Raw genomic sequence first — 72,089 nt, 5'->3', positions numbered from 1 at the left:
ATGGGACCCTATGACATCGCAAGCCTAGGGATAATTGCGAAGCTAGTGGAAATGTGAAAACCTCAGAAAAGAATAGAGAACAAGCTCAAATAATTGAATCAAAGTTCAGGAAGTATCTCAGTGTTACTAGAAAAATTGATCAGACCGATAAGGGGCAATTTGGTCAATTCACCCTCAGAGGTGACTCTTGGCCTAAATGTCCATTAAAATGTAGGAAATTAAAATATTGAAAAATAATTAAAAAAATAGAGATGTGTAATAGAAAGAAAATGAAAGAAAGGAAATTTTAAATTATAATGGATTATGACATATCATGAGGTGAGCATGATCTAATAAATGATAATTTTAATAAATGATAATTTTAAATTATCAAAAATTTTGGGATAATTATGTATAAATAAAGACAAAATTAAAAAGGGAAAAAAGTGGTCTTCTACCCTAACTCCTAGCCGTCCCTCTCTCTCTCCATTTCTCTCTCTTTTTCTCCCTTTCCACCATTGCTAACCTTGTGAAACTCAAAATTTCCCTAGTTTCTTCCATAAATTCCCTAAGTCCCAATATAAAAGTTTATCCCTAGACCTTGCCAAACCATTTGGGAACAAAAAAGAAGAGGTGAAGTGAAGAATTGAATACTTATAAATTCAACAAAGAGGTAAGTCTCTCTCTTAGCTTAAATTGGTTTGTAATTATAGAATTAATGTTGAACAAGTGAGAATTGCTTCGAAAAGTGAAAAATCATGCATGAATAATGGTGTAGGAATTTCGGCCAACTTGGAATAGGTTAGGGTTTATTGTGTTTTGATGAAATTGAATGTGAAATTAAACTTAGATGATGATGATTACATAATATATGTATTTGAATTTGTTTGAGTGGCATGAAATTGGGAAGACAAGAATTAGGGTTTTGGGTGGAAATTAGGGTTTTGAGGATTTTGACTAATTGATGTTTGTGATGCTCAATTATGGTCGATTAGGGTGCTTATAAATGCAATTTGATGAATGGAATTGAAATGAGTGTGAATATGGAATGGCTAAATTCTGAACAGCCTGACCTCTGTCCATTTAAGAGGATATAAGTTGAATTGTATGACTCCAATTGGTGTGAGGCAAATTGGAGATGGAATTAGGATCACAATGCTACATTTTTTATGAAGGAACCTTGCCCAAAAAGTGACTACAAATTGGTCTAAAATTTGGTTGAATCTGGAATTGGTGCCCTGATTCTGGGCAGAATTGACCAAATAAACAGTACATGTTCAAATGGTCATAACTTTGTGTAGAAAGGTCCAAATGACCTAATTTTTAAACCATTGGAAAGCTTAGACATACTAGAACAACTTTAATGATGAACACAAACCCAAATTTTGACCATAACCTAGTCAAATTGCTAACCAAATTTAGGTCATCAAAACTGCCAAAATCACATTTTGCCCAAAAAATCTGGAAGTAACCAATCCGATCAGTTATGGTAAAAATGCCATAACTTGAGCTACAAAACTCCACATGGAGTGATTCAAAAAAGGAATTAAACTACAAACATTAAGGAACAACTTTGATGAAGAAAGTTTAGCCAAATTTCCACTGTAGATTAGTCCAATAGAACAGTAAACATTGGTGACTAAATATGAAATTTTGGGATTAATTCTAATAGGCCTTGAAATTCAATTGGCAACCAATGCCAACAAAATTGTGACCCTAAATGTGGTATGATCATGTGTTTAGAAATGATATACCTATTAATTATGAAAAAGTCAATATTATGAATGAATAGTGATGTGAATAGTAACTACAATATTATCAAATTCAAAGAACTCAACCTTTAGGAGAATTCGTAAGTAAAATTAAGTATGCAAAAAATTAAATTGTTGTATTAATTATTAGAAATGGTTTGGATGGGTATTGAAACACTTCTATTGTCTGTTTCAGTAGAAAAAGAGATCAGAAAGGATAAGGAAAAAGTGAGTCAAGGAAGAGAGGTGACTCATTAAAGGTTTGTACACAACTAATCTCCTTAATTGATTTTGTAACACCCTCACTTTAGATAGTCCATACGTTCTATTGTTCTGGTAACCAATGGCTGTCTGGAGAGCTAGAATGTCGGGAACTATAATTAGAATAGAGTGAGAAGTCATAAATAATTCAAATAAGTATAAGAAAAATTAAGAAAAAGTTTTAGAAATGAAATACAACAAAATTAAAAGTCAACAACTTTGATGAAGGAACCTGTCCCAGAAAACTAAATTAAGTGGTCCTAAAAATTGACCTAATCTGGGTAACATACATTTTTCCCTGAGCAAAATGACCAAATGAATAGTGTTCATTCATTTGGTTATAACTCAGTGTAGAAAGGTCCAATTGACCTAAAATTTATATCAATGGAAAGCTTAGACAATTTAGGATAACTTTTATGAAGAACACAACTTCAAATTCTGATCATAACCTAATGAAATTGTCTACCAAAAATCAGGACACCAAGTTGGCAGAATGGAATTCTGCCCAGAAATTCTGGGTAGATACCAATCCGGCTAAAAAACTCCAAATGGAGTGATTCATAAAGAGAATTAAAGACGACACATAAAGGAACAACTTTCATGAAAAGAATTTTGTTAAATTCTTACTGTACAAATGACCAATGGAACAGTAACCTTAGTGCTTGAAATATGAAAATTGTAAATAACCAACACTAAGTTTTGAAATGGTATTGGCAACCAATGCCAACAATTTTAAAATGCAAAATGTGGCATGTTGGTGATATTAGGACCAATTTACCTATTATTTATAAAAAAAGTCAATATTTTAGTTGACTAATGAAATGAATAGTAACAATTAAACTTCAATTGCAAAGAATTGCATAATTAAAAGTGTAATATGCCCTAGTAGGCCTAGTGTGATTGGTTTGGATAGGTTGGCATACCAATAGGGTTCTGATAGCAGCACTGCACATAGCATCATGCCATTCTGTGATTCGTGGCTTAAATAGCCATTCTGTGATTTTATGGCTTTTAGCCATTCTGACCTTATTGTGATACTTGGTCTTGTGCCTAATATTTTTTACAACTTATTAGCTGTTCTATTACACACCGGGAGATACTATGTGATCGATAGTGTGACGGCCCGAAGTACTTGGTATCCAGTGCTAGTTTACCCGTTTATCCAATCCAGTCAACTGGTATAGGTTACTTGGGCAATCAAAAATAAATATTGATAGATGTTAATCAATTATTGATATAAAAAGTACCAAAATAATAATACTACAAATAATTGCTAGAAACTTATCCGTATAAAAAATCAACATATATTCTACATGTTTATTTCTTTTTAGCTCTTTTTATTTTATTATTGGCACCACTAAGTAGTATTGTTTAGCGTATTGCTTTTGCCATGCGTAGGTACTGGAGATACAGAGCGTGATCCCAGTAGACTCCATTCATGGTGAGAATCAGATCTGCGAGTATCTTGTGTCACCTCTCAGCTACAGTGCATTTGGTAGGACACTAGGCTACATTTGGTATTTTGTAATTTTTGCAAACTTTGTAATTAAACTTTTATTTTATCATGCATATTTGAAACTTCTATAATGTAATTTTGTATTAATGTAATTATCTGTAAATTTGTGTTTATAAATAAAATTTGAATATTTATTTATGATTTGAGTATGAATATGATGTTAATTAAATGATTGACAGTTTGTGAAATTGATGAGAATTTGTTGAGAAATAATGATATATTTAGTGTTGTGGACTTGAAAAATATTGGGAGTGTCTTTTTAACAGGTTCAGAAGATTTTTTTTTTTTTTAATTTACAGCCGGCACTTTGCCGGATTTTCGACAAAATTTGCAGAAATTTAAATTAATTAAATTTTCTTTTTAAAAGACTTATATATGTGAATTTTACATAAAAGGCGTTTTAATTAATAAAATCAGGAGTGGTAATAAAATAAGATAAAGGAAGTGCTCCGGCACACTGTGTGGCATGTTTTACTCGGCTACACTGTAGACGAGTAAGGGGCGTCACAGATTTTAATTTTGTAAATGAGTTGAATAATTTGTAATTGTAATGATTTGGATGAAAGTATGATTTCTCCTTGAATTTTACAAATTATGTGTTACCAACCCTATAAGGAAAATTTCATTGAATGAAATGTGTTATATGAATTAAAATGCAATTATTTGAATGAAAATTTTATGAAATTATTTTTAAACCATAGTTAGCATAACAGTCCCGTTTGGAGCTCCCTAGTAGTAATGGCTACTTGGGATTTGATAATTAAACTTGCTTATGTCTCCCAGTGAGATAAGACTATATGAGTACTCATTAGCTAGCTAGCCCTTCCCTCATTAATAACAGTTAGTGAGGTAATTTGCTTTATCGTGGTGTACAATACGGCATTGATCGTGAAATTTTGTGTCATGGTCTAGATTGTGTATTCTTGGCAACACCTTTTCTTTGTGATTTATGAAATATAATTTGAAATAAGTGGTTTTTATTGACTTGAAAATTTGGAAATGCTTCATTAGTTATGAAAATCTTGATTTGTTAAGATTTGATATTTTGTATTTTATAATGAGTTTTAATTATTTTTAGTTGTGCATTACTGAGTGAATTGCTCAGCGATGGCTTTTCTTGCTGTCACAGATAGGAAAAAGGATAAAGCAGCAGAGTGAGTTGCTATAGTTGTAGAGAAGCACATTTTGAGGATCTTTTATGGGTATAATACTTTATACCCTTGTAAATTTCTTTTGATGTAAATTTTTATTCATATATATCTATTGAACTAGTCGAGCAGTTGTATAATCAAAATTGTAATAATATTAATATTTTGTTTTCTTTTTGGAGTACAAATTTTATATTTGAGTTGACTGAATAAAATACTATTGAGATTTGTGACAATTGTGTTGGTTGTGATTGAATGGTGTTTAGATTAATTGGAGTTATGGATTTCATATATATATTGGGAGTGTTTTTAACAAGTTTTTAAGAACTGTTTTCTCACTTTTTAGCCGGCACTCTGCTGAAATTTTCAAAAAAATTTCGTAATATTGAATTAATAAAAAAAATTTGGCTCATGACATAACTTTAATTAAAGGCTTTTTATTACTTGTTCATCATTACCCCACACTTCAAAATGAATAGAAATTGGTTTAAAATCTCTTATACTATATTTAATGGGTTATTGATAGGTAAAGTTCGGTAATTCATTAGGTATACTACGGGATCATGTTATGCCTTACAGAGAGGTAAGGTGTGACACATACATTCTTATGGCTTATGGTAAACTATAAAGCCAAATTAGATGTGTCCATAATATGTTTAAAATTCAAAATCAGACTAAAATTAGTCATTTTAATTTGAGATTTTAAATATCATTAGAATCAATTTAAATAGAACATTTTTAGCCTTTGTTTTAATTGAAATTAATTTATTCAATTTATGATCAAATTGACTTTTTTAATTGAAAAATTAAAATAATTTTCAAATGTATGAAAAATAATTGAAATTAAGATTAAGAAATCTTATGATATGATGTCAAGTCTCTAATTTCATAATTGAAAACCGATGATTCAATCTTGAAATGAGATCCATGACCACCCTAATTGGAACAATTTTTTTCCATTAAATTTGGATCAATTAATACAGATAAAACTATTACACCATATACTTTTATTTAACTTAGTAAATTTCAAAAATTTTATTTATGTAATAATTATATTATTTGTTAATATAAAAAAAGTATTAAAAATCACTTAAAATATTAAAAAGAATGAAGGATGAAAATCATGATATTTTTAAAAAAAATTACATAAAACATTATAACATCAATAATAGGTGAAAATTATTGATAATGAAAATGAAAAGTATAATAAATTTTTATTTTTTTTAATTTTATTTTACTATCATCTTTTTTATATTTTGGAGAACTAAAATATTAGCTGTAATGTTATATTTTGGGATAAAGGCTTAGTTGAGTTGAGTTGAGTTGAGTTTACTGATATAATAATTTTTTTAAAATCTATATCATCGCTAATGCTAATTTCTATCCTTATCCTTTCCTTTACTTAGAGTATACTTTTGTCTCAAGTAATAAGGAGTTAAGGAGGAACTCAGGGAATAGCAGTCATACATTCACTGTGTGATCTTTGTTTCTGTCCTTTAGCCCACATACGGTACTACTACTTCGATAGGGATTGTATTTTTTCCCACTTCACTTAAAAGCCAAAACTTTAAATATTAGGTATCCAAACCTGTCATCAAATTCAAAGGCTTTATGTCCATCATGATCTAATTACTTATGATTTTTGTAGTGGAAGTTGTACCCTTTCTAGGGTATCTTAGCCAACAACTCTCTACCACACTCTGTAATCTCATTCGGGACACTATTCTATAGGTTACCCTCAATAGTAATAACCTTCTGTCTCTTTTGAAAGGATAAGATCATACCATATATCACAACTAACTGCAATAGAAGTACTGCATCTGCCAACTTGCCGTAACCATGTCAAGCTATTTGCTCTCTTATCATACTGTAAACCCCTTAAAGTGTCATTTCACAGGCTATGAACATCATTTCTAGCATCCGGTCTCCTCTTAAGGAAGCAAAGTCGTACTCTGTGCCTTGCTCCTACATAAGGAAGATACTATTTTTACAAAACTTTAGACAAAACATCCATCGTAATGCAAAAACTGTCCAAGATCCCATACCGAAGACCAAATGATCTCACTCTATAGGTGTTACCTTTACTTTGTGACTATACTAAAACCTCTAATCTTATGGTAACTCTTGATATAACTCTAGCTCACGGTAGGATAATCGAGTCACTGACTCTAGTTACCACCCAACTGTGACCTTCGATATTCTAGCTCAAGAGTTTTAAACCCCTCATTAGGAGTTCCAAATTCTCTTATAGAAATAGAACTCTATTTTGGCATAACTGTATCAAAATAGAGGCTATTTACAAACACCCTCATCATGGAACACCATAGGGAAACACGCAGCTCTACACAATAATTCCATTTCGATACTGTAATCCACAGATTATAGCACAAACATCGAGAACATTGCATAGTTACTATGGTACATCTTAACAGACTAGGTTTTCCAATCTTTTATCTCTCTCAAACCCACTAATACTATAACTTTCTCTGATTGGGCTATCCATTGATGACTGCTAGTAGTGATACTTTCACCCCTATTTAAGGTAGCTACACTGTCATAACTCACATTTATGTACTCATGCCTTATGCTAGATAAGCACTTCACTTAGCCCCAAACTAACAAAAACACAATATTTCATGGAGTATGTATCCCCATGGTAGACCTCAACATGTTTGCTAGCTCTAGTTCACATCACCATGTACTCCATGAAAATTGAGGCGCTAAACTGAAGCACTCTTATACTATCCAAGGAATAACATAGAATCTAGAAACAAGGAATTACAGAATAAGACAAAATAGGATCTTATACTCTGCATATGACAACTCTAGGTACACATCTTCCCATGAATCTAAAGCCTAAGCTCTGATACAACTTTGTCACAATCCGATCCCACAGGCCAGACTAGCACTAAGAGCTAGGCCAGTATAAAGCTCCTAAGGCCCGTAGTAAGCCTTACTATTCTCAAATCCATAACCAGGGTCAAAATTTAGGCCCAACATGCCAATAAAATGAAATAAAATATTACATTTTTTATTTGGGTCAACCAACCCGATTATCACCCAAGATTAAAGTTAGGAAAGTCCAGCTCAATCCTGATGCCATCATTTGTAAACTATTTAAATATCCTAAAAATTTTTCATTTATTAATACCAAAAATACATAACCCAACGTCACAGCGGAGTTTTAGTTATTAAACAGATAATTAAATAAATAAATAGACATAAGAAATTATTAAACTAAGAAGTACAATCTGCAGAGGAAAATGTAGGTTAGACTCGAAGAAATAAACACGCTCATCCTGCAACCTGGGAAAAATATTTGAACAGGAATGAGCATTCGACTCAGAGAGTTTAGATATTAATTATAAATGCAATTTTCATAATTATCTAAAACTAATGCAATCCTATCATGAAATGCACATCCAACACGTAAAATAAGTAATTCACCCAATATTCACACGAGAAGTTAATTCAGAGCTGCTCACATACCCAGTGCATCACATCAATATATATATATATATATATATATATAGGAGCTGATCCCCTATACAACTCTGTTAATTTAATACCTACCAGTGAGGTCAACTCAAGCTTGACTTTCGCTTAATAATCCAAATGCGGGGGTCAGCGAGATCAACTCAAAGCCGTATTCACCATGACTTATCTATAAAAAGGATCGGGTCTTAGCTTGTCAAGCTCTAGCCGCTCTACTTATCCTATCCATAACTAATATCACACCACGCACATACCGACACATGCACGAGACTCTAAATTATCCTCAGGGCGGCAATTACAAATAAATAGCAATAATTAAATATACAGCAATCAAAATGCCCCTAATATATTAACTATGCATGTGCCTAATTAAATATTTATAAAATGCATAAGCATACTAGATATATAATTAATATTGTAATTGCAAAAATAATCAATATCTAACTCACAGACTGATCGATTGGACTGCAGCTGGTCCGACTGGAAGAAAAAGACGGCTGACAATGATCACCTAAACATACACACTAACCTCTATCAAAAGACTGACAAAATTAAATAATTAATTCAAACCATAGAGTCCCAATAAATTTTAAGATCTTGTCGAAATTTTGGCAGAGTTTCCCCTATAACTGGACCTAACCCCCTATAAGAAAATTCAACCAATAACAACAACCTAAGGCCTCAGGCCTATAACAATACTTTTAATGTCCATCCAGGGCCTACAAAAGTCCTAATCTAAGTCCAATCCTCTAAACTCTAGCTCGGGTCTCTAACTTTTTTACAGTCTAAATAATTATTTTTAATACTTTAAAATTTATAAAAATATTTTTGGAGGTCCTCTACATTATCTTTGTATTAATTAAAATTATTTTACTTAATTTTACTAAGCTAGGAATATTTTACAGATTTATCAGCTGGCTTAACGAAAGTAAAAATTACACAACTTAAGTTCGGGTCTACCTTTGTAAATTTTACTACCTGTAATACATCCAGAACATTTGAAAATGCTAGAATCAACTGTAATATTGACTATATTATGGGATAGGCCATCAGGCAGCTAGATTTCAATTAAAACTCAGTTTCGGGCATCGGTGAGCTATCATCGATCTGATCACACCTAAATGAAGTACAAAAATTATTAATAATTATCATATAATTATATTTAATTTTTAAGCATCAAAAAGTCAAAAATCTCACCAAGCGATATTGATCGTTCAATGATATGGTGTCTAATCGGAGCAAAGTTAGTTCCATCTCAAAGGTCTTGATGTGCTAAGTCCATCGGTGGCCTTGGATCATTGATTCAATGGTCAGATCGTCCCAGATCTAATTGGAAAGCTTGAAAAACTCAAAATTTCTCTCTTCCATATCTCACTCATCCGACCACCAAATGTTGCAAAATTGGTATCAAAAGAAAGCTCTCGGAATAAGCTTTTCAATGCCACCTAAATCACCTTGATCGGACATCGAATGAAGCTGAAATCACGCCAAAAAGTTTCTACCTATGCGCATGTCTTCTCTCTCATCCCTCTTTACCGCTGCTTCTGTTGGTGCTGCTGGTCGGCTGGTGGCTTGTCGGCATTGCCTAAGGTCAGAGGAGGCGCTGGGCAGTGCTCCTTGTCTGAGGGGAGAGAGGAAAGTGAGGGAGAGAGAACAAAGAGAAGGGAGGGGGGGGGGGGTGGGGGGCGCTGCGCGAATTTTGTGTTCTTTTTTTTTTATTTTTGGGAATGAATCTTGACATACATGTTGTCTAGATTCATTCCTAAAAAGTTTTTAATTTTCTTTCTTGTTTTTAATAATAATAATAATAATAATAATAATAATAATAATAATAATAATAATAATAATAATAATAATAAAAGTAATAATAATAATAATAATAATAGTAATAATAAGACATGTAAAAATAATATTCATTTAACAAAAATACCATTGTGAAAAATATTAATTTTAAAATAATGAATAAAATATCAATAAATTATTAGTTTAATAAAAGAAAATATTTATTAAAAAAATTTAGGTTGTTACATGTATTGGAAGGGAGGAAAACAATTTCTGCTGAGGGATATTTATTATTGGAGAATATGAAGGTTATCAATATAATTATATAATTACTTTGATTTTAGATGCAATGCTTTGTGGATTTTTTTTTTTGTGCTGAAATAATTTTTATTCCTTGGCTTTGGTCTGTGACACCCCTCACCCGTCTACAGAATAACAGAGCTAGGAGTGCCACATTCGGTGTCGGAGCACCCTATCTTATGCTGTCCTGTTCATTGTTAATTTTAAACTTATAAAAAACATGTGGTGAATTTTTTTTTTTTTTTACAATTTAATTTCTATGGATACCCAGGCAAAACCTCCTCTGTTTAATTAACATCTAGCGGGTTCAATTTCATGTCTATCTCACATATCTACATGTCATATCATGTCATTTCTACTTGTACAATTTCAAGAAGTATATTCATTCATTTATTCATATGGAAACTCATATACAAAAAGTTACAACCTTACTTACAGCTCAAATATATAATTACAACTTATTTACATCACAGACTATAATTACAAAATGTTTATATACACTGAACCAAATTACTAGTCTATGCATGGGCCCTACCAAATATAATAAACTGAGGTGACTTTGGACCGTGGCAGATCTGGTCAGAGCTTTGTCAAGGCACTACTGCTGCAACTGCTACTATGGCTGTATATGATCTCCTGTACCTACACAATGGAAAAACTAACGCATTAAGCAAATTGCTTAGTAGTTCATAATTTAAAAGAAATATAATTAACTAATTAAAATAATTATTCTATGCTAAATTCCACAATTTTTAAGTTATTTATGAATTCTCTGCACTTTGGGAACAATTAGATTTAAAAGTATCTTTTCTTGTCATTTCTTATATTTTCAGTCTTAATTAATTTATAACAACGCCCAAGTAACTTATAACAGATTATAAGTGCTGGATACATGGGAGTATAATGGTTAGACAGCCATATGTCTACCCTGTATGCAACTGTCATGTCAGACACAAGGCCAGCAGGCAGACTTTTAAAGCCAGAAAATAAAGTTAGGCACAATGGCCAACGGGCAGGCATATAGCCTGTAGAACAATCATATCAGATATATTTTGTCAATAAATGATTATTCATGTAGGCAGTACTACTATCTGTAGTCCCTAATTGTTATACCAATCAAACCAAACAATATACATAAGTCTAGGTTTACTTTGGGCAATTAAGCATTATTAATTCTTTATTAGACTTTTCATGTTATTTTGCAGTGGGAAAGTGGGTCTCACATACCTGTTTCATGGAATTTAGCATGTGGTGACTTATTAGGGGTAAATCCCTACCAAAATGTAATTTGTTTCAAGAACCTTTCTTTAGGTTCAGTTTTAGTATCTTGATTTTGCATATCAAATTGAGCAATTTGTGGCCATTGTTTGGCTCCACTTCCTTCATGGAAGTTGTTCTTCTATGTCTTGTCTTTATTTATTTATTTTTTTTAAATCATGTCATTTGGACTTTTAGAACTCAAGTTATAGTCAAATAACCATAACTGTTCCATTTCAAATTTCTGGTTCCATAACTAGGCAGCTTTTGTAGTTAAAATTTACCAATTTAAATGAATAGGTTGCAACCACATTTAGGCCTAGTATTCTTCATATAAATTGTTACCCTATGTCTTGTGGTCACTTAGAATTTTTAATCATAATTTTTTCAAGTTTTGTGAAATTATTTATGGCCAATTAATTGACCTGGATTCCTATACCCTGTGCCATCAGGATTTCAATTCAGGTCAGTGGCTTTGACTCCAAATTTAGGGTTCTTGCATTCACAATTTGAGGATAGTATCTAAAAAAAAGTTGGAGTCCTATTTCTGAGATTTCTAGAAAGGTAAGGCTCATCCCAATTGGAGTTTTCTAGTGGAAGATATGACTAAAGGACTATTCTGGGGTCAAGTGGTCACTTAGGCAATTTCCAGAATGTGTGTGTCAAGTTGACCTAGCCAAATGACCAAGTTCCTTTGATTTCTGGGTTTTGGTCAAAATACTAATATTGTAGATCTACGTCTTATTGAAAATTTTCCACTGGTTTCATTGCATTTGGATTTTTTTAGACCAAGTTAAGGTCTTATTACCCAAACTGGTTGGGTAAGCTCATATCCAGCAATTTCTAGATAACATGGTTCTGGACAGATTTGTGTCTCAACTTGGGCCAACAATTTGGTTTGGTTAGAGGAATTTATGGGCTTTGTGTTCTTCATAAAATTTGTATTCCTATGTCTAAGCTTTCCAATGGTATAAAATTCAGGTCATTTGGACCAGTATAGAGGGAGTTATGACCAAATGAATGTGTACTGTTCATTTGATCTTTTTCTGGGTTCTGTGCATGGTCATCCAGATTGGGACAGTGTTTAGGTCAAGTTTTGGATAGAATTTGGGCATGGTTTCTTCATGGAAAATGGAGTGTTCTGGATCTAGTTTCACCTCCAATTAGCTTCATACCAATTGGAGCAACACAAATTCAGTTATAGCTCAAAACTCAAGCTGGACTCAATGAGTCCCAAACCTGCAGAGAAAAGCACTCCCAATTTTTCAATTCCCTCCAACTCCCTTACTTCAATTGGCATACATAGCACTTCTATAAGCAACAATTTCATCTCAATTAGGTCAATTTCAAGCATAAGACAAAATCTCCAATTCATGATCGCAAACCCTAATTTCAAAGTTTCAAAACTCAATCAATTCAATCCTTATCACTTTTCATACATATACCCATACCAAGCATCATCTTTAAACTCATTTACATCATTTAAACACATCAAAATCCAATAAATTTCTTGGCTACCAAATTTCAGCGACCACCCTATGTTCATGAATCCCTTTTATTTTCTCACAATTTCTACTTATTTCAAGTCACTTTCAAGGATTAAAAGAAGAAGGAAAGAAGAAAAGCACTAACCACTTTAATCCCTTTCTTGGGTTTGTTAAATGTCACACCTTACCCCTCTGTAAGGCATAACATGTTCTCTTAGAATACCTAATGAACTATCGAACTTTACCGACCGATAATTCATTAAGTACACTACAAGGGATTTTAAAACTATTTTCTTACATTTTGGAAGTGGTGAGCATTTTGGTATGAATTAAAATCATTTATTCAAAGTTTAAATACTAGTAAAAATTTTTGTCCATTTTAATTTTTCAGCAAATTTTATAAAAATTTTGACAGAGTTCCGTCTGTATTTTGAGAAAACAGTTCTCCAAAAACCTATGAAAAATACTTCCAATAAATTTTCCACAACTCCCAACCTTCAAATAAATCTCAAGTCAACTCAATTCAATCCACTTCAAAATAATTCCACAATCCAATCAAAGTTTATCATCTCAGAATATTTCATAACTTCATTCACAGTGCATAAAGTATGAAATTCACAAATACAAATCTTAAATTACAAAAAGAAACTCCGAAAATAATATTATTACAATTTATTATACAACTGCTCAACTTTACATTGATACATAAAATATTACAATATTTACATCAAAATAACTACAAGGGTATAAAACAATACCGTACAAAAAGATCAGTGTAGTCATCAATTCAATAGCAGCTCACTCTGCTGCTTTTTCCTTACTCTTATCTGCGACAACAAAATAAGCTATCGCTGAGTATAAAAATACTCAGTGGTGCACAATAAAATTTTAAATACAATACATAAATCATTCATTGACAAAACACAATTTAAATATTGCACAATTAAATTTCACAATTTATCAAAGCTCATTATAGCAAAATTTTTCGAGTCAAATAATTAAATAAACATAGTGTTGCCAATTCATACACAACTTAAGCCATGACACAAAATTTTCGATCAATGCCGTGTTGTACACCAAGATAAAGCAATCTATAACCCCACTAATCGAAATCAATGAGAGAGGTGGCTAGCTAGCTAATGAGTACTCATCCGATCTACAACCTCAACTGGTAAACCAAAGAGGGAGAAAAAATAATCGTTCTCATCCCATGAATGGAGGAGGAGTAATAAGGCACTGTCATGATAATTGTGAATAAAAAATCTATTTCAAATATTTTATTCAAATAATTCATGAGAAATCCGATAAATTTCTAAAGTCATAATTTCATTCACAAGGTAGCAACACAATTCATGATTAACATTAATTTTTCATAAATTATACTAAATCAATTTTTCAATGTCAAAATCTCAAATAAGATTTATTGTGCACAAACTTGACGTGAGTCACCTTTAGGCCTTGACTCAGTATCTCAGACCTTCCAAGTCTTTTTCAGTTGAAACATACAGTTTCACAGTGTTTCAGTACCATAACTTAGCATAAATCCAAAAATAAATTCAATTTCACTTTTATCTAGCTTATATCTGCTAAACTCGGCATTCTTTAAAATTTTGTGTTTCAGGGTTACTATTCACTATACTATTCAAGTCGATTTGTTGACTTTCGAAGGCTTAATAGGTATGGGAAATCAACTTCACCCACATACCACATTTTGGTCACCAAACTTGTTGGTTTTGGTCATTTTCTCAAAACTTAGGTCTTTTAAGCAAAATTGCCAATTTTCAGTTTTGGTGTCCCTAGTTGCACTGTTCCATTGGTCATTTTACTGTTGGAATTTGGCAAAACTTTCTTCATAGAAAATGTTCCCTAATGTCTTAAGTTTATTCTCCTTTTTGAATAACTCCAATTGGAGTTTTTGTAGCTCAAGTTATAGCCATTTGAACCATGGCTGCCGGATTGGATTCAACCCAGAATTCTGGGCAATTTTTGGTGCTGGCAGTTTTGGGTCACCAAATTGGGGTGGCCAAATGACTTGGTTAATGACATAATTTGGGTTTGTGTTATTCATAAAAGTTTTAGGTCTATTTCTCATCTAACCACTGGTAAAATTTTAGGTCATTTAGAACTTCCTAGCTCAAGTTATGACCAAATGAACAAATACTGTTCATTTGGTCAGTCTGTATAGGGCAGCCTGCAATTTTCTAACTTTGGTCAATTTGTTCACTAGGTTTTGGTCACTTTTTGGGCATGCTTCCTAAATGAAAATTGTGTCATTTAGTGTCTATTTTCATTCCCAATTGGTATCATACCAATTGGACTTCTAAAATTTAATTTTTGGTCCCTCAAAGGTAATTTGGTCATGCTGCCAGCAGCATGACCATACTCCATCTGAATTTGGCTTTGATTCAAATACTTCTAACACACTTAATTAGGTTACAAATGACCATTTCTCACTTCACATTAGGTTAAAGACACCATTTACAAGTTTCTCACATTTTTGTCTCTAACCCTAAGTGTCCCAAAACCCTAACTTACTAACTTGTTGCATTTAACTAATTTCAAAGCTTTTAATTATAATCATTCATCTAATTAAGGTTCATATACTCCTTCCAATCCATCAAACCATGCAACAATACCCTCATACCCAAGCTGGCCAAAAATCATTCATAGTCCCTCTACAAATTTTTCTTTTCATTTTATGTTTATTTACAAGTTAATCAAACTATAAACACAACTACTAAATCTCAAACTTTCAAATTGATGTGCTTACCTCACTTGAATTTGAATTCTCTAATTTTCCTCTTCTTTTCTTCTTTCTTTGATGACCAAGTTTCTTCTCAAGTGGCTAAAATAAGTTCTAATGAGGTTTCTATGGGATCTATTGAGGTTTAATGAAGGATTGTAAGCTTGAGAGCAAGCTTTAATGGAGGACCATTCATGGAGGAGTGAGGGTGAGTGGACGGCAACTTGATAAGGAAGAAGACTTTTGATCTTTTTTTTTTCTTTCTTTCTTTTCTTTTTGTTTTTATGTCTTTAGGAAGACCAAAAATCTAATTAATTAAATATATTAATTATTATTTTTATGGCATCATGCATGATGTCATGCATGATGTCATCACCTTTTTAACTTTTTCATTTTCTTTTTTTTTCTATTTATTTTTCTCTTTGTTCTTTAATTTAATTCTCGATTCTGAAATTTTCTTTTCTCCGATTTTATTTGATAGTTAGGTCAGGAGTCAGCTCTCAGGGTCAATTGACCAAATTGCCCCTCGCCGGTTCAACCCAGTTTGCAAATAATTCAATATTTCTTTTGGCTCCCTGACCTAATTATTTGACTGGCTTAATAGTTCTTTTTCGTGATTTTCTCTTTTCCACTGTGTTCGTAATGGTCCTAAGGACCGCGGCGTCACATTTTACAGTTCAAAATTTGAGTTTAAATCGACTTCGTAGTCATTCCCGAGAAGGTCACCCATCGCTGTGACTCTCGGCTCGTTTAACTTCTTATGTTCCATTTTTCTTGTTTATACTTAACTAATTGGCAATTACTAATTATTTGTGTTTATGGCTTCTCTAGTTGTCTTAAGTGTGGTTCTAATCTCCTTAATTGTCGGTGATCGGTCACGAGCAATGATGAACTATACTAGGCTATACAAATAGGGGTGTTACAATTCTCCCCCCCTTAAAATAAATTTTCTCTCGAAATTTTACCTGGTATCAATCTCTGAGCAGCTATGGGTGCTGTCTCCTCATGTCCTCCTCTCGTTCACAAGTAGTCTCCTGGCCCGAATGATGGTTCCACAGCACTTTTACCAACGGTATCTGCTTGTTCCGTAGCTGCTTCACCTCAGAAGCCAGAATCTTTATGGGTTCTTCCTCATATGTGAGGTCTGGATTCACTTCAATTTCTTCCACTGGTAGTACATGAGATGGGTCTGATCGATACCTCCTCAACATAGACACATAGAAGACATTATGTATCTTTTCCAACTCTGGAGGTAGTGCCAACCGATATGCCAAAGGACCCACTCTTTCCAAAACCTCATATGGCCTAATGAAGAGAGGACTCAGTTTCCCCTTTCTGCCGAATCTCATAATTCTCTTCCAAGGAGAAACTTTGAGGAAAACTTTCTCACCCACTACATACTCAATATCCCTTCTTTTCAAATCAATATAGGACTTCTGACGGTCCGATGCAGTCTTAAGTCAACCTCTGATCACCCTGATCTTCTCCTCAGTTTGCTGAACAATTTCGGGTCCAATCATCTTTCTTTCACCCACGTCATCCCAACATAACGGGGTTCTACATTTTCTGCCATACAAAGCTTCATATGGAGGCATCCCAATACTGGATTGGTAGCTGTTATTGTAAGCAAACTCAATCAAAGGCAAGTGTGTATCCCAACTGCCCTCAAACTCAATCACACAAGCCCGTAGCATGTCCTTCAAGATCTGAATTACCCTCTCGCATCGCCATGCGTGGGTGGAATGCAAGATCTTGAAGTTCAATCTAGTTCCTAGGGCTCTCTGAAGACTATCCCAGAATCTAGAAGTGAACCTAGGATCTCTGTCTGACACAATGGATACTGGCACTCCATGTAGTCTCATAATTTCATCAATGTACAACTTGGCCAATCTTTCTAAATTGTAGTCCATCTGGACTGGCAGAAAATGAGCAGACTTAGTGTAACACCCTCCCGGTAACCACTCCGTACATTCTACTGTTCCGGTGACCGGTGTCGGTCCGGACAGCTAGAACGTCTGGAAAAATATTTAAATTAAAGTCGGGAATCAAAATTAACTCAAATATTAATAAGAAAAATTTAGTAAAAATTTTAGAAATAAAATACAACTGAGTCAAACGAGCCGGTGCCCAAGCGATGGGTCACCGGAGGGAAGTTTCGGTTCTCGCAACGAGGAGCCCTAGACCCGGGGGAAAAATTATAAAATAATTTTTGGGACTCCAGAGAAGGGTCATTGAGGTTCCTATGGCATTAGAATGCCAAGAAAATACCTAGAAAAATTTTTCTATCGGTACAGACAATTTTGGCCCGTTAAGTCAAACGGAGGGCATTTTGGTCATTTCGCCTTCCGAGGTGATTTTTGGCCGACTTGCCCAGTTGAGTAAATAATTAATATGACATAAAATATAAAGAAATATTACTAGAAATGAAATTTAAAATGAGTAGTGAAGGAAAGGAAAGAAAATGAAGAAAAAGATCAATTATGGCATCATGGTGATGTTATTAAGGGAGTTGGACCAATCACCCTTAAGCCATTGTTTGACTAACTATTAAAAGAGACTAAATAAGACCAAAATAACAAAATTTCAGCAGCCATCTTCCTCACCCAAAAACGTTACATTCTCTCCCAAAACCCTATTCTTCCATGGGAGCTTAATGGAAGCTTGAGACAACCCACCAAATCACCATAAAATCTTTAGTCATCTTCACAAAAATTTGCCCTAGCACCTTGCTAAAGCTTTTGGCAGCCAAGAAGAAGAAAGAAAGTGAAGCTTTCTCAAGCTTGGATTGGCATACAACAAGGTTAGTGCACTATATACCTAAAACTCCTTAATTTCATGAATGAGCACTTGAATTTAGTAAGAAAATGTCATTTAAATGAACAAAATTCATGTGTGTGTGTACATGAATTTTTGGCTGCCCTAGTGGAGAAATAGTAAGGAGTGTTTTTGATGAGCTTGAAGTGAACTAGAATTAAGTTGAAAGTTTATAAACATAAGAATAATAATTTGGTATGCTAACTAAGGCATTATGTAGGAAACATAATGTGAAGCTAGGGTTTTGGAGAGTGAAATTTGGTTTTGGCTTATGAAGTGGTAAGTGAACATTATAAGGGTCAATTAGTGACCATTTTAGGTATGTTGACCATAATTAGAACTTAAAAATAGAATGGCAAAGTGAAAGTAAAATTCTGCCCTATGGACAGCAGCATAGGGACTGAAATTTCAGTCCCTTTGCACTGCCATAACTTGGGCAGTGGTAGTCCAATTGAAGTTTGGCCAATTGGACATGAAACTAGGCTTATAATGGCACATTTTTGCTGAAGAAACCATGCCCAAAAGACCAAAGAAAAAGGGTCAAAACCCAGCTCCAATCCGGATTCCCTGCACTGAATTCTGCAGAATTTGACCAAATGAACAGTAACTGTTCATTTGGCCATAACTCACTGTAGATTTGGTCAATTGGTCTGAAATTTTTACAGCAATAAGTTAAGACATAGACAAACAACTTTCATGAAGGAACCTACCCCAAATTATGGCCAGAACCCAACCAACCAAGTGACTCAAGTTACTGTTCCTGCACTGTAGATATGGTAAATTTCTGCAGAATGCAATCCGGACAGCTTGGGTTTTTGAGCCATATCTGGAGCTACAAAACTCCAAATGGAGTGATTCAAAAAAGGAAATTCAACTAGACAAAATAAGGAACAACTTTCATGTTTTACATTTCTTCAAATTCCAACAGTAACAGTGTCCAATGGAACAGTGAAGTAAGGGCACCAAAACTGAAATTTTCTGCTAGTGTGGGTTGCACTTTGAAATTGCAAAAACACTTAATGCCAACAAGTTTTAAACACCAAATGTGGTATGTTGGGAGTGCCAAAGTTGATGTACACATTTTTATGCTAAAAGTCAACATTTTTGGTTGACCAATGATGAATAGTGACACAAAAAAAGTTGAAATTCACAAATTGAAGAATTTAAAAGTTTCAAATGCCCTAGTATACCTAACAAGATTGGTTTGGATAGTTTGGCATGCCAATAGGGTTCCGTTAGCAGTACTGCACATGGCAAAAATGCCATTCTGTGATTTCATGGCTTTTAGCCATTCTGGCTTTGTATTGAGACTTGGCCTCGTGCCTGATATTATTTACAGCTTGTTAGCTGTTCTGTTGCACACCGGGAGATACATATGTGACCGATGGTGTGACGGCCCGAGGTACTAGGTACCCAGTGCCAGTTTACCCGTTATCCAGTCCAGTCGTCTAGTGTAGGTTACTTGGGGCAACCAAATGAATAAAAGTGAATAAAGCTAATGATTTAATGAATATACCAAGACCAAACAAAGAAAGCATACACATTGTATACACATTTATTTTCTTGCTATTTTCTTCTATTATATTATTGCACCACTAAGCATTATTGCTTAGCGCGTTGCTTTTGCCACGCGTAGGTACTGGAGATTCCGATCGTGAGCCCAGTAGACCACAGACTGGGTGAGTCTATCTGACAGTTCTGCTCAGTGTCCGTGTCACCTCACTACCTGCAGTGCATCGGTAGGGCACTAGGTGTCATTTTGTCATTTTGATATTTTGTAGCAGATTTGTATTTTCTCATATGTATTTGAACTCATGTAATATATTTTGATGTATATGTAAATTATGAAAATTGTATTTGTTAATGGAAAAGTAGATGTTTACTTGTGATTTACATGCGAACATCACATGTGAATGATGAATGAAAATGGAAATTGAAATGTGGAAATCATGATATTGAATTTGGTGTTGATAATGGATGTTTGAGAAATATTGTTGAGATTTTGGGATATTGGAGTTTGAGATGATGAAATAAAAATATTGGAAGTGTTTTTAACAGTTCCAAGAAGCAGTTTTCTCCATTTTTAGCGGTACTCACCGGATTTTCTTTAAAATTTTCGGAACCTTAAATGAATAATACTTTTGATAAATGGCTTAAACAGATTATATTTCATAAATTATATGCAAAAGCATTGTCTAAATTAATTGAGGAATATTAGAGTGTGCCGGTACACCAGGTGGCATTACTTACTCGGGTATACTGTACACGGGTAAGGGGTGTCACATTTAGTGGTATCGAGCACGGTTTAGGCGTTCGGGCCTAGATTGAGTCCATACCATGCATTGCATTTGTAAGAGTCGAGGTGACACTAACGCAGATCTGTTTATCTTTGTTAAATAGGATATGGACCCTTCATCGCAAAGGGCAGTCGAGGAGGAAGTGGAGAGTCATGCTCCACTGCGGCAATGAGGCTGGGGCATGAGAGAATCTGCTCCACCACCAGGCTGCAGAGCCTTTCGGCCTCCACAGCCATGTTTCAACAAATGGCCGACTTCTTTAGACAGATGGTCGGGCAATGCCACCACCACCACCACCACGGCTCCACAGTAAATCACACTGGAAAGGTTAAGAAAATTTGGGGCGTGGATTTCTATGGTAAGAGAGAAGATGACTCTATTGCGGTAGAATTGGTTGAACAGGCAGGCAGAGTACTAAAACAACTTCACTGCACTCCAGAGCAAAACCTGGAAGCTGCCATTTCTTTGCTGCAAGATGATGCCTATGAGTGGTGGGACACGGTGTCCAGTGAAGTACAGCCAGAAGCTGTAACTTGGGATTTCTTTCTCTCGGAATTCAAGAAGAAGTATGTGGGTACTGTATATTTGGAAGAGAGAAGAAGAGAATTTATTAACCTGAGGCAGAGACAATTGTCAGTGGCTGAGTATGAGAAGGAGTTTGTTCGATTAAGCCGTTATGGAAGGGAGATAGTCCCTAATGAAGCTGAAAGATGTAAGAGATTTGAAGAGGGACTAAATGACAACATCAAGATCCAGCTCACTGCCTTGGGAATCACCGAATTTACCAAGTTAGTGGAAGCTGCCATAAAGGTTGAAAAAGTGAGAATTAGTGAGTGGACTAGAAGAGAGAGACAGCAGAAGAGGGACCGGTCGGTCGAGTTCAGCTCTGCATCGTGGAAGAAGTTCAAGGGTCCTCTGCACAAAGTTCAGCTCACCCACTGTGGTCGTGGTCACCTCAGGGGCCCAGCCACGATTTACCCCTAGGAGAGGTCACCCACACCATCAAGGCAGCTCTCGAGGATGGGGTTCAGGGACCAGCCCGGCATCTTCTCGCATGTCCACACCGTCAAAGATGGCATAAGGGGAGTGTTGAGAGTGATCGGTGCTTGCTTTAGATGTGGGTCAACAGAGCATCAGTTGAAAACCGCCCACGCAGAACTACTACAGCCTACTCCAACACAAGCGCATGCACTGCCTCCGCACTACGCAGAGGTAGAAAATCTGGCAAGTCTGAGGCTGTAGGACCATCACAGAGGCCTGCATCTGAGCCAGCAGAGAGGCCTGACAGCAGACCACCTGCAAGAGCCTATGCTATTAGAGCTCAGGAGGAGCAAGATGCCCCGGATGTCATCAGGGGTACGTTCTCCCTCTACACTACACTGCATGCATTGGTGGATCCAGATCCACTCACTCATACATCTGCATCAATCTACCCGTAGAAAGGGGGATACTGGTAGGGGAGAGTGACCAAGACATTCTGGTCACTAATCCATTGGGTCACAGTGTGGTAGTGAACAAAGTATACAAGGGTTGCCCGTTGAGGATTCAGGGGTATGAATTCTTGGCAGACCTAATTGAGTTACCCTTCCATGAGTTTGACGTGATTTTGGGAATGGACTGGCTATCACGTCATCAGGCAATAGTTGATTGCAAATTGAAGAGAATTTCTCTAAAAACTTCAGAGGGTAATGAGATCACAGTTGTAGGGGAAAGGAGAGATTTCATGTCCAATGTCATCTCACCACGATTGCAAGAAGAATGATGAGAAAAGGTGTGAAGCCTACCTAGCACATGTGGTGGATACTAGGCGTGCTAAGCCAAACCTCGAGTGACATACCCACAGTGAGAGACTTCCCAGAAGTATTTCCTGAAGAGTTACCTGGTTTGCCACCAGAAAGGGAAGTTGAATTTGCCATTGAGACACTGCCGGGTACAGCACCCATTTCCATTGCTCCTTATAGGATGGCACCCACGGAATTGAGGGAGTTGAAAACTCAATTGCAAGAGTTGTTGGATAAGGGGTTCATACGCCCCAGTGTGTCACCATGGGGAGCTCCAGTTTTGTTTGTGAAAAAGAAGGATGGGACTTTGAGGCTTTGTATTGATTCTGCGGTTGAATAAAGTGACTGTGAAGAACAAATATCCGTTGCCTAGAATTGATGATCTGTTTGATCAGTTGAAGGGAGCAGGAGTATTTTCGAAGATTGATCTCAGATCAGGGTATCATCAGCTGAGGGTAAAGGATGTAGATGTGCCCAAAATCGCATTCAGACCGGTATGGGCATTATGAGTTTCTCGTGATGCCCTTTGGCTTAACAAATGCACCAGCATTCATGGACCTTATGAACCGTATCTTTCATCCATACTTAGATCGGTTCGTAGTGGTCTTTATTGATGACATTTTGGTGTATTCCAAGACCAGGGAAGAACATGATGAGCATTTGAGGATTGTTCTGCAAACCCTGCGGGAAAAGGAGCTGTATGCTAAGTTGTCCAAGTGTGACTTTTGGCTGAATGAGATTGCATTCCTTGGACACATAGTGTCAGCTGATGGGATTAGGTGGATCCCAAAAAAATAGAAGCGATGATAGAATGGAAGCCTCCCAGAAATACAACTGAGGTCAGAAGTTTCTTGGGGTTAGCTGGGTATTACAGGAGATTTGTGAAGGGATTTTCCCTAATAGCTGCTCCAATGACCAAGTTGTTACACAAGAATGTCAGATTTGACTGGAATGACAAGTGTCAGACCAGTTTTGAGAAATTGAAGGCTATGTTGACAGAGGCACCAGTGTTAACACAGCCAGTGTCAGGGAAGGACTTTGTGGTCTACAGTGATGCCTCTCATAATGGGTTAGGATGTGTGCTGATGCAAGAGGGGAAAGTGATCGCCTATGCTTCCAGACAACTAAGGCCACATGAACAAAATTACCCTACCCATGATTTGGAGCTTGCAGCAATTATCTTCGTGATCGAAGATATGGAGGCATTACTTGTATGGTGAAAAGTGCTACATATACACGTACCACAAAAGCACGAAATACTTGCCAACCTGAAGGAGCTCAACCTTAGATGAGGCGATGGATTGAGTTCTGAAGGATTATGACTGTAATTGACTACCATCACGGGAAGGCAAATGTAGTTCTTGATGCTTTGACGAGAAAATCCATGACAGCTTTGAGATCATTGAATGCCGTCTATCCTTGGTTCGAGATGGAGCTATTTTGGTGAGTTGCAAGTGAGGCCAAACTGCTACACAGAGATACTAGATGGGCAAAGCGGATGAGAAGCTAATGGCTATTATGAGCAAGATCTCGAGAGGAAAAGCAGCGACTATGAGGTAAAGCGGATGGGTGTCTGTATTACAAAGGAAGACGTGTGTACGGATGATGGGGAATTGAAGACAGTATTCTAAAGAGGCACACACTAGTGTATATGCTATGCACCGGGAAGTACAAAGATGTATCATGACCGAAGCTTGATATTGGTGGCACAGTATGAAGAGAGATATAGTGACTATGTGACTAAATGCTTGACATGTCGACAAGTCAAGGCAGAACATCAAGTTCCATCGGGTTTGCTACATCCTATACCCATACCTGAATGCAAAAGCGATCGCGTCACCATGCATTTAGTAAGGGGTTTGCCTCTCACCCAGAAGAAACACCATGCAGCATGGGTGATAGTTGATAGAGTCACCCAGTCAGCACACTTTACGCGATTAGGACCGACTACTCCTTTGGAGAGGTTAGCGGTGTATATTAGTGAGATAGTTAGACTGCATGGAATTCCACTTTCCATCATATCTGACCGAGACCCAAGGTTTACATCGAGATTTTGGAAGAAGTTGCATGAATCCTTGGGTACACAACTCCATTTCAGCACTGCTTTCCATCCTCAGACGGATGGGCAATCAGAAAGAGTAATCCAGGTCCTTGAGGATATGCTGAGGAGTTGTGTCATTGAGTTTGAGGGAAGTTGGGATAGATATCTCCCAGCTGTGAGTCGCATACAACAATAGCTACCAGGCTAGCATCCAAATGGCCCCATATGAAGCACTATATGGAAGAAAATGTAGAACTCCAGTGTGCTGGACTGAATTGGGTGAAGATAAACTGGTAGGGCCAGACCTGGTGAAACAGACTGAAGAGAAGGTAAAGATAATCACAGCTAACTTGAAGGTTGCCTCAGACAGACAGAAATCTTATGCCGACCTGAAGAGAAAAGAAATAGAATATGTGGTTGGCGACAAAGTGTTCCTCAAGGTGTCACCGTGGAAGAAAGTGTTGAGGTTTGGAAGGAAGGGTAAGTTGAGCCCTAGGTTCATTGGCCCATATGAAGTCATTGAACGTGTGGGTCCAGTGGCCTATAGGCTAGCTTTACCACCAGAGCTGGACAAGATCCACAATGTGTTCCACGTGTCCATGCTCAGGAGATACCGCTCAGATCCTTCACATGTCATCTCCAGAGAAGAAATTGAAATACAGCCGGATTTGACATATGAAGAAGAACCTCTACGGATCCTGGCTCGGGAAGTAAAAGAATTGAGGAACAAGCAGATTCCACTGGTGAAAGTGCTTTGGAGGCACCACAACACCGAGGAGGCAACTTGGGAAAGTGAAGAAACGATGAGGCAACAGTTCCCTCAACTGTTTGCATCGAGTAAATTCGAGGACGAAATTTAAATTAGAGGAAGAGTTGTAACACCCTCCGGTAACCACTCAGTACATTCTCTTTATTCGGTGGCGGTGTCGGTCGGGACAGCTAGAAACGTCGGAAAAATATTTAAATTTAAGTCGTTAATAATAATTAACTCATATATTAATAACAAAAATTTAGTAAAAATTTTTGAAATCAAATACAATCGAGTCAAGCAGTAGGTGCCCAAGCGATGGGTCACCGGGAGGAAGTTCGGTTCTATAACGAGGAGCCCTAGACCGGGAAAAATTATAAAATAATTTTGGGACTCCAGAGAAGGGTCATTGAGGTTCCTATGGCATTAGAATGCCAAGAAAATACCTAGAAAAATTTTTCTATCAGTGCAGACAATTTTGGCCCGTTAAGTCAAGCGGAGGGCATTTTGGTCATTTCGCCTTCGAGGTGATTTTTGGCCGACTTGCCCAGTTGAGTAAATAATTAATATGACATAAAATATAAAGAAATATTACTAGAAATGAAATTTAAAATGAGTAGTGAAGGAAAGGAAAGAAAATGAAGAAAAAGATCAATTATGGCATCATGGTGATGTCATTAAGGGAGTTGGACCAATCACCCTTAAGCCATTGTTTGACTAACTATTAAAAGAGACTAAATAAGACCAAAATAACAAAATTTCAGCAGCCATCTTCCTCACCCAAAAACGTTACATTCTCTCCCAAAACCCTATTCTTCCATGGGAGCTTAATGGAAGCTTGAGACAACCCACCAAATCACCATAAAATCTTTAGTCATCTTCACAAAAATTTGCCCTAGCACCTTGCTAAAGCTTTTGGCAGCCAAGAAGAAGAAAGAAAGTGAAGCTTTCTCAAGCTTGGATTGGCATACAACAAGGTTAGTGCACTATATACCTAAAACTCCTTAATTTCATGAATGAGCACTTGAATTTAGTAAGAAAATGTCATTTAAATGAACAAAATTCATGTGTGTGTGTACATGAATTTTTTGGCTGCCCTAGTGGAGAAATAGTAAGGAGTGTTTTTGATGAGCTTGAAGTGAACTAGAATTAAGTTGAAAGTTTATAAACATAAGAATAATAATTTGGTATGCTAACTAAGGCATTATGTAGGAAACATAATGTGAAGCTAGGGTTTTGGAGAGTGAAATTTGGTTTTGGCTTATGAAGTGGTAAGTGAACATTATAAGGGTCAATTAGTGACCATTTTAGGTATGTTGACCATAATTAGAACTTAAAAATAGAATGGCAAAGTGAAAGTAAAATTCTGCCCTATGGACAGCAGCATAGGGACTGAAATTTCAGTCCCTTTGCACTGCCATAACTTGGGCAGTGGTAGTCCAATTGAAGTTTGGCCAATTGGACATGAAACTAGGCTTATAATGGCACATTTTTGCTGAAGAAACCATGCCCAAAAGACCAAAGCAAAAGGGTCAAAACCCAGCTCCAATCCGGATTCCCTGCACTGAATTCTGCAGAATTTGACCAAATGAACAGTAACTGTTCATTTGGCCATAACTCACTGTAGATTTGGTCAATTGGTCTGAAATTTTTACAGCAATAAGTTAAGACATAGACAAACAACTTTCATGAAGGAACCTACCCCAAATTATGGCCAGAACCCAACCAACCAAGTGACTCAAGTTACTGTTCCTGCACTGTAGATATGGTAAATTTCTGCAGAATGCAATCCGGACAGCTTGGGTTTTTGAGCCATATCTGGAGCTACAAAACTCCAAATGGAGTGATTCAAAAAAGGAAATTCAACTAGACAAAATAAGGAACAACTTTCATGTTTTACATTTCTTCAAATTCCAACAGTAACAGTGTCCAATGGAACAGTGAAGTAAGGGCACCAAAACTGAAATTTTCTGCTAGTGTGGGTTGCACTTTGAAATTGCAAAAACACTTAATGCCAACAAGTTTTAAACACCAAATGTGGTATGTTGGGAGTGCCAAAGTTGATGTACACATTTTTATGCTAAAAGTCAACATTTTTGGTTGACCAATGATGAATAGTGACACAAAAAAAAGTTGAAATTCACAAATTGAAGAATTTAAAAGTTTCAAATGCCCTAGTATACCCGACAAGATTGGTTTGGATAGTTTGGCATGCCAATAGGGTTCCGTTAGCGATCGCACATGGCAAAAATGCCATTCTGTGATTTCATGGCTTTTAGCCATTCTGGCTTTGTATTGAGACTTGGCCTCGTGCACGATATTATTCTGACTTGTTAGCATTGCTTTGCCTGCCGGGAGATACATATGTGACCGATGGTGTGACGGCCCGAGTACTAGGTACCCGGTGCGGTTACCGTTATCGATCGATCGTCTAGTGTAGGTTACTTGGGGCAACCAAATGAATAAAAGTGAATAAAGCTAATGATTTAATGAATATACCAAGACCAAACAAAGAAAGCATACACATTGTATACACATTTATTTTCTTGCTATTTTCTTCTATTATATTATTGCACCACTAAGCATTATTGCTTAGCGCGTTGCTTTTGCCACGCGTGAGTCTTGGAGATTCCGATCGTGAGCCCAGTAGACCACAGACTGGGTGAGTCTATCTGACAGTTCTGCTCAGTGTCCGTGTCACCTCACTACCTGCAGTGCATCGGTAGGGCACTAGGTGTCATTTTGTCATTTTGATATTTTGTAGCAGATTTGTATTTTCTCATATGTATTTGAACTCATGTAATATATTTTGATGTATATGTAAATTATGAAAATTGTATTTGTTAATGGAAAAGTAGATGTTTACTTGTGATTTACATGCGAACATCACATGTGAATGATGAATGAAAATGGAAATTGAAATGTGGAAATCATGATATTGAATTTGGTGTTGATAATGGATGTTTGAGAAATATTGTTGAGATTTTGGGATATTGGAGTTTGAGATGATGAAATAAAAATATTAGAAGTGTTTTTAACAGGTTCCGAAGAACGGTTTTCTCCATTTTTAGCCGGTACTCCGCCGGATTTTCTTTAAAATTTTCGGAACCTTAAATGAATAATACTTTTGATAAATGGCTTAAACAGATTATATTTCATAAATTATATGCAAAAGCATTGTCTAAATTAATTGAGGAATATTAGAGTGTGCCGGTACACTAGGTGGCATTACTTACTCGGGTATACTGTACACGGGTAAGGGGTGTCACACTTAGTCAGTCTGTCAATAATGACCCATACTGCATCATAACTCTTCTGCGTCTTTGGAAGTCCCATCACAAAATCCATTGTTATTCTTTCCCATTTCCATTCTGGTACTGGTAGTGGATGTAACAACCTAGTGGGTACTTGATGCTCTGCCTTTACTTGCTAACAAGTTATGCATTTGGAAACAAACTCTGCCACATCTCTTTTCATACCCATCCACCAGTAATGCTCCTTTAGCCCTCTATACATTTTTGTACCACCAGGGTGCATGGCAAAAGGAGACTCATGTGCTTCCTTCAAAATGATCTGCCTCAAGTCAACATCATTAGGAACACACATTTTGCCCTGGTGTAGCAATAGACTATCATCTCTTATTAAGAATTCTAGTTTCTTGCCCTACTGGACTTCTTCCAACAGTCTCTGATACTTTGATCATTCTGAGTAGCCATTCTAATCTGATCAATCAATACTGGTTGTACATGCCATGCAACTGCTGCCTGCCCCTCATCATTAATCTCTAAACTAGCATGTAATGATCTCAACTCATGTACCATAGACAAAGGAGTAACCCGTAGACTTGCCATAGTCTTGCGACTTAAGGCGTCAGCCACAACATTAGCTTTCCCTGGCTGATAGTCTATCAGACAATCATAGTCTTTTATCAACTCTAACCATCTCCTCTGTCTCAAGTTCAGCTCTTTCTGGGTGCCTAAATACTTCAAACTCTTATGATCTGTATAGATGTAGCACTTCTCCCCATACAAATAATGTCTCCAGATCTTAAGACCAAACACAATAGCTGCAAGCTCCAAGTCATGTGTCGGATAATTCCTCTCATGTGGTTTTAGCTGGCGTGATGCATAGGCAATAACATTTCGATCTTGCATCAATACACAGCCTAACCCATTGTGAGAAGCATCACTATAAAGTGTATATTCTTTACTCGGTGTAGGTAAAGTTAGGACTGAAGCCTCAGTCAAACATCTCTTCAATTCATCAAAACTCTGTTGGTATTTATCCGTCCACTGAAATTTCACATCTTTCCTAAGCAGCTTGGTCAATGGAGATGCTAACATGGAGAATCCCTTCACAAATCGACGGTAGTATCCAGCTAACCCTAGAAAACTGTGAATCTCTGTGACATTTCTGGGTGGTCTCCAATTAAGGACAGCTTCTATCTTACTTGGATCTACCTTGATGCTCTCTTCTGATACTACATGCCCTAAGAAAGATATTTCCTTCAGCTAAAATTCACACTTTGACAATTTGGCATATAGTTATTTCTCCCTCAAAATCTGTAGTACAATCTGCAGATGTCTATCATGCTCTTCTGCATTCCTCGAATAGACCAATATATCATCTATGAATACCACAACAAACTGGTTGAGGTATGGTCTGAAGATAGTGTTCATCAGATCCATAAAAGCAGCCGAAACATTAGTTAACCCGAATGGCATAACCAAGAACTCATAATGGCCATAGCGGGTTCTAAAGGCAGTTTTAGAAATACTCTGCTCTTGTACTTTCAGCTGATAATAACCTGATCTCAGGTCAATTTTGGAGAACACAGCTGCACCCCTCAACTGATCAAACAAGTCATCAATGCGGGGCAATGGGTATCTGTTCTTTATTGTCACCTTATTCAACTGCCGATAGTCAATGCATAATCGGAGAGTGCCATCCTTTTTCTTTATAAACAATACTAGCGCTCCCCAAGGTGACACACTAGGGCGAATGAAGCCCTTGTCAAGCAACTCCTATAACTGTACTTTCAATTCTTTTAGTTCTGTTGGTGCCATTCTGTATGGCGTTATAGAGATTGGGTCCACACCAAGCATAACATCAATTTCAAACTGTACTTCTCTTTCTGGAGGTAATCCTGGCAATTCATCAGGAGATACATCCAAAAATTCACATACCGTAGGGATGTCCCTCAATGCTGGACTATCCACTTGGGTGTCTATCACGTGTGCCAAGTACGCCTCACACCCTTTCCTAATCATTTTTCTGGCTAGTGCAGCTGAAATGATGTTTGAAGGCAATAACTGCCTCTCCCCATGTATTACTACATCACCATACTGAGGAAGACCAAAAGTGACTATCTTCAGTCTACAGTCAATCATCGCATGATGCCTGGCTAACCAATCCATGCCCAAGATAATGTCATAATCTCTGAAGGGCATTTCAATTAAATCAAACAGAAAAGTGTGTCCTTGGATCACCAAAGGACAATCCCTATATAATTTATTTACCCTGACCTCCTGGCCTAATGGACTAGTTACTAGCACATCATAATCCATTGGTACACACTGGATAGCAGTAGAACACATCACACTAGCACTAACATACGAATGTGTGGAGCCAGGATCAAATAACACATGTACATCTTGGTCAAGGATGGAGAAAATACCAGCTACTACGTCTGATGTTTCAACCTCCTCCCTCTGACGCATGGTATACACTCTAACTAGTGTGCCACTGGATACTAGCTGGTTAACAATGCTTTGATTTCTAGGAGTGTTACCAAGACCCCTACCTCTGCCTCTACCTCTAGTAGCCGACTGTGATCCTCTAGGTGCAGAGACTTGGGCTGATCCCTCATATGTAGCAGAAGGTCCAGACCGGCACAGACTAGTACAATCCTTAGCGAAATGTCCGCTCCCTCCACAGTTAAAACATGCACCGGTGGCCTTGAAACAAACCCCACCGTGTGTTCTACCACAAGTTTCACACTGTCGTACTGATAGAGCTCCTCGGGGTGCCTGCTGGGTCTGCTGACTAGACCGGGGTGGTCTTTCGCCAGAGAATCTGCCTCTGCCAAATCTACGGGAGCTGGATCCCCCAAATTGTTTCCTCTTCTCAGAACCACTCTCAGGTGCTTGTCCAGTAGTCTTTTCAGTCTTCTCTTTCTCTTGTGTACCCTTCTTCACTGCCCTTTCTGATTCTATTCTTTCCAATTCCAGGGCCTGTGAGATCAACTCAGACGAGTTCTGATGTCTGAATCCCACAACTTGCATTCTCAGATTCGGCCTTAACCCGGACTCAAACCTCTTACATCTGTCTCTGGGGGTGGAGACTAAACTTCCAGCGTAGTGGCTCAGTCGAGAGAAGTCTCCCTCATATTCTGCTATGGTTCTGTCCCCTTGTTTCAAACTCAGGAATTCTTATAACTTCATATCCACATATGGATCGGGGACCCATTTTTGTCAAAACTCCCTCAAAAAGTCTAACCAGGTCAACACAGGTGGCTCGACTAGGCTGTGGGGGATGGTCTTCCACCATTCATATGCATCCCCTTGGAGAAGAGATACTGAATATTCAAATTTTAATTCTTCAATACACTGTAGCTTTCTAAAAACCCATTCCATTCTTTCCAACCACTGTTCTGCCTCCAATGGATCCACAGTGCCCTTAAACTCGGTGGCCCCAAATTTCATCAATTTTTCATATTACCGAGCTGAGGGCTATGGTTGTGCTACAGGTGCTTGCATCTGAGCTTGGGGTGGCACATTTCCCGCCATTTGCTAGAAAAACACAGCCATCTGCTGTGCGAACTGAGCAGAGAACTGCGGTGCTAGAGTAGGAGCTGGAGTAGCTGACCCACTCACGTTCTAGAGTGCTGGGGCTTCCCCTTGAACCTCAGCCTCAACAGCTTCTTCTACGGAATGATCTCCTTCTTCCATTCCATTTTCCCAAAATTTCTACTTCCTGAGATCAAACACAAGGAGGTTGACCTCCGTTAGTGTATATTCATGATGTAAATATGTTATATGTATCAATTAAATACACTTGAGCAGTTGTACTTATCAAAGAAATATTCACATGCATCATCAAAATTTATTGCAAAACCAGGCTCTGATACCACTAAAACATGTCACACCTTACCCCTCTGTAAGGCATGACATGTTCCCGTAGAATACCTAATGAACTACCAAACATCACCTACCGATAATTCATTAAGTACACTACAAGGGATTTTAAAACTATTTTCTTACATTTTGGAAATGATGAGCATTTTGGTATGAATTAAAATCATTTATTCAAAGTTTAAATACTAGTAACAATTTTTGTCCATTTTAATTTTTCCGCAAATTTTATAAAAATTTTGACAGAGTTCCGTCTGTATTTTGAGAAAACAGTTCTTCAAAAACCTGTGAAAAGCACTTCCAATAAATTTTCCACAACTCCCAACCTTCAAATAAATCTCAAGTCAACTCAATTCAATCCACTTCAAAATAATTCCACAATCCAATCAAAGTTTATCATCTCAGAATATTTCATAACTTCATTCACAGTGCATAAAGTATGAAATTCACAGATACAAATCTTAAATTACAAAAAGAAATTCCGAAAATAATATTATTACAATTTATTATACAACTGCTCAACTTTACATTGATACATAAAACATTACAATATTTACATCAAAATAACTACAAGGGTATAAAACAATACCCGTACAAAAAGATCAGTGTAGTCTTCAATTCAATAGCTGCTCACTCTGCTGCTTTCTCCTTGCTCTTATCTGCGACAGCAAAATAAGCTATCGTTGAGTATAAAAATACTCAGTGGTGCACAATAAAATTTTAAATACAATACATAAATCATTCATTGAAAAAACACAATTTAAATGTTGCACAATTAAATTTCACAATTTATCAAAGCTCATTATAGCAAAATTTTTTGAGTCAAATAATTGAATAAATATAGTGTTGCCAATTCATACACAACTTAAGCCATGACACAAAATTTTCGAACAATGCCGTGTTGTACACCACGATAAAGCAATCTACAACCCCACTAAACGAAATCAATGAGGGAGGTGGCTAGCTAGCTAATGAGTACTCATCCGATCTACAACCTCAACTGGTAAATCAGAGAGGGAGGAAAAATAATCGATCTCACCCCATGAATGGAGGACAATAAGGCACTGTCATGCTAAGTGTGAATAAAAAATCTATTTCAAACATTTTATTCAAATAATTCATGAGAAATCTGATAAATTTCCAAAGTCATAATTTCATTCACAATGTGGCAACACAATTCATTATTAACATTAATTTTTCACAAATTATACTAAATCAATTTTTCAATGTCAAAATGCTCAAATAAGGTTTATTGTGCACAAACCTAACATGAGTCGCCTCTAGGCTTTGACTCAGTCTCTTAAACCTTCCAAGTCTTTTTCAGCTGAAACACACAGTTTTACAGTGTTTCAATACCATAACTTAGCATAAATCCAAAAATAAATTCAATTTCACTTTTATCTAGCTTATATCAGCTAAACTTGATGTTCTTTAAAATTTTGTGTTTCGGGGTTACTATTCACTATACTATTCAAGTCAATTTGTTGACTTTCTAAGGTTTAATAGGTATGGGAACTCCAACTTCACCTACATACCACATTTTGGTTACCAAACTTGTTGGTTTTGATCATTTTCTCAAAACTTAGGTCTTTTAGGCAAAATTGCCAATTTTTAGTTTTGGTGTCCCTAGTTACACTGTTCTATTGGTCATTTTGCTGTTGGAATTTGGAAAAACTTTCTTCATAGAAAATGTTCCCTAATGTCTTAAGTTTATTCTCTTTTTTGAATCACTCTAATTGGAGTTTTTTAGCTCAAGTTATAGCCATTTGAACCATGACTGCCGGATTGGATTCAACCCAGAATTCTGGGCAATTTTTGGTGCTGGCAGTTTGGGTCACCAAATTGGGGTGGCCAAATGAGTTAGTTAGTGACATAATTTGGGTTTATGTTCTTCATAAAAGTTTTAGGTCTATTTCTCATCTAACTACTGGTAAAATTTCAGGTCATTTAGACCTTCCTAGCTCAAGTTATGACCAAATGAACAAACACTATTCATTTGGTCAGTTTGTACAGGGCAGCCTGCAATTTTCTAACTTTAGTCAATTTGTTCACTAGGTTTTGGTCACTTTTTGGGCATGCTTCCTAAATGAAAATTGTGTCATTTAGTGTCTATTTTTCATTCTCAATTGGTCTCATTCCAATTGGACTTGTAAAATTTCATTTTTGGTCCCTCAAAGGTAATTTAGTCATGTTGTAATTTAGCCATGCTGTCAGCAGCATGACCATACTCCATCCGAATTTGGCTTTGATTCAAACACTTCTAACACACTTAATTAGGTCACAAATGACCATTTCTCATTTCACATTAGGTCAAAGATACCATTTACAAGTTTCTCACATTTTTGTCTTTAACCCTAAGTGTCCCAAAACCCTAACTTACTAACTTGTTGCATTTAACTAATTTCAAAGCTTTTAATTATAATCATTCATCTAATTAAGGTTCATATACTCCTTCCAATCCATCAAACCATGCAACAATACCCTCATACCCAAGCTGGCCGAAAATCATTCATAGTCCCTTTATAAATTTTTCTTTTCATTTTATGTTTATTTACAAGTTAATCAAACTATAAACACAACTACTAAGTCTCAAACTTTCAAATTGATGTGATTACCTCACTTGAATTTGAATTCTCTAATTTCCCTCTTCTTTTCTTCTTTCTTTGATGACCAAGCTTCTTCTCAAGTGGCTAAAACAAGTTCTAATGAGGTTTCTATGGGAGCTATTGAGGTTTAATGAAGGATTGTAAGCTTGAGAGCAAGCTTTAATGGAGGACCATTCATGGAGGAGTGAGGGTGAGTGGACGGCAACTTGATAAGGAAGAAGAAAGACATAAAATCTAATTAATTAAATATATTAATTATTATTTTTATGGCATCATACATGATGTCATGCATGATGTCATCACCTTTTTAATTTTTTTATTTTCTTTTTTTTTATTTATTTTTCTCTTAGTTCTTTAATTTAATTCTCGATTTCGAAATTTTCTTTTTTTCAATTTTATTTGACAGTTAGGTGAGGAGTCAGCTCTCGGGGTCAATTGACCAAATTGCCCTTCACCCGTTCAACCCGGTTTACAAATAATTCAATATTTCTTCTGGCTCCCTGACCTAATTATTTGATTGGCTTAATAGTTCTTTTTCGTGATTTTCTCTTTTCCATTGTGTTCGTAATGGTCCTAAGGACCGCGGCGTCACATTTTACGGTTCAAAATTTAAGTTTAAATCGACTTCGCAGTCGTTCCCGAGAAGGTCACCCATCGCTGTGACTCTCGGCTCGTTTAACTTCTTATGTTCCATTTTTCTTGTTTATACTTAACTAATTGGCAATTACTAATTATTTGTGTTTATGGCTTCTCTAGTTGTCTTAAGTGTGGTTCTAATCTCCTTAATTGTCCGGACCGACACCGATCATCGGAACAGTGAAATATACCAGGCTATACAAATAGGGTTGTTACATTAAAACCTTGAAGTTTCTACTCCTTGTGGCTGCCAATAGCTTAATCTAGGTGTGGATTTAATTTTTAATGAAGGGATTAGGAAATTTTATGGGGAAAATTGATGGGATTTGAAGCTTGGAAGGAAAAGCAACAATAGAGGAAGAAGGGGAGTATGTTTCGGCCAACTCTTGAAGAAGAAGATGAAGAATGGCTTTTTAATGAAGTTTTGTCTCTATTTAACTATCTTTTTGTCTCTTATGATGGTTGTCAAATTTTCATAGGTCAAATATTTTAAATGATATCATCACACCTCATGCTTAGGTAATAACTCATTTACTTTTTGATTTTCTTTCTTTTCTTTTCTCATTTCCCTACCATAATTCATAATTTTAATTTATTTTATATATTTTAATCTCTCTTAATGTAATTGAAATTTAGGTCAAAATTCGACTCTGGAGTTGAAATGACCAAAATGCCCTTCCTTATGTTTATCGGGTTATTTTCATCTTTACCAATTAATAAATTTCCCTGAATTTTCTTTGACATTTTTAATGTTGTTTATACCTCATAAAACCTTTAATTAAGTTTCAAAATTTTATTTTCTAGGGTTCCTCGAGGTCTGGGGTCAGTAACTATTTTCGCCATTACTTCCCAATACGGTCACCCATCACCAGAATCACAGCTCATTTAACCCAGTTGTATTTAATTTCTTTTATTTTCTCTTAATTTTTTTTTTATATTTTCTTACCATTTATTCCATTAATTTATATCTCCTCACTATAGTTTAAGTATAGTTCAAGACATCCTAGTTGTCCGAACAGACCTTAGTAATCAGAACAAGAGAATGTATTAACTACCTACGGTGAGGGCATTACATGGTCAAAGTATCAAAATTGTTATATAAACAATTGAGTTAATGAATAAATTTAAGAAGTTCTAATGCCACCGCACAAACAAAGTGTACTATGTAGATGCATGCTAAACAAGAATCAGAAGAGCTTTTTTTAAGCTGCCTAGGAGGTTAATCTAACTTAAAAGTTCAATTTTCACTGAAATCTTCTATTTGTTCATGCATTTATTTATGAATGTAATGTGTATAAATAAGTTGTGCCACTCATTGATAACAGAGTGTGAAAATGCTAGACAATAGCAAGAGAATAAAGACAAAGTTTAAAGAGTTGAAAATCAGAAAAGCCTAGCATGTTTTGAAAAGCATTGAAGCTTTTTGAATTTTAATGATTGTGTCATTGTTTATATACGATTGTGCCATTTTAATTTGGTTTGAGGTTTGTCTAAGAACTAGAATCAAACTGAAATTGGTATGGTTTTAATTTTATTTTTTGTTGTTTCGATTCTGATTTAGTATGATTCTCGGTTTTTCAATCCGATTCGATTTGGTACAATTTTAGTTTTATTCTCAGTTCTTGAAATAATTTTACGTAATTATTTACTTAAAAAAGTCATATTTGAATTAGCATTTAAGTTTTGAATTGCGTTATTAATATATAGTACATCATATAATATATCTTTTAACTATAAAGTATATATATAATTTAGGATCAAATATATTATATAATATAATAGCATATCATATAATATATATTTTAAGTATTTATTAATTATGTAATATTTAACTATAAGATACTAATATAATTATGAATTAACATATATATAGTATAATAATATATTTATAATTAAGAAATTATAAGGTAATTTAATATATTTATAACTAAAATTATTAAAAAATATATAAAAAAAATAAAATATAATATTAGATTGTATTTAGTTCAAAATTAATAATATACATATATAAATGTATATAATTATATTAAAAGTATATAATATATCTAAAAAAATAGAAACTCATGTATAAATTTAGTTATTAGTTTGGTTTTAATACCAGTTTGATTCCGGTATAGTTTTTGTTCGGTTCTTAGTGAAAAACCAAAACTGAATCAAAGTACTAAAATAACTTCAGTTTGATACAGCTCCTGTTGGTTCCGTAGGATTCTTCAATTCGATTCAAGACCTCCAAAAACCGTGCACAACCCTAGGTTTAACTTATGATTTAGTTTAGTTTGACTAATCTAATTAAGTTGTTGCCAAATCCCTAATAGAATAGTAGACTGCTATCTCATTCCAAGCTTTAGAGAAGGTTTCAGTCTATTGAATATGATATTTGAGGTTAACACTTTCAAAAGGGTTTACAAAAATACATAATAGTTATCGAACATCTATCAAGATGAGTATGGCTGTGAAGACGAAGGCATGGATTTTAATAGCTTCTGCACTCTATTCTATTTTCCCATGTACATTTTCTAGAGATAAAAAGGCAGTGAATTGACTTGTCCTTTTCAATGGATTCTTCTTAATCCACTTAAAACTATATATTTTACATCTTTATATACGAGGATCGAACACTCAACCTCATTTAAAAAATAAGAGTATCAAATCACTCATACCAAGTACCCATTAGTATTTGAGGAATATAACTATTTAGAGTGCTTTACTATTTAGTGCATCAACTTAGCGCGAACAAGATTAGCCTTATCTATTAAAATAAAAAAAAAATCCCATATACTTTTCTTTTCCTAAATGGCTCTAACAATCAAGAGCTTGATGAAGTAGAAATTATGTTGGAAAATAACAAGATAATACAGAACTTAAATTTGAATTTCAAATTTAAATTAACTTTATAAAATTTCATTAAGCCAAGTATTCATTTGACATTGTTGTTTAAAGATAAAAAAGTTAAAAAAAAAAACAATATTTTAAATGCATTTGAACAATTTAGAAAAAAAATTATTTCATTCTTTTTATTATTTTTATTATTAAAATTTATCAAATTTAATCTTAAATTAATTTTTAATACTTTTTCATTAATATATTTAAGAATGTATTTTTTTCACTAACAACAATTCCAATAATAATACCAAAAAACTTCTAACCTTCGAAAGAAATTTAAAGAGCGATGTTTTCATTGTAGGAGGCCTCAATTTGATAGTACTAATTCAACCTGATTATAGTTGGTAGTAGTACTAATTTGGAACATAAATATTTTTATATGGGTGAGACAAATATATATATATATATATATATCAACTAAAAGTTTCGATTATTGAAAATATGACTTCATTAAAAACAAACATATACCTATATCTTTAATTATGTTAATGTGATAAATTAAAAATTCAGGACTTTAATGAAGTTAGTGTTGATTTCAATGACTGGTAATGACTTCACAAATAGAGCCCTAAAGTTTAACAATAACAAAACCAAGGAAATTTTAAGTAAAATAAAGAGAACAAAATCTACACAATTTTTTGCCAAAAAGTTCAATTAACTAGAAACATAACCTGTGGAATGTACGCTAACCTCTTCTCTATAACCTCTATGGACGGCTGCTTAACCATTAAAATTAGTTCCCTGTTCTAGAAATTTCAAATCTCTATTATAATTGAGTATAACAAACCATGCCTTAAACATTACTTCCAGGCCAATCTAAATGTCCCATGTTGTCCACATTTAAATACCAAGCTCCTGCAGCAATCTCATCATACAACTGATCCCAGCCCCAACTTGCATACCCAAAGAAAAACCAGTAGTCAGCAATGGATTGATTTCCTGACTTTAGTTCTTCAATCTCATGGAGTGTGGCTTTTTGATCAAGAAAGTATATACCTGATGCAACTTCTGGGTATTGATCTTTGATTAGTCTTCTAGTTAGAGCAACAAAAGGCTTTCCACCTTTTATAAGTGGACCGCCCAAAGATAGAGGAGCTTCTTTTAGTAGTTCGAACCCTTTGTCCAGATCATCCACGGAGTCCCATTTGATAAGATTATTATAAATCAGACCTTCAAATCCTGTATTTTGATTGACCTTCACAATGAGAACCATTGATTTATCAAATGGTGCCATAGTGAGCTTTTCAGTAGCAACAAGGGTTGAGCCAACCACCACATGAGAAATTGTTTCATGCAAGCCTTTGGATTTGTGTGATTTGATCCAGCTATAGTCTGCAGCTCTCTTTGGTGTCCGGTTCTTTAATAGGACCTCATGGTATTTGTCCTTCCCAACAGGAGATTCATTGTGAATTGTGGATGGTAATGCGTCTTTAAAATGATACTTGCCACTTTTTTCAGCTACAGACCACAGAATCCCTAATAGATACGGGGGGAAAAAAGAGACGAGACAAAAAATAATAAGCTTAATACCTCATGAATGCACCAAGTTCAAAAAATAAAAAATAAAAAACTGAAATAAAATGAAAGAGCAGTACTTCAAAATGGAAGTTTCCTGAACATGACAATTTAGAGACAAATTAGTGCCTCACAAGTGCTAATACGACAGCCAAACAGAATACTATAACAAATTCAACAAGCAACTAAAAGGCTTAATTTCATCCATGATCCTTGAATTTACCACTAATTTCAGTTCAATCACTAAGTTTCAATTTCTATTGTAGAAAGAGATGATTCTCATTGATTTCAATTAATCTGTACATGGGTATATATATACAATTGATTCCTATAATTGTGTTCTACTAATTAGGAAGAAATCCTAAATAAGAAATCCTAAATGGAAATACAGAATACAAAATATACAGAGAAATAATATAGTGATTGACTTTTCATAACATAGTGATTGACTTTCCATAACACTCCCCCTCAAGTTGAAGCATAGATGTTAATCATGCCCAACTTGTTACAAATGTAGTCAATCCTAGCTCCATTCAGAGCTTTTGTGAAAATATCTCCTAACTGTTCTCCAGTTTTGATGTGTCCTGTTGAGATGATCTGTTGTTGAATCTTTTCACGAATAAAGTGACAATCAATCTCAATATGTTTGGTCCGCTCATGAAACACAGGATTAGATGCAATATGAAGAGCAGCTTGATTATCACACCACAATTTCGCAGGCAGGGAGATCTTAAAACCTGTCTCATCTAGTAATTGAAGTATCCACATTACCTCACATACTGATTATGCCATGGCTCTGTATTCGGATTCAGCACTAGATCGAAAAACTACATCTGCTTATTGCTTCTCCAAGACACCAAATTTCCTCCAATAAAAACGCAATATCCAGTAGTTGACCTCCTGTCAACCTTAGATCCAGCCCAGTCGGCATCTGAAAAACATTCAACATTCAAATGCCCATGATTACCATATAGCAAACCTCTTCCTGGAGCGCCCTTCAGATAACAGAAGATTTGTTCCAAGGCTTCCCAATGAGCAACAGCTGGGGAAGACATAAACTGACTTACCACACTAACGGCATAAGCAATGTCAGGACGAGTGACTGTAAGGTAGTTCAATTTTCCTACCAATCTCCTGTATCTCTCTGGATCTTCAAACAACTCACTATCCCCTGCTAACAATTGTAAAGTTGGAGTCATTGGTGCGCTAAAAGGCTTAGCACCTAATTTTCCTGTCTCTGTCAATAGATCGAGGACATATTTTCTTTGAGACAAGAAAATACCATTCTTACTTCTCATAACTTCGATACCCAAGAAATACTTTAACAATCCCAAGTCTTTGGTCTGAAACTGAGTTTGGAGGAAGGTTTTAAGAGATGAAATACCTGCAGAGTCACTCCCAGTGATGACAATGTCATCCACATAGACTACCAAGAGAATTAGACCAGCCTCAGATTGCCTATAAAATACTGAGTGATCACACTTACTCTTTTGCATACCAAATTCCTGTACTGCTTCACTGAATCTCCCAAACCATGCCCTAGGACTTTGTTTCAAGCCATAAAGAGACTTCTGAAGCCTACAAACTTTACCCAACTCCCCCTGAGCAACAAACCCAGGTGGTTGCTCCATATACACCTCCTCCTAAAGATCACCATGAAGGAAAGCATTCTTGATATCCAATTGATGCAGGGGCCAATCATATGTAGCTGCTAAAGAGATAAACAAGTGAATAGAAGTAAGTTTAGCTACAGGAGAAAAAGTATCAGAGTAATCAACCCCATATGTCTAAGCATATCCTTTTGCTACAAGGCGTGCTTTTAACCTAGCCACAGAAACCATCAGGATTTACTCATCAGATATACCCATTTGCAACCAATAGCTTTCTTACCAGTGGACAAAGGCAATAGTTCCCATGTACCATTAGCATCTAAAGCCTCCATTTCCTCTTTCATAGCATCACACCAGCCAGGATGAGACAGTGCCTCATCAACAGTATTAGGGATAGGAACAGAGTCTAAAGAAGTAACAAAACACCGAGAATAAGAAGACAATTGATTATAAGAAACAAAAGAAGAGATAGGGTAAGTACATGAACGTTTACCTTTACGAAAAGCAATGGGTAAGTCTATATCAGAATCATGATCAGTATGAGATACAGGATCTCCCAACGAAGTAGCTAGTGGAGGATCTGATTCAGGAATCTCCAATCTCCTGGAATAAACATGAACAACGGGAGGTCGAGTAGGTCTAGAGACAGAAGGAACAGGCTGTGGGAGAGGACTAGACATTGGTTGGGCAGTATATATTAAGAGATCATCCTCCTCCCCCTGACTCTCATACACAGATGATGGAGGAAAAAATGGAGTGGACTTAAAATATGTGACATCTGCAGAAACAAGATAACGATTAAGAGTAGGAGAGAAACAACGGTACCCTTTTTGGAGCCGAGAGTACCCAAGGAAGACACATTTGAGAGATTTTGGATCCAATTTAGTAACCTGTGGACGAACATCACGCACAAAACAGGTACAACAAAAAATACGGGGTTCAATAGGGAACAAAGATTTTGTAGGAAACAAAATAGTATAAGGAATATCCCCATTAAGGACAGAAGACGGCATACGATTGATCAAAAAACATGCCGTAGAAACAGCATCCGCCCAAAAGTGTTTAGGTACTTTCATTTGAAAAAGAAGAGCACGAGTTACCTCAAGAAGATAACGATTTTTTCTTTCGGCCACGCCATTTTGGGATGGGGTATCCACACAGGAAGACTGATGAAGAATGCCATTTTGTGTCATATAAGGCTGAAATTGTGCTGAAAAGTATTCTTTGGCATTGTCACTTCTTAATATGCGCACAGAAATATTAAATTGAGTTTTCATTTCATTACAAAAGGCACAAAAGATAGAAAACAACTCAAAACGATTCTTCATTAAATATAACCAGGTAACACAAGAGTAATCATCAACAAAAGTAACAAAATAACGAAATCCAATTTTCGATGTAACAGAACAAGGACCCCAAACATCAGAATGAACTAACTCAAAAGGAGATGAAGCCCGTTTATTGACTCTAGACACAGAAGGCAAACGATGATGTTTTACAAACTGACACGACTCACATTCTAGTACTGATAAAGACTGAAATTGAGGACACAGCTTCTTCATGGTAGACAAAGAAGGATGACCCAATCTACAATGAGCTTCAAGAGGTGTTAAGGTACTGGAGCAAACAAGCGACCGCGGTACATGATTTTCCAGAATGTAGAGACTACCTCTACAGGTAGAGATGCCTGATACTGGAAAAATTGTGCAAAATCCTCTACAGATACCAAAATAGTTTTCTCAGAGGAAGATACTGTAGAATTCTCTGCTGCCATATTTGTCATCTGTGATCGCTGATTTTTTCTCTGAAGTTGCGGACAATTATATTTTGTATGGCCAGGCTCATGGCAATAATAACAAATGACTCCTCTTGACTCCTGATTAGAACTAGCCTCTCCATTACGCTGATTACTTACATTTGCTGTAATTCCTCCTCTACTTCCTCTTCTATTACCTGTTGTCCATTTGGATTACGGCTAATAAAAGCACTCTTTGGCGGTGTGAAGATTGAGTACTCTGCATGCGAAGGACCCGTGTGAACATTTCATGCAAAGAGGAAATCTCAGGCGGAGAGGATCGAGATTTAGCGATCTCATACTACGAAGGAAGGCCTGCAAGAAAACTCATAATGACGATTGCTCCGTTGGGCTGCTTGAACTTTCACATCAGGACTAAAAGGCAACAATACATTAAGTTCCTCATATACCCGTTTAAAATCCATAAAATAAGCCGTGAGAGACTTATCCTCTTTCTCAGCACGGTAGAATGCCTTACAAACATCATAAATACGGGAGATATTCCCTTTACCAGAATACAGAAAATCTAAGTAATCCATCAATTCCTTAACAAATTCACAGTGATTAATTAAACTAATTACCTCACTATGAATCGAGTTCCGAAGCTTCAAAAACAACCGAGCATCCTCCCTTAGCCAAGTTTGTCGTGTATCAGTGGGTGGATCTTTAGTAAGGTGATCATCCTTATCAATGCTACGCAAATAGACCCTAACAGTCTTACTCCACTCTAGGTAATTCGAACCATTAAGTTTGTGTTCCGTGATCTTAGTCATCACCGGAATCACATCAGAAATAACATTCTTATTGTCTGCCATTTGTTGAGACAAAGAAAACTAACCGAAACGCTAATCCAAAGTGCTTAAAGCAGCAAAATAACCCAAAATCACAAATCAAGCAAATACCAAAATAGGATCTGAGAGCTAAACCTCAGAAGTCCTTTAATGGTTATACTGGATCAGGCAACAGCACACAGTGGTGGAATGAGGGGGTTGAGACGACGCCGGCGATGTTGATCGGGGTTGAAACGGCCGGTCGGTGGCCAAGGTCTCTCCTGAGCTGGGTAGTGAGAACAAATAGTCACCCTAGATTGATGACCTGCTCTGATACCATGTAGAAAGAGATGATTCTCATTGATTTCAATTAATCTGTACATGGGTATATATATACAATTGATTCCTATAATTGTGTTCTACTAATTAGGAAGAAATCCTAAATAAGAAATCCTAAATGAGAATACAGAATACAAAATATACAGAAAAATAATATAGTGATTGACTTTCCATAACATAGTGATTGACTTTCCATGAAATCTATCAATAAAATCATTTAACTTGATTTTTGTTTCAATAAGGTCATCATTGCTAAATTTTTGTGAAATTTTCTATATGATATCCAAATAAAAATTTTCTAATACAAATTTTGCAATTAAGATATAGGACTTCTTTCCTTAGCAAACAAACAAAAAATTTGGCAAAATCTCTAAAAATTCGGTAACATTCTATTATTTGAACAAAAATCAAAGCTTGGTAATTTTATTGATACAAATTGAAGCTCAAATACTATATTGAAATTCATTGATAGATTTAATGCCCATAGAACAAATTAAGCCAAGCTTAAATTGTTAAGGGACTAAAGGATTGACCTAAGTATGAGTTAGACTTGAACTCAAAGAGTGTGCTGAAAGCTCTATGAAATTCATCAATACCTTTTAATGACAAAACACAAGCTTCGTCATTATGCAAGACTGAGAAGGTATCTTATACTGCAATTGTATTTTGTTATTGCTCCACTGTCTAGCATGTAGCATACAATGCAAGAAATATGAACTTTAAGAAAGTGAATTTAATGTATGTCACAACATAAGAACATAAAAGAATTCATTAGAAATCCTACAGCATTTGACACCTAGAGCTTCTGCTTTTGATTCCCCATGCTGTTTCACTTCTTTTGCACAACTTTCTTCCTCATGAAACTTCCAGGTTGAGGGAGAAATGTTCAGACTTTAGTCTTTTTCCACAAACTTTCATCTTTTTGTTCTTTTATGATGTTAAAGGGTAGTCTATATGTGCAGGCAAATGTATCTGATTATTAGTTTAAAGTAGAATGGCCAGGAACGAGGAAATATTCATGATATTAAATACATAACAAAATTCACTGAAATAGAATAGTAGTAGAAGGAGCACAGTGCACCCCAGGCACATTGCTAGTGCATGAGAACACCTGAATAGCTTAAAAAGTTAAAGCTGGATGGCTAGCATCCAATAGATTGGTTAAAACCATGACAGTTCCAGAAAATCCTAATGACAGGATTAGAAAACCAGGAAAGAAGACTTCTTCCCATTTACTGTTGCTTTAGACAAGGTGCTCCACACCTTCAAAAGAACTGCTATTCCTCTCCACCCATAAATTTTCAACATCAAGCACATTAGTTTCCACACAAAATAGCTTGAATGTTGCTTTTAAAAATTTTGCAACACATTGTAACAATGCAAAAGACAAAATCACACAAATCAATTTCGAAATAGTTGCTCCTCTCTTAGATAGATTTCACTGTAACGAAATATAAAGGGACCCAAAGCATATTTATGTAAGAAGAAAGAAAAAAAGGTTGATTATTCTTTCTTTAATCTTAATATATATGTCCTTACAACATTTTATGTCAATTTTATGTTTGCATTTTTTCTCCTTTTCTATGAATAATTTTTCATACATGTAATTCACAATTTCATGATGTAGCAGCCAAGTCCAAAGCTATTAGAATTTACAAAAATTCCTCATGATAAATGAAATCACAATTAGTTTCTTTTAAAAAATTTATCAATGTTTTTGTGCATGACACATGCCATATGAACATGATGGATTAGCAGATTCCTAATTAGAATAGCCAGTCAGCCACTAGCAACAAAAATTAACAAATTTTGCAACTGTTTATACTAGTTTGGGCAACATAAAAGTTTATCAGGGTCCATCAGCTCCCAATCATCAATTTATAGATTAATATGATGTCAAAAGACGCTTCTATACAAAAATATTACCCTTCTCATTGGTGAGATGTTGAGAGCTAACTCCATGAAGAGCTATAAACTTGATAACATCAGGTACTGCCATGTCTCCTTCATAAGAGACAGAGGTCTTCCTCTCAGCTGGAAATAACAATAGAGCAGGGTAAACTTCCCTCTGCATTCTCCAGATACACCAAAGAAAAGGTAATTAAATTTCACAGCTTAACTGTAATGGAAGAATACTGCACTATTATCTGATTGTAATTAACCAAATAAGAATTGTGATAGGCAAACAGAGTGAGAGAGTATCAGCTTATATTTAATATATATCCAAAAGTAACAAAAAACTTAATAACAACTAAAATAAAGCTTATAAGAATAGGAAAGGAGAAATTAAGATGTCAAATTCTACAATGAACTTCAAGCTTATAAAAGATATACACCGGCCTTTTACAAGTTTACCAAAACAGAAGTCAAGAAAATACTCCTCAGTGAATGCTGTTTGCTTTGGTCATTAATGAATTAACAAATTATATCTAAGAAGATATTCCTTGGTGCATATTTTTTGTGACGGCATAGTTCGGATGTAAGAAAACTCAATAATGGGTTAATAAATTGTGTTGTGAAGCAGCATCCTAGAGTCCAGGATTTGAAGCTAAGTGGAACTAAAATAAAACATATATACATTACAGTTTTAGTAATGTAAGATGAAGTTAGCAAATTGGGGTTCATCTGGTCAAGTAAAGGTTTTGTAGAACATAATTCTCAATGCCAACTATTATAAATGAAGACGGTATTAATGAGGAAAACGTCAACCAAAAGATTAAATAAGGATTGTTGAAATGTAAAACTGCAAGAAGGGTCTCATACAATAACAAAATCACAGCTGACTTACTTGTAGGGAATTTCTGCATTGGACAATTGGGCAGACTTGGAAAAATATATCCAGAAAATTAACATGAAGTTGACTTCTTGTGACCATGTCGTGAGTCTAAGAGTCGGGTTAATGCTCTCAGCTTAGAAATTTGAGATGGGTTTAGATATTATGGAACAAAGAGAGGCTCTGGTTTGTGTTGAATTATCATTTGCGCAAAGGGAAGCGAGATGAGAGGGAGAGAGGGAGACAGAGAGGGGAAAGAAAATGAAGAGAGAGAGGAAAGAGAATGATAAATTTAAATTATTTTTAAATATGCTTATGACGGATCCACAACAGCAAGTCATCAGATAACAACCATCAATATCTGATGAGTTTACAATAACAAATTGAAATTTAGGGAGATTAATGTGCCCTAGTGCCAAGTTCAGGGACAAGTGAAATTAAACCTACGGATCAATAAATGTTTGAAAACGATGATCTGCCAAGTCATGTATTTAATCCATTGGTAGAAAGTAGAGATTAAGGGACTATTAGAAAATGCAGAACAGAAGTGCGTCACTCTGTTGCCAGAATCATATTGCCCTTAAATTTTTCTGATTTAAGGATAGAGAATTATACAAGACAATCTTTGTACACTGAGTTTATGTTAACAGCTACCAGAGTAATTACATTAAATCTATTGATATGAAAAATTCTAACATTTTTATATGAAGAATTAAAGTCACTAAAAGATGCAACTCACTGAAAATGCACAATACCTTGAAGAGGGTTTATAGTAAGGGAAAATTGAATATGCAGTATAACCAATTTCAAAAATATTCTATCGGTAAAAAGTTTGATGCAGATTTTCCAAGAGGCTTACCTGATTTATTGATTTTAGAATCAAACTGCAATCATTCAATGTGCAATCCATTAAGAAGATTTTGGGAAACTTCAAATTACCATTCTTCAGGTTATCTGCCACATTATAACAAATTGTCAAAACTTGTACCAGTTCATAAAAAAACAAAAAAAAAATATATATATATATATATATATAAGATTACTGACAACTTGCAAGGAAGTGGATTAGAATTATACAAGGGTAAAGACTAAAGAGTATGATATAAAAAATAGAGGTAAGCTTCATTATTTTATTTGAGAGTTTATTTGAATGATGGTTGAAAGGTTAAAGGAGGTTAATCATTCATACCCGTTAACCTCCAATTACCGATTTGGGGGTTAACAGGGGTATTACAAAGGGTTTTTAAATTTTTTAAGTGCTTTAACCTCATTCAACCTCTCAACACTTCTTAGAATTTGTATGTAGAGTCTGCTTAATTAACCCCTTTACTTTCCATTCATTTTTTTTCTCCAGTCTGATTAACTTTCTTATGCATTGCTTGAAAAACTCCCTTTCAAGGTGTAACAATTCCCTTTCCTCAATAAGCCTATTATGGAAAGTCAATCACTATATTATTTCTTTGTATATTTTGTATTCTGTATTCCTATTTAGGATTTCTTATTTAGAATTTTTTCTTAATTAGTCGAACACAATTATAGGAATCAATTGTATATATATACCCATGTACAGATTAATTGCAATTAAGGAGAATCATCTCTTTCTACATGATATCAGAGCAGGTCATCTATCTAGGGTGATTATTTATTCTCACCACCCAGTTTAGGAGAGACCTTGACCGCCGACCGGCCATTTCGACTCCGATCAACATCGCCTCAACCCTCTCATTCCACCACTGTGTGCTGTTACCTGATCCAGTATACCATTAAAGGACTTCTGAGGTTTGGTTCTCATATCCTATTTCGGTATTTGCTTGATTTGTGATTTTTGGTTATTTTGCTGCTGTAAGCACTTTGGATTAGCATTTCGGTTAGTTTTTTTTGTCTCAATAAATGACAGACAATAAGAACGTTATTTCTAATGTGATTCCGGTGATGACTAAGATCACGGAACACAAACTTAATGGTTCGAATTACCTGGAGTGGAGTAAGACTGTTAGTGTCTATTTGCGTATCATTGATAAGGATGATCACCTTACTAAAGATCCACGACAAACTTGGCCGTTGTTTTTGCAGCTTCAGAACTCGATTCACAGTGCGGTAATTAGTTTAATTAATCACTGTGAATTTGTTAAGGAATTGATGGATTACTTAGATTTTCTGTATTCTGGTAAAGAGAATATCTCCCGTATTTATGATGTTTGTAAGGCATTCTACCGTGCTGAGAAAGAGGATAAGTCTCTCACGGCTTATTTTATGGATTTTAAACGGGTATATGAGGAACTTAATATATTGTTGCCTTTTAATCCTGATGTGAAAGTTCAGCAGACCCAACGGGAGCAACTGGCTATTATGAGTTTTCTTGCAGGCCTTCCTTCAGAGTATGAGACTACTAAATCTCAGATTCCATCCAGTTCTGAGATTTCCTCTTTACATGAAACGTTCACATAGGTCCTTCGTACAGAGAGTACCCAATTTTCACAGCCTGCCAGTAGTGCTCTTATTAGCCGTAATCCAAATGGACAACAGGGTAATAGAAGAGGAAGTAGATGAGGAATTACAAGCAACATAAGTAATCAGCGTGATGGAGAGACTAGTTCTAATCAGGACTCAAGTGGAGTCATTTGTTATTATTGCCATGAGCCTGGCCATACAAAATATAATTGTCTGCAACTTCAGAGAAAAAATCAGCGATCACATCAGCGATCACAGATGGCAAATATGGCAACAGAGGATTCTACAGTATCTTCCTCTGAGAAAACTATTTTGGTATCTGCAGAGGATTTTGCACAGTTTTTCCAGTATCAGGCATCTCTAAAGCCTACCAGTTCTCCTGTTACTACGATCGCTAAGTCAGGTAAATCCAATAAATGCCTTGTGTCTTCCTCATCCAAATGGGTTATTGATTCTGATGCGACAGATCACATGACAGGTAATTCTAGTCTTCTATCTGCTTTTCAGTCTAATCTCACTTCCTCTACTGTTACTTTAGCTGATGGTTCTACTTCTTGTATTATGGGTTCTGGAACTACGAATCCGACTTTGTCAATTTCTTTGTCATCTGTTTTGTGTCTACCAAAATTCTCTTTTAATCTACTTTCTGTTAGTAAAATTACTCGTACCTTAAATTGTTTTGTTTCCTTTTTTCCTGACCAGTTTTTGTTCCAGGATCTTACAACGAAGCAGATTATTGGTAGAGGATGAGAGTCAGGTGGTCTCTACGTTCTGGAAAATCATTTACCGCGGTTACTTATTTGCACCAGTACCTTAACACTTCTTGAAGCTCGTTGTAGATTGGGTCATCCTTCTTTGTCTATCATGAAAAAGCTATGTCCTCAGTTTCAGTCTTTATCAGTACTAGAATGTGAGTCGTGTCAGTTTGCAAAACATCATCATTTGCCTTCTGTGTCTAGAGTCAATAAACGGGCTTCATCCCCTTTTAAGTTAGTTCATTCTGATGTTTGGAGTCCTTGTTCTGTTACTTCTAAAACTGGATTTCGTTATTTTGTTACTTTTGTTGATGATTACTCTCGTGTTACCTAGTTATATTTAATAAAGAATCGTTCTGAGTTGTTTTCTATCTTTGTGCTTTTTATAATGAAATCAAAACTCAATTTAATATTTTTGTGCGCATATTAAAAAGTGACAATGCCAAAGAATACTTTTCAGCACAATTTCAGTCTTATATGACACAAAATGGCATTCTTCATCAGTCTTTTTGTGTGAATACCCCATCCCAAAATAGCATTGCCGAAAGAAAAAATCGGCATCTTCTTGAGGTAACTCGTGCTCTTCTTTTACAGATGAAAGTTCCTAAATACTTTTGGGCGATGCAGTTTCTACAACATGTTTTTTTATCAATCGTATGCCGTCTTCTGTCAGTAATGGGGATATTCCTTATACTGCTTTATTTCTTATAAAATCTTTGTTCCCTATTAAACCCAGTATTTTTTGTTGTACTTGTTTTGTACGTGATATTCGTCCACAAGTTACTAAATTGAATCCAAAGTCTCTCAAATATGTCTTCCTTGAGTACTCCCGACTACAAAAAGGGTACCGTTGTTTCTCTCCTACTCTTAATCGTTATCTTGTTTCTGCAGATGTCACATTTTTTGAGTTCACTCCATTTTTTCCTCAATCATCTGTGTATGAGAGTCAGGGAGAAGAGGATGATCTCTTAATATATATTGTCCAACCAATGTCTAATCCTCTCCCACAACCTATTCCTTCTATCTCTAGGCCGACTCGACCTCCTGTTGTTTATGTTTATTCCAGGAGATTGGAGATTCCTGACTCAGATCCTCCACCAACTACTTCGTTGGGAGATCTTGTACCTCATACTGATCATGATTCTGATCTAAACTTACCCATTGCTCTTCGTAAAGGTAAACATTCATGTACTCACCCTATCTCTTCTTTTGTTTCTTATAATCAATTATGTTCTTGTTCTCGGTGTTTTGTTCCTTCTTTAGACTCTGTTCCTATCCCTAATACTGTTGGTGAGGCACTGTCTCATCCTGGCTAGTGTGCTGCTATGAAAGAGAAAATGAAGGCTTTAGATGCTAATGATACATGGGAACTGTTGCCTTTGCCCACTGATAAGAAAGCTATTGGTTGTAAATAGGTATTTACAATAAAGGTAAATCCTGATGGTTCTGTGGCTAGGTTAAAAGTACGCCTTGTAGTAAAAGGATATGCTCAAACATATGGGGTTGATTACTCTACACTTTTTCTCCTGTAACTAAACTTACTTATGTTTGCTTATTTATCTCTTTAGCAGCTACATATGATTGGCCCCTGCACCAATTGGATATCAAGAATGCTTTCCTTCATTGTGATCTTCAGGAGGAGGTGCATATGGAGCAACCACCTGGATTTGTTGCTCAGGGGGAGTTGGGTAAAGTTTGTAAGCTTCGGAAGTCTCTTTATGGCTTGAAACAAAGTCCTAAGGCCTGGTTTGAGAGATTCAGTGAAAGTGTGATCACTCAGTATTTTATAGGCAATCTGAGGTTGGTCTAATTCTCCTGGTAGTCTATGTGGATGACATTGTCATCACTGGGAATGACTCTGCAGGTATTTCATCTCTTAAAACCTTCCTCCAAACCCAATTTCGGACAAAAGACTTGGGATTATTAAAGCATTTCTTGGGTATTGAAGTTATGAGAAATAAGAAGGGTATTTTTTTTGTCTCAAAGAAAATATGTCCTCGATTTATTGATAGAGACAGGAAAATTAGGTGCTAAGCCTTGTAATACACCAATGACTCCAAATTTACAACTGTTAGCAGGGGATAATGAGTTGTTTGAAGATCCAGAGAGATACAGGAGATTGGTAAGAAAATTGAACTACCTTACAATCACTCGTCCTGACATTGCTTATGCCGTTAGTGTGGTAAGTCAGTTTTATGTCTTCCCCAACTGTTGCTCATTGGGAAGCCTTGGGACAAATTTTGTGTTATCTGAAGAGCGCTCCAGGAAGAGGTTTGTTATATGGTAATCATGGGCATTTGAATGTTGAATGTTTTTCAGATACTGACTGGGCTGGATCTAAGATTTACAGGAGGTCAACCACTGGATATTGCATTTTTGTTTGGTGTCTTGGGGAAGCAAGAAGCAGAGTATAGTTTCTCGATCTAGTGCTGAATCCGAATACAGAACCATAGCACAATCAGTATATGAGATAATGTAGATACTTCAATTACTAGATGAGACAAGTTTTAAGACCTCCCTGCCTGCGAAATTGTGGTATGATAATCAAGCTGCTCTCCATATTGCTTCTAATCCGGTGTTTCATGAGCGGACCAAACATATTGAGATTGATTGTTACTTTGTTCGTGAAAAGATTCAACAAAAGATCATCTCAACAGGACACATCAAAACTGGAGAGCAGTTAGGAGATATTTTCACAAAGCTCTGAATGGAGCTAAGATTGACTACATTTGTAACAAGTTGGGCATGATTAACATCTATGCTCCAACTTGAGGGGGAGTGTTATGAAAAGTCAATCACTATATTATTTCTTTGTACATTCTGTATTCTGTATTCCTATTTAGGATTTCTTTCTAATTAGTAGAACACAATTATAAGAATCAATTGTATATATATACCCATGTACAGATTAATTGAAATTAAGGAAAATCATCTCTTTCTACAAAGCCAAAATTATGGCCAGAAAAAAATAAATGGAACACTGTCATAAAAATCTTACGGAGTGTTTACTCATAGAAACAAGGCTTGTTTTGGGAAATTTTTCTAAGAAAATTGGAAAACAGAGTTTTGTGTTTAAATATCAACTCAACTCAACTAAGCCTTTTTTCAAAAAATTTGGGGTCGGCTATATGGATTATCTTTCTCCATTCTAAACAATTTTGGGTTAAATTCTCGGAAATGTGTAATGATTCTAGGTCATGTTGTACTACTCTCCTCCAAATCGGTTTAGGTCTACCCCTTCTTTTCTTTTTATCCTTTACCCTAATGTATTTAAATATCATTTTACAAAATAAAAAACTGAAACGATTTTAAATGTTTCTACAATTACAATGGACACTTTAGAAACAGTTTTAAATTGTATTCTACAGTTTCCAGTCAACCAATGAATCAATGACAATTTTTTTACAGTTAAAAAATGCAGAAAGTGTTAGGGTTGCAGAAACCCTAAAAGAGAAAATAGAGAAGAATAGGGAAGAAAATAGAAGAGAAAGAGAGAAAAGAAATAGAAGAATATTATTGTGAGAAGATAAAGTATTGTTTCTTGATAATTCTGGAATGAATTACAAGATTACACTCTGTAAAGCTATATAGCAGTTGGTAACTGCCAGTAACTAATTCTCCAGTAGCTAAGCTAGCTAGTAACTGACATAACAACCTATTTCCCACCTTCCTCATTCAGTTGTACTCCCTAATGAGTAATGACAAAGCTATTTATTATTCTCTACAATTTATCTCACCATAACATCACTTCCCTACTTATTATTCTCTACGATTGATCTCACCATAACAATACTTCCCTACTCCCTATTCTTTGTATATCTTCTCCAGCAATACGTAACAGAAAGCTCCCTGATTTCCCTTGCTCTGGTGTGTTTGAACTCCAGCCTCAGCTCTTTTTGTTTTTCACATTTTAACATTTTTTTCCCTTCACTTGTTTAACAATTATTGCTTTTTGCTTTCAAGTTAGTTATGATATTATTCGATTTTTTTTTTTTTTTAATCTTATTCATTCTTATAGAAGTCTTAAAATTATTTTTTCCATCTTTCACTCATTTTTATTGGTTTCTCCTTTTCATTTTTCAATGACCAAGTCTTTGTTCTACTCTCTCTCTCTCTCTCTCTCTCTCTCTCTCTCTCTCTCTCTCGCTTAATTCTTTGCATTCACTCCTTTTACTTTCCTTTACATCAATCTACCATAACACTTTCTCTAGTAATAACATTGTTATATTTAAGGGGAAATTACAAAAAAGTGCACTTTGGTTTCGCACATTTTTAAATCAAGGCCTGAGATTAAGTTTGCAACAAAGTAATACCTCGGGGTTACACATCGTTTGCAAAAGGCAATATTGGCCAAGCTACTGTGTTGGAATCTCAATCCCTACATTAAAAGGATTATTATATCTTCCTCCTTAATGAAAGGGGATTATTATTTCTTTCTCTTTATGTATATCTTGTTTCCTATTTGTAATAGTTCCCATTAAATTAAATTTTCTTATAAAGTTAGGAATCTTGTATATAAATATGCATATGTACAAAGTCATTGATACATAAGAATACACAAATTTTTCCCACCAGTCAGTTGTTTCAAATCAGCATGGTATCAGAGCTTTCAATTCATTTGGTTGGGCTTTAGTACTGTTCATATGCACTGTTCATCAGCACTATTCACTGTACTATTTATTGGCACTGTTCATCATACTGTTTATGTTACTGTTCACAACCCATGAACCTTTTTTCCGGCTTTTTTTTAATTTTTCCTCGTATGTTCGCCTTTGACTAGCCCAAACCCGTGACTTGGTTCTTACTTCTCTACATTTGAGATCTTACACAATGGCAGAAAGGAAAAAAAACAGCTACTGGAGATAATGCAACTATTTTTTATGATAATCCCTCTCTACAAATCAATCCTATAAAGCTTGACGGAACAAATTATCTTGATTGGTCAAGATCCTGTCTTTTGTTCATTCAAGCTAAAAGATTGCAGGGATATATCATTGGAGATAAGTCAAAACCAGAGACCACCAATTCCACCTACAATCAATAGGAATTAGAAAACTCTTTCGTAATGTTTTGGCTAATTAATGCTATGCAACCTCAAATAGCTTGAGGATATTTGTTATTGGACAATGCAGCTGCCATTTGGAATGTTATTTCTCAGACTTATTCTCAAGTAGGTAATGATGCATAGGTTTATGAGCTAAGAAATAAAGTTCAAGGTACAAAATAGAGTGACATGACTATTGCTCAGTATTATGCTGAGTTGAGTGGCTTATGGCAAGAGCTGGATTACTATCAAGACTTTCAGGCTACATGTGCTAGTGATGCAGCAAAATTTCAGAAATTGATTGAGCAAGAACGAATTTATGATTTTCTTGCTGGGCTAAACATAGAATATGACCAAATTCGGGTCTAGGTATTTGGTAAGGAGGATCCTCTACCCTCATTAAGGCAAACTTGTTCTTATGTTCAACAGGAGGAAAGCAAAAGAAGTGTCATGGTGCATACTACATCCATTCACAAGTCAAGGCTTGTAGCTATTGCCTCTAAAGAACAATCACATAGCTCTAGTCCATCAAATAATGATCATTTGCATTGTGACTACTGAGAAAAATCTTGCCATACCAAGGAATAATGCTGAAAACTTCATGGTTGCCCAACATAAGGGCGTGGAGGAAAAAAACACGGGCTCAGCAAGACCACAGGCAAATGTATTTGAGACAATGGAGTTTTCTGGGGATACAACTACAACTAAAATTCTTTCCAATGAGGAAATGCAATCCCTAAGATGTTTGCTGTCATAGCTGGAATCATAATCTACCACAGTTACCTCTTCTAATTTTGTCAAATCAGGTAATGTTTTTCTTGCCAATCTTAAAAAGAATTTTTTGATTATAGATTCAAGACACACAAACACATGACAAGCTCTTCCAATAAATTCAGAACCTATTCACCTTGTTCAGGGGAAAAAAAAAGTTCATATAGCAAATGGATCCCTAGCCAATATTTCAGGAACAGGTTCTGTTAAATGCAATCCTACTTTGAATCTCACCTCAGTTTTATATGTGCCTACCTTTCCTATGAATAATCTTATATGTTAGCTCCATTACAAAAGCACTTAACTATAAAATCTCATTTTTTTTTCTATTCATTGCACATTTCAGGAACTGAAAGCAGGGAGAACGATTGGCAATGATAGACTGCAAGATGACTTATATCTACTGAATGATTGTGATGGTTTCTCAACTCCAAGCACAAACTAAGTTTTCTTAGGATAATCTGTGAGTACTGACCAAGAGATTCTCCAATGATATAAGAGATTAGGAAATCCTTTTTTTAAAACTTTAGAGAGGTTATATCCCATTTTGTTTAAGAAATGCAAGTTAGAAAGTTTAGTTTGTGATGCTTGTGAACTAGCCAAATACAAAAGACAATCTTATCCCGCAATAAATAATAAAGCCTCAATACCTTTCATGACTATTCATTCTATTGGGTTGGGACCTAACCAAACGGTGTCTTTATCTAGATTAGATGGTTTGTTACCTTTATTGATTGTTATACTAGATTAACTTGGGTTTACCTGATGAAAACAAAAAGTGAGATTTTTTATTATTTTCAACAATTTCATAAAATAATATGTAACACCCTCACTGTAGCAATTACGTACATTCTACTGTTCCGGTGACCGGTGTCGGTCCGGACAGCTAGAACGTCTGGAAAAATAATTAGACTAGAGTGAGGAGTCATAAATAACTCAAATATTAATAAGAAAAATTTAGGAAAAATTTTAGAAATAAAATACAACCAAGTTAAATGAGCCGGTGCCCATGATGGGTAACTTGATGGGAAGTTGCGATTCTCGCAACTAGGAGCCCTAGACCCAGGAGAAAATTCATAAAATAATTTTTGGGACTCCAGAGAAGAGTCATTGAGGATTTTATGGCATTAGAATGCCAAGAAAAGGTTTAGAAAAATTTTTCAATCGATACAGACAATTTTAGTCTGTTAAGCCAAACGGAGGGCATTTTGGTCATTTCGCCTTCAGAGGTGATTTTTGGCCGACTTGTCCAATTAAGTAAATATTTATTATGACACAAAATGTGAATAAATATTGCTAAAAGTTAAATTAAAAATGAGTAAAAGAAAGAAGAAAGAAAGATAAACCGATAACTCGGTAAGAGCAAAATTTGGTCAATTAAATTTGAGGGTCCAATATTAACCAAAAGTGATGATTATTAATTTAATGAAGCTAAATTAATTTAATTAATTGAAATTATGAAAATTAAAAATAATTATTGAAAAGTCAAATTATAATGATTATAAATTTTAAAATAATTTCAAATTTGCCATTCTACTTATTTACCATATTGCCATTAAATATTTAATTATTATATAGGTTAATTATTGAACAAAAATCTGCATTTTTTTCCTTCTTCTTTCCGTCACTTGCCTTCTTCTCTTCTTCTCTAAAATTCTCCATTAAAAACCTAAAATCCAAAGCTTAAAACCCTAAGTCACAACCAAATTTTTTCTTGGAAAAATTATAGCCCACCCTAAACTAAAGCCCAATTAGTAGAAAGCACTCAAGAAAACCAAAAAAAAATTGAGTTTGGGGCAAGAGGAATTTCAGCCAAGGTGAACCAAGAAGGAGCTTCAAGTTTTTTATTGATTAGAAGGTTGAATTGAAGTTGAGTGAAGCTAAGGAATAAAGTTAGTGCTAGAAATTCTCTTGGAATTTAAAATTATTGCAAGTTGATTAAGGGTTTGCTCAAATATGGAATTTTGTGTTGTGACTTGAATTTGATGATGTTGAGGTTGATTATTGACTATTAGAAGTGTTATAAATGTGAATTGAAGTTTGAAAATTGGGTGAAATTGAAAATTGGGAGTGCTTCTCTTATGCAGGAAATTTGGACCTATGAGTCCAGGGTATTGGTTGACCTATAACTGAGGTTGTGTGACTCCAATTGGTATGAGGCCAATTGGAAGTGAAACTAGACATATAATGGCACAACTTTGGTGAAGAAACCATGCCCAGAAAACCAAACCAACTTGACCAAAAGTTTGCCCTAATCCGGGTGACCTGCAATCTGCCTGGGCAAAATGACCAAATGAACAGTATTTGGTCATTTGGCCATAACTCAATGTAGCAAGGTCCAATTGACCTGAAATTTTACCAGCAATAAGTTGAGATATAGACCAACAACTTTCATGAAGAAACCTGACCCAAATTATGACCATAACCTAGTCAAATTGCCAACCAAACTGGAGTTACCAAATCTGGCAGAAACAAGTTTACCCAGAATTTTGGGTTCTGCCCAATCCGGCCAGTTATAGTTTTTAGGCCATAACTTGAGCTACAAAACTCCAAATGGAGTGATTCAAAAAAGTAAATTCAACTAGACAAAATAAGGAACAACTTTCATGTTGAACATTTTTCCAAACTCCCACTGCAAAAGTGACAAATGAAAATTCTGCCCAATTAACATTAAGCTTGGAAATGGTATTGGCAACCAATACCAACAAATTTTGAATGCAAAATGTGGTATCTTGGAGAACTTAGGTTCAATAAATTTATTATGTATTAAAAATTCAACAATTTGAGTAAATAGTAATGTGAATAGTAGTACACAGACACAGTATAATAACTAAATTGGTGGAGAAAATTAAGGTATGAAATTTGAAATCCATAAAACACTCATGGATTACTTGAAATAGAAATAGTAATTCACCTAAATGACTTAATGAACATTTAAGTTATGTGAGTATATAGTTAAGATTTATTCCTATTACTAGTAGGTCTAATAAAACATGAGTGATACCACTTGAATATGAAATGACATTAACCTAGATGGATTGTTGAGTATAAATGGGATGAGGTTTACATTAGGATTTATGTTTCCATTACAAATAAGATAATAACACCTTGTACGAGTTATGAATTCATATAAACATTGTAATGAATAAATGAATCACATGAAAATATAAATGAAACATTAGTTCTATTTATAAGAGAAAGGAAGAATGTTTTGAGTACAATGGTATATGAACACCATTGTTGTGAATTGTGATCAATATGAATGATATAAGAAATGTATGAATAGTATGATGAATGTATAAATTATGAAATTTATTATGAAATAATAAAGTCATAAAACACAATATATTAATATTTAATGATATTATGTGCCCTTGTATTGCCTAGACACGTGTGTCAGATTGGATAGATTGGCATGCCAATAGGGTATTGTTTTAGCAGTACTGCGAAAGGCTTTATGCCTGTATTCATGGCTTTATGCCCGTATTCATGGCTTTATGCCAACATTCATGGCACAATTCCATCGCGCAGGTACTGAAGTTAAAGCCCAGCGAATACTAAACAGAGATTTTGGAGTTTTGATCTGCAGAGTGTCAAAGTTTGTCACCTCCTCAGCAATGCATGTAGATAGGGCTCATCTAGATCATATTTTATATTTTGTATAAAATGCTTAAATATTGTATTGTAATGTAGATTATGAACAGGTAATTAATAGGAATGCAATGTAAATTAATTAATTAGCTTTTTCATATGTAATTAATTTATATATTATGTAAATTATGAAATTTTGTAATTATTTTGTAAATTATGTAAATTAAGGAAATTTGAAAATTTTGCTTATGTAATTTGGGAATGTTTACATATGAAATGATTATGAAATTTAAATATATGGATGAGATTTGAAATATGAGAAAATTATGAGAATGATTGATGAGATAATTATGATTAGCATGGATAAGATTTTATTTTGGAAATATTGTTGAATTTCAAACAGGTGAATATTGAAATACGCCAAACGATAATAAAATAGGAAACTCATGAGTTTCTCCGTCGAAAAATAATTGATATTAAATTAAATGAATTCAAAATTATTTTTAAAAAAATAAAGTAAGATAAGTTAGGGTGCTCCGGCACCGATTGTAGCATGCCTTGCTCGGCTACACTGTAGTCGGGTGAGGGGTGTTACATAATATGTACTCAATTTGATGCTCAAGTAAAAATTCTGAGAACTAATAATGGTACATAATATATGAATAGGCTGTTTCAAACTTACTTGGAGTCCAGGGTATTTTACACCAAACTAGTTATGTTTAACACTAGTGCACAAAATGGGGTGTCTGAAAGAAAAAATAGACATTTATGTGAGATAGCTCGAGCAATCATACTGTTCCACCTAAAATGTTTGTTTGTGTATGCTTTGTTCACAAGACTATTAGGAAATTAGAACCCCGAGCTCTTAAATGTGTCTTTGTTGTACTCAAAAAGGTATAAATGTTACCATCCACCTTCGAGAAAGTATCATGTAAGCATGGATGTCACTTTTAGGGAATCTGAATCGTTTTTTCAGACACCTCTTCAGGGTGAGAATAAGAGGAAAGAAGTATCTTTTCCTCAATCTTATTTCCTTCCAATTCTTCAAGGTGAGAGTAATGATGTTCAGGATTGATCACCTCAACAGGTTCAAAATGGATAACCTCAGCCTAGAGAGAAATTAAATAGGTTGGATTTGAGAACTTACACTCATTGGAACAAAATGGATGAGGCCATTGAGCATGATACTCTTGATCAATCGAAATTCTTGAATTCAGACCCTGAACATCCTAAGGTATGTAATGAGTCTCCTTGTATTGCTAGTTCTAATCCTGATTATGATCTTGATGTCCCTATTGCCTTAAGAAAAGGAGTCAAAGCTTGCACCAAGCACGCCATTTCTAATTTTGTGTCTTATGACTTATTATCCCCATCCTATAGAGCCTTTATATTGTTTGTTTCTTATGTTTTTAATCCATAGGATTGTAAGGAAGCATATCTTGATTCAAAATGAAAGATTGTTATAGTTGAGGAGATGAAGGCCTTGTCAAAGAATGGGACATAGAATCTTGTTACTCTCTCTAATGGAAAAAAAAATCAGTTGGATGCAAGCGAGTGTTCACTGTGAAACATAAAATAGATGGCTCAATTAAGAGATACAAAGCCAGACAGGTAGCAAAGGGACTCACATAGACATATAGGGTAGATTATCAAGAGACTTTTGCCCCTGTAGCAAAAATGAACACCATCAAGACTTTATTATTTTGTGCAGCAAATCTTGATTGAAATTTATAGCAATTCGACGTCAAGAATACCTTTTTACATGGAAACTTAGAGGAAGAAGTGCATATGGAAATAACTCCAGGATTTGATGATGAAAAAACCAAAAGGAAGATTTGCAGAAAGGCTTTGTATGGCCTAAAACAGTCTCCTAGTACATGATTTGACAGATTCAGTAAAATTGTGATCTCCTTTGGCTTCTATCATAGTAATGCTAATCACACTTTATTTATAAAATATTATAGAGGTAAGATCACATTACTTATTGTCTATGTGGATAATACAGTAGTGACAGGAAATGATCAGGAAGAAATTACAAATCTAAAACAATGCCTAACACAGGAGTTTGAGATTAAAAACTTGAGAAAACTGAGGTACTTTCTTGGAATAGAGGTTGCCATATTAGATAAAGGGATATTTATTTCTCAGAGGAAGTACATATTGGATCTTTTGGAAGAAACAGGTATGCTGGACTGTAAACCAAAAAAAGTCTCCCATTAAGGCCAGTCATAAATTACAAGCCGGAGTTGGAGAGTCAGTGAATTTAGGGAGATATCAGAGCTTAGTTAGCATATTGATCTATCTTTCACACACTAGACCTGATATAGCCTTTGCAGTAAGTCTGGTGAGTCAATATATGTATGATCCTTGTGAATCTCATTTAAAAGTTGTTTTTCGCATTCTAAGATATTTGAAATCTGCCACTGAGAGAAGACTTCTTTTCTCAAGGCATGGACATCTTCAAATAAAAGCCTTTATAGATGCAAATTAGACTGAATCTCTTGTAGATAAAAGTTAACAATGGGTTATTATACTTTTGTTGGTAGTAACCTAATCACTTAAAGAAGTGAGAAACAAAGTTTGACTGCTAGATCCAGTACAGAGGCTGAATATAAGGCTATGGCTCAAGGTATCTGTGAATTGTTGTGATTACAAAGTTAATGAAAGAACCGAAACTATCAGAAACAAATAGTTTATACTTGTTTTGTGATAACAAGGCTGCTATCAGTATTGTCCACAATCCAACATAGCATGATCGAACCAAACATATAGAAATTGACCCATACTTCATAAAGGAGAAAATTACAGAAGAATCGTTGAGTGTCTCTCATGTCACTTCTAAAAATCAGTTAGCCGATATGTTCACCTAAGGGCTTAGTAGCAAAATGTTTCATTCTCTTATTTGCAAGTTGGGCATGTGTAATATACATTAAACAACTTAAGGGGGAGTATTGGAATCTCAATCCCCACATTAAAGGAATTATTATTTCTTCCTCCTTAATTAAAGAGATTATTATTTCTTTCTCCTTATGTATATCTTATTTCCTATTTGTAATAGTTTCCATTAAATTAAGATTTCTTGCAAAGTTAGGAATCTTGTATATAAATAGATATATGTACAAAGTCATTGATACATAAAAATATACAGATTTTTCTCTCTAGTCTGTTGTTTCAAATCAACATACTAGCTTTGAAAATGAGGTACCAATTTGTCCCAAACTTAATCTCAAGCCTGACTTGAAAATGTGCGTAACCACATAGCACTTTTTTGTAATTTCACCTATTTTAAAAATTCACTTTCTAATGGCTTTCAATTGAAAAATAATTATCTTGCCAGTTAATTTTACCATAAATTAAATTAAATATTTCATTTTTTTCCTTTTGCATAACATTACACACACACACACACGCACGCACGCATATATATGCCAAGCCTTAAAAATGACTTTACAAGAGTGTGCCACCTCACTTAATGAGAAGATTTAGGGCATGTTTGGTATTGCTGTTGAAACTGCTGTTGAGAAAATCACTTTTTTAAATATACTAGTTAGAGAGTGTTAAAAAATAATTAAAAATTAAATTTGATCTATTTCAGTTATAAGAACACTAAAATAACAAAACAGCTTTTTCCAAACTGTTTTTCTCAACAGCATATAAAATGGTGCTTTTATTCAGAAAAGCAGTTTCAGGTTATGAAACTCATTGCCAAACAGGATTTTAAAAAATTGACACGTGACATACTTCTTTTTTAGTTTTTATTTTTGTATTTTTTATATAAAAATTAATTTATCACATTAAATATTATCTTCTATTTAAATATTTTTAAATTTCAGTTATTAAAATCTTATTTCATATACAAAAATAATAATTATCTAAAATTCTATTTACCACATTTTTTAAGAATTTCGAAATTTCCAAGTTTACAATTTCAAACATTATAAAACTTTGCTCATCATATTATACATCTCTAAAATTAATCATTTTTTAATTAATTTTTCGATTAGAATAGAGAAATGGTGAATTGTTTTATAAAAATTATATTAAAATATATATATATATATTTAAATAATTATTTATAAAATTTAAAAATTTATTTTTAAAAACATTTTTATATCTAAATTATAAGAATTTTAATAATGATATTTTAAAAATCGTCACCTTGCATATGTAATTTTTTTTTACTTTGTTTATCATTTTATTGGCATATGTCAATTAATTTAAAAAATATTACACTAATCAATTTATTATTTATTGTCACCTGAAATAAAATTATAATTAATTAAAATATTTATCATTAACACAGTTTTATAATATGATTATGAAAATATAAAACATAAAACTATATATTAATTTACATTACTTAAATATAATAATAAACAATCTGGGTAATACACGGGCAAAATGACTAGTTAATTGTATATTAAATGATAATATCAACAAGAACAATACCCTTTTTTTTTTTAACATATTTATAAACTTTCTAAGTATAGAAAACAATTATGACATGAACTGCTTTCTAGTTTTCAAAATTGAAAAATGATTTTCTATTACTAACAAATGAACATGCCCTCCAAGTTCTCAACGGAAGATGAAAATGAAATTTCTCAAAGAAAACGTAAAATAGAAAACTGCAAAATGCTTTCAACAAGAAACAGGCCTTTAAATTTTCCAACGACTAAGGAAGAAAATCAAAATTCTGCTTCACTCCTAACCAAGGGACATATTATACATTGACAAACAAAATACTATTGCGTGTTCTCCATGTTTCAGCTTCCAATCCTCTAAACTTACACCACCTAATTTCTATCTGGGGAAAAGAATTTTTCACCAACCCAATATGGATTTAGATGGCTAAATGGCATCCAAGAATAGGTACATTTCAGAATATTTACTTAGAAGTTTGTATTGAATCTCATAACCATTAGTAATTTCAAAAGAAAAGTAACCACCTTTTGTAACCTAGTTTGCAACAGGTAATGAAAATCAGCCAGCTAGTTTCAGCTTCCTAGATGACATGACTAAAGATGAATTCACTTGCAAAGCCAATTCTGAGAAGTAATACAAATATTATTAACCATGCGAATAAAATTCATGTTGTCTAGAATGGACTTACCAATAAGCACTGTTTCCTCATTCCAAGATCCAGTCTTCAACGTGTTCACATGTCCTTTTATGGCCCGATAAACTTCACGAACAACCAACTCCATTCTCTGACAAAATCCACACCAACTATTGCTAAATAGGACCAACACATCCTCTTTCCAAGCATGGGAAGCATTATCATCATCAGATTGATTAAAACCAATAACCTGCTCAGTGAAAGTTTGAGCTGTAACTCGAGGGATGGAATCTACTTCGTGGAAATCCACATTAACAAATGGTGGATGAGTTCCTTCTCTAGGGCTTTCAGGTTCAGACTCGGAGCGTTGGTATGGGATAAGCATTCCGTTGAGAAATCTATGAAGAGAATCCTCCAGTGCAGAATAGCTGAAATTCTTCTGCTCAGGAACATAATGCTGCTGTGAAATGGGATTGATTATTACTAAGGATGGAACCCTTGTCTCACCAGTCAAAGCTCTTAGCAACCGGTAGTTTCCATCAGAGAAGAAGAAAGAACCCTTAAAACTTTGAAAGTGAAGCTGTTCTTCCTCCAACTGGTCTACTTGTCTAGAAACTTTTTCTTCCGCCTGTACAACTGAAATAGCTAGCCCACCATTTGGCATAGGTTGGTCAAGCTTTACAGATATTAAATGTCTACTTGTATCAACATGATTTGTTGTCTCTTCATCATTTGGGGAAGGGCATCTAATATCAGTAGGTTGGCAGCTTTTGTCATGATTTGAAGCAGAATCTTTGCCCAGATCAACACTACTTTTGGCAAGGTCTTCCTCAGATGGTACAGCTGAATCTTCTGTAGATTCCACCTGTGGTTCTGATGGTAATTCATCAGCTCTAATGTCAATATCATCAGATAAAAGTTGGAAACCCGCATCCTTGGCAATTGAACTTAATTTTCCTTCTTTCTTTTGCTCAAGAAGATATGTTAAGATTTCACGCAATGAACTTCCTTGTGAATCTGAAGCTAAATTATCTAAAATGGCACGTTTTCCCTCATCTACAATCATGATCGACATCTTCTCCTTTAACTTAATCTTCTGTGCCATTGGAGATAGTTTTAACCTAGGATGTCCAGATATAATTTTATATTGTTGAAAAACTTGGGCAGAGGATCGTTCAGACTTGTCACCATTTTGCTGGCCTATCTGATCTGAAATTCGATATTCTAATGCTAATTTTCTGAACATATCAAGTGCTTCCTTACTACTCCTTTTAGTTTCTGCTGAGTTGGAGAATCTATCTACAAACAGAAGTACCGATGGTTTACTTGCAGGTACAGCAGGATCAAGATCTTGTCCATTACGTTCCAGCTACATGATGGGAAACAAATATATTAGAATCTATGAAATAGACATACAATTTGGTGAACAAAAATAAAATCATAGATAATAAAATAAAAAACAATAAAAAAATAAAAAATAAAAAAGGAAATGGGGGAACAAAAACACCAACCACAACAAGGAGCCTCTATGGCTATAGAATAGCCCACCCCACTATTACGCAGTTAAAACATAAAACTATTTTACAACTTATATCACTGTCCTTAAGAAACACATCAGAAACAGAGTATGCAAAAATAGAGGCTCATAAAATCACAGTTTTAAATCACAGCCAAAGTTCAAAAAGAATTTTACAAAGATGTGTTCTAAATAAATTCCTAACTGCCATTTCTAACCCTTTTCTATGTGCATTGCACATGATAACTGATTGTATTTCACAAGTGAATATTTGTATTAATTAAGTCTATTTTTCATTTAACCCTGTCCAATTTACATTATTAAAGCATATATATCATGTCCTATATACAATTATAGCAACAATATAAAATTCCCCTATAAGAGATGACATGAGCATTACCCATTAAACCGAATAACTATCATATTAGGAAAAAAAATGCATGGGAGCTTTGTGGTAGCTGCAGCAATTACAGCAGATCAATCACCGGCTTTCCCATCACTTCAAATAATTGAACTCTCTTAGGATCGGCTGTCTGCCGATGGTTTAGAGTGCAACGATGTAGATGTAGAATGGGAAGGTAATATAGACAAAATTTTAGGCTTCCATACAATTGTAGTTAATACATGAAGTATAGGCCATAATAATGCATCTCCAAATAAGTGGCCATAATTATAAATTTTGTTTTGATAAATCTTTTGGTCACTTGCCCATTATATCATACAAACGGTTGCCAGAAAGAAACACTACAGTTCTTCAGGGAATTTTTCTTTCAAACAATGATATTGAAATGATCAAATATCCCTTAGAAACCTATAACTGCATGATGAAGCATTTTTAGCCAAACCAACTCTTCTTAGACGTCCAATTCATAATGATCTATCAAGACTTCAACCACACAAGAACCCGACGGCATGATGATTTACGTCAAATAAAACCAAATGGCACTATGGCAGTAAAACAAATGACAATATACCTACCTCTGTAACTATTGATTCATCCATCAGTAGAACTTTCTTAAGGTCATCCCCCTCTTTTAGAATCTTTGAACAGCTTGGACATCCATTAAAGTAAAGCATTGTGGACCATGAACCAGAATCCCCAACACCAAGAGATGGAAGCAATGATCTTTCTGAAACCAGACCAAATCTGCACCTCTCAGACGGCAGGAAAAATTCTCTTGCAACATTCATGAATCCTGATAAGAAAGAATCAAATTGCTGAAACTCTTCAAAGGTACAAGAGGACAATCCAACAGTAGGTTTTACATTGTCAGTCTCCAGGAGAGGAGCACTGCCATTTGCTGAGCTAAATTCACTCAGCCAAGGAATTACACCGAACCCATCTTGGATGCTGCATTTTAAACTTGCCATTTCAGTCCCCTGTAATTGAAATATGAAGAAGTCAATTTTGAGACTTTTTACCAGCCATTTTACTTGTAAAATCAGTATCATTACAGCATGCAGTTAGAAACTACCAGCCACCTTCTGGTTCTCACTTCCACTGGGCACCGGAATTGTAACGGCATCTCCATTGAAGCCCGCTCCAGCAAAATCCCCTGAAAAAAAGAAAAAAAAAACATTAAACAGCTCATTTTGCATTGCATTTCTTTTATATCAAAAATAACAAATTCCAATAATTAATCAAATCTTGCAAAAAAAAAAAATCCACCATTACCAGTTGCGTTCCTCTTCTTGCTAGCCATCAACTCAGGAGTCCATCCACAGAATTCAAGAAGAATCAAAGCCTTATCCGTAGATTCCAGGAACATTTTCAGTTCCTCCTGAGTCTTCAGAACCTTGAGGGGAATTTCATCAGGCGAAACAGACATGTAAGGAAGAATAGAAGAGAGTATATTTCCAGCAATAAGTTTGCCTTGATACTTGTAAGATGAAGAGTGATGGAAGTATATAATCGTTATCATTCCCTCTGTAGCTCCAATAGCATCCGCTAGCAACTTCTCTTTGTTCCTCAGCATATACATCAACTTTAGAGATCCAAACTCCTCTCGCCGATCGCTAACCAAACGGCTTAATTCCTTCATCAGGGATCGAGATTCCCCTGACCCTGTTTGACAAATTGAAATTAGTGAAAATTGGAAGATAACTTCTGCTAATTAAACACAGACAAAGAGATGAATATTACAGGGAACGGAGACCAAGAGGAGGACGTGCGGATGGAGCCTGATCAGGGAAGAAAAGTTCTGCTTGGTCAGAATCTGCCATTTTCCGTTGCCGTCCGATTCGCAGTTGACGGCCGACGAAGATATGATGAGGATTTTTACAATAAAAGCCACGACAAGAGTCGCCCCTTTCATTAGTTTAAGCTTGTTCAGTTGTTTGCTGATTTTGCTTCTCAATCCCAAATAGAGAAGAGACGGTTTCGGATCTTATTAAGCGGATCCGGTGGGGGCTCTCTTAGTCGTGTCCATTTGGCAGGAAACCCACGTCTGCGTTGAGGGTAAATTTTAATAACTGGTTTTAAATTTATATGGTTATAAAATTATAATTTTTTAATTTTAAAATATAATATAAAATTTTTTAAATTTTTAAATTTTATATAGTAAAATTTTTTTAATTTTTAATGACGTTTAGTTAATATTTTTCTCTCCTCTTCTATGTAAAGTATAAAATTATTCTCTTTACACATTAAAAATTATTCTATTTATAGAAAAAAGAAAGATTTAATTTATACATGACTTGATATAAAAAAGAAAAATATTGACTAAACTCTGTATTAAAGCTGTTCAGGTCGATATCTAACTGAAAAACAGGTAATTAGATGTTAGAGAAATTTTACTCTGTAAAATTTGAAAGTTGATTGGATTTTATATTATATTTTTAAATTTAGGAACTGTAATATTATAACTAGATAAGTTCAGGAAAAATTATCAAAATTCAGTCTTGTATTGATCTTCCATGTTTACTTAATTTTATTAGAAGTAAAAGTAGGATAATTTAACAAAATTTTACTATTCATCTTATAAAATTGTTTAGATTAATATTTTTTTAAATAATTAATTACAACAACTTTATTAAGGTAATAAAGAAAGTGAAGTTTCTTCATTAAAAAAATTGTATAATAATTTCTTAAATTTTAATAGATAAATTATATATAATAAATTTTATTAAAAAAAATTAGGTGGAAGTGAGCATAATTTGGTTTGAATTGAATTAACTAACCGAATCGAATTAAATTAAAAATTCAGTTTGGTTTGATAAATACTTTAGTTCAATTCGATTTTTATTTTTGAAAATATCAATTTATTCAATTCGATTTGATTATCATACTTAAAAAGTTGTATAAATTGAACCGAATTATATTAAAACAAAAAAATAGACCGGCAGTGTCCCAACACCCTAAGGCTTAAGCCCAAACCTAGCCATTTAATAGCACCACATGTCTTTAGTCTCCCATCTTTCCTCTGCATTCCTTTTTCATTTTCTTCTATTCAGTCATTTTCATTTTCTCCATTTGCATTTTATGTAATTTCTCTACCTAAGTTGAAATTTATTTCATGGCAGAAAAACTTTTTAAGCCCCCTAACAATTTCTCTTATAGTCAAACACATCTTTATCATTTTAATTGATTTAATTACTCTTAGAGTCAAATAAGCCCTTATTAATTTAGTTTATCCATTTAAGCCTCCTAACAATTACTATTAGAGTCAAATAAGCTCTTGTGAATTTAATTTATTTATTTAAGCCCCTAACAATTATTATTTGAGTCTAAATTGTGAAAATTTAGGTCAAAGAGGTCTAATGTCTATTATATGACTTATGTGTAATGGATGGACGTTTAGTTGACATTCATTTTTGTTATATAATCTAAGAGCTAAACTCTTTACTGTTCTCTCATTCTCTCTTTATAACTTAATTTCATCAATAAAAGACAACTGATTAAAAATATGGGTATTTTACACTATATTGTCATTCATTATGCCCAATGCCAAATTTAGTGCTTTTTGGCATGCCTGTACTGGATGTAGAAGATGAGCTTTCAAGTGCTACATGATCTAATGGCATTAGGCATGGTGGACTCACATTTAATGGAGCACAGATAGCATCAAGTAGGGGCTTTTAAAAGCAAATTTTCAATTTATAGGGGCTTAAATGAATAAATTAAATTGATAATAGTTTATTTAACTCTAAGAGTAATTGTCAATAGTGTAAAAGGATAAACTCAATTGATAACGGCTTATTTAACTCGAAAAGTAATTGTCAGAGACATAAAAGATCAACAAAATTGTCAAGAACTTATTTAACTCTAAAAATTATTATTAGAGACTTGAAAGGGCTTTTTCCCTAATTTTATTCTTTAGTTTCATTTTTGCCCATTCCTATGCAATTCTATCTATTGAATCTATGTATCCTTTCTAGCTCCTCGTTGGCCAGTTTATGTCCACAATATATATAACTAAAAATTTTTGGTTTTGTGCTTATTCATAGCATAATAAGAAGAGGGAAAGTGTGACTGGGAGCAAATTAATAACGAAAAGCACTAGGTGACATTCTTTATAGGAATAGTAGTTTATTCGTGGGCATGCAAATTATTTTTAATGTGTATTATGATACTTTGTTGTAATCAACAGGTTTATGGCTTTTCTTCTATCAATGCTCTATTAATTCCTAAATTATACTTTAATAAATTTGAGATGGATTGTTGGATTGAGATAGACAAGCTTTTGAATCGATTTTTTGGCAACAGTAGACAATGCAAAATTATTTTTTCTTTAGCATTAATTTTTGTTGATGGTTAAATTACTGTATGTCACGCCTTACCCCTCTCTTGGACGTAACATGCCTCCTATAATAGGTTCAACAAATGCCAAGATTTAATCATCAGAACTCGGTGAACACATTACTAAAGATTGGGTACAAATTTAAAATCATTTTATTCAAAACACAATAGAGTAAGAAACCTTTTATGACTGAACTTCATACTACAGAAAAGATTATCAAAATATCCATAAATCAGAAATTAGCTATCACTTATTTTAATCTATTTTCAAAGTACTTTACATCTATATATTTTGTTTTAAAATTAGATGCAATACACCTTCTTAAGAAAATGGTATAGATTCCAAATATAAGTGCCCTATAGAAAAGCTTTAAATCAGATAATTTAGAATTTTAAAACTGTTGTATTTCAGCTGAAACAATTCAAATAATACTTAAATTAACACCTATAGAAACCTGTGGCAAGTTCATAACTCAATAGTCCCATAGGTATCATAATTACATACTAGTTTTCTTTAATCAATTAACTAATAAATCATTTCATAGCGTTTATATTTATATATAGACAACAAAATTTTATTTTATTCTACTTAGATATTAAAACAAAATATTCTGTTGCAAATGGATGACATTTTATATACACAAAATCAAGGAACCAAGTCGCCTACTTCAAGTTGGCTCCTGATCTCTGTGGTAACGGGTGCT

The 72,089-nt window shown here is 34.8% G+C and overlaps 1 protein-coding gene and 1 long non-coding RNA gene across 4 annotated transcripts; one reads left to right on the top strand and one right to left on the bottom strand.

The window, feature by feature from the left end:
- Positions 1-18,344: 18,344 nt before the first annotated feature.
- Positions 18,345-20,426, top strand: LOC131180822 (uncharacterized). Its single transcript, XR_009149501.1, has 2 exons — positions 18,345-18,519; positions 20,170-20,426. It is a non-coding gene; the product is annotated as an uncharacterized LOC131180822 (long non-coding RNA).
- An 18,806-nt stretch (positions 20,427-39,232) lies between these two features.
- Positions 39,233-69,033, bottom strand: LOC110659445 (uncharacterized). 3 transcript variants are annotated; one of them, XM_021817387.2, is made up of 8 exons: positions 68,791-69,027; positions 68,323-68,712; positions 68,130-68,203; positions 67,626-68,027; positions 65,186-66,500; positions 48,320-48,414; positions 46,614-46,755; positions 39,233-40,134 (listed from the first exon to the last, which is right to left on the bottom strand). In XM_021817387.2, exons 1-8 carry the CDS (start codon positions 68,960-68,962, stop codon positions 39,452-39,454), a joined length of 3,273 nt encoding a protein of 1,090 aa, XP_021673079.2. In that variant the 5' UTR covers positions 68,963-69,027; the 3' UTR covers positions 39,233-39,451. The 3 variants fall into 3 exon arrangements, with proteins under 3 accessions (XP_021673079.2, XP_021673080.2, XP_058004552.1); XM_058148569.1 differs by having other exon boundaries at positions 39,990-40,134; positions 46,614-46,721; positions 68,791-69,033; XM_021817388.2 differs by lacking the exon at positions 68,791-69,027 and having other exon boundaries at positions 68,123-68,203; positions 68,323-68,470.
- Positions 69,034-72,089: the final 3,056 nt, after the last annotated feature.

Source organism: Hevea brasiliensis, chromosome 6, assembly GCF_030052815.1.
Source record: "Hevea brasiliensis isolate MT/VB/25A 57/8 chromosome 6, ASM3005281v1, whole genome shotgun sequence".
Classification (NCBI taxonomy): Eukaryota; Viridiplantae; Streptophyta; class Magnoliopsida; order Malpighiales; family Euphorbiaceae; genus Hevea; species Hevea brasiliensis.
This window is presented reverse-complemented; position numbering and strand designations above follow the sequence as displayed.

Bases quoted from the DNA above. Each gene is read 5' to 3' on its own strand.
- LOC110659445 (XM_021817387.2), bottom strand. From the start codon at position 68,962: ATGAAAGGGGCGACTCTTGTCGTGGCTTTTATTGTAAAAATCCTCATC. The intron at 48,415-65,185 runs GTAAGTCCATTC...ATAATGTGGCAG, and splicing joins TGAGGAAACAGTGCTTATTG to ATAACCTGAAGAATGGTAAT. The intron at 40,135-46,613 runs GTAATATTTTTG...CGTATCTATTAG, and splicing joins ACATCTCACCAATGAGAAGG to GGATTCTGTGGTCTGTAGCT.